This window comes from Nelumbo lutea, chromosome 6 (genome assembly GCF_056320005.1).
Source record: "Nelumbo lutea isolate HS-2025 chromosome 6, American lotus-T2T, whole genome shotgun sequence".
Taxonomy (NCBI): Eukaryota; Viridiplantae; Streptophyta; class Magnoliopsida; order Proteales; family Nelumbonaceae; genus Nelumbo; species Nelumbo lutea.
Window position 1 is genome coordinate 41,490,239 of NC_142689.1, and position 72,089 is coordinate 41,562,327.

Genomic DNA, 72,089 nt, shown 5'->3' on the forward strand with positions numbered 1-72,089 from the left:
TCTTATTTCCTATTATTAATATTTTTTATTATGTATGTCATAGTTATAATTATTTTGTTATAGCCACACAATACACAATTATAATCATAACCATGTAGCATATGGGTCTTAATAGACCTGTTTAAAATAGTAAACAAGGAACCCATGTATGTGAAATGGGTCCAATTGAAAATGGGCCATATTAGGCCTGTTTTAGTTGTCTTCTTCACTCGAACGTTAAAATGGGTTTTACATTGACCCGGATTGGTTTTTCACCGTCTTTTAATGCTTTTTACATATATATATTTTTTAATTTATGTTCTTCCAAGATCTATGTATATGTTAACAAAAAAAAGTGAAGTTTGATCTCCTACCTAATGTTCGGAAGAGTTTGTAGCCTTGGATGAAAAATCTAAACTATTGAAACTTTGAAACGTTTGCAACCTAGAAGTTATAATTCATATTTTGTAATATCCTGAAACTTTGAAGATTTAAATATGCTCAAACAAAAAAATCTGTTCAACCAAATCTATTCAACAAAATACCTACAACTTTTGAAAAGTTTGAAACCTGAAAGCAAACTTGTTCAACCAAGAAAAACATAAGATGGGTTTCAGATGTTTGAAAGAGAAGGCTAAAATGTTTGAAACTTACAATGAACTTGTGGTGGCTGAAAATAAGTTGCAGTGAACATGCAATGACTTAAATGGTTTTGAGAGGATGTGAGGGTTAAGTTTGAGAGGATGTAAGAGAAGAATGCAAGAATGGGAGAGACACATTCGGTTGAGATGTTTTGGCTCCCAAAGGTGTCTTTGGGAACCCAAGTTGGGTTTGACAGTAGCGAAATACATTCGGTTGAGATGTTTGGGCTCCCAATAGTGTCTTTGGAAACCTAAAGACCCAACCCTAAGTGACGACTTGAAGTAAGTTATTAACTTATTTTTTGAAAAAAATGAAAAAAAAATTCTCAAAAAACCATGAGGTAGCAAAGTACCATCTCCACACATTGTGGTTTAATATATACAATAAATATCTATACTACTTCTAAAAGTGTAAGTGAGTCTTATTTTCTGGAATTTTTGTTGGATAGAATCTACACCTTGATCTTGAGCTATCATGGGGACAAATTTGTATTTTAATAAAAAAATCTTTAGTTGAAACAATAAACCAAATGAACAACATTTATGAATAGAAAATTTAAGACCCAATCTATACTATTATTAAAAGTGTGAATGAGAGTGGATTTTTTTTTTAACTAAAATACCCTAATTTTTTTAATTTGGTTCCTCTCTCATTGTAAGAACAAAATTGTAATTTGAACAATCACTTTTCTACCCATTCAAATCATTTTCATCAAGTCTTATTTTTAAGGTATTAACTCCCAATAATATTCATTAAATCCCATTCTTGACTAGAATACCCCCACTTTTAAATTTTGTCTCTTCAATTTTTAGGGCATAAAATGTAATTTGAACTACTACATTTCTCCTCATTCAATTCTCTTTCATTAAGTCTCGTATTTAGAGTATTAACTCCAATTTTTTATTAATTCCTATATTAATTGACCATATTTAAAAAAATAAGTGTGCCAAAGCATAATTGTCTTGATTGATGATAGAAATAAAATACAAATTTAAAATCAAGCTAAAATGGAATTATTTTCCTATTTGGTATCAAACAAACAAAAATATAAAAAATACAAAAAAATTATAGAAGACATTTCAGTACATATCTAATATTGTATATTTATCATATTAAACAAAAATAAGTGTAATAAATAAGAATAAAATTATAAAAACTTTTGGAAACATATTATTTAATATCATCATCATCATCAGAAATCGGTACATGCATTCTTACTAGTTGTCTTAAAGTACCCCCAAGTTTTTTGACAATTGAGGTGGTCGTCAAATGGTAACGAAAAATGAAATGTCAAATTTGCCCTCCACTATTCCTCAAATTTTCAAAATAAAATCCAACTGATGAAAAATTCAAGAAAATGAGGAAGAGGCTCACATCGAAGCACGCTGAAAGAAAATTTTCAGTGTGAATAAAAATTTTTCAATCACTTGTTAAAGTTCTCCAAATTAATGGTATATGTGGAATGTCTAGAAGCTTTGCCATCTGGAGCCTTGACATTACCATTCCTATTATCCACCACTAGAGGTAACTAAATCTAAAAAAGTTTAAATGTGCAACAATTCCTCCAAAGGAATCAACAGATAAATTAGATAAATAATAGCTTGTAGTTCTCAACTTTCACCTTGTGCCAATTAACACCTCACAAATAACAACAACAATAAAAAAATCCAAACAAACTACAAAAAGAATTCACAATTTTCTTGATTTAAGTAGTGCCGGCCCATTTCCTATAAAAGAAAACATATAAAAGGTGCAACTAGGGTTACTTCAAATCCTTCCGGATCTCCATAAGAGAACATAGAATCATGACTGAGAAAAAAAAAAAAAAAGAATCGATTAAAGACTACTAGTGATGAGAAACTAATATGATGCTAGGGTTTAACTATGTATCAACAAACTCGGAAATACAAGACCACCAACAAAACTAAACCTCTCATCCTGTTTCATAGTAACAGAAGGGCTCCATCCTCTGTTCACTAAATTTCAAATCCGAAGATACAATTAGGAGTTTTTGAAGCTATAATCTGAAAACAATGACTAAACAAAAAGAAAAGAAGAAAAACCTTATCGTTGATGCTTCTTCCAAAGACTTGTTCTATGATCCACTGATTGTAAAGGCAAGCTAAACAACCCTAAACTTTTGTTCCGTGATCCATCATTATTGAGAGGTTTTACCATCTATCACCTACAACGGCGGCATATCGTACTCTAACCACTAGAGCATTGGAAACTACATAGAAGGTGGTGTTCCAACGTACCAAACATTCCCACAAAGTGGTCTAGGAGAACCATCAAATTATACAACGAACCATAACGATAAAAGGATATTTTAGGAAATTTCAAAAATATATCAATCACATGATGTCATGTATGAATGGAGTGTGACAGAAAGTTAACAACAAGGGTGGTTTTAGACAATTGTCAAAAAACTTAAGGGTATCTTAAGGCAATATATAAATAATAAAGGTAGATCTAGTCAATTTCCTAAACCATAGGGGTACTTTAAGAAATTTGCCCTTTCATTAATTATTAACTCTTAATTGTTTCTATAAGCATTGACTAATAATTATTTCTGTAATTATCATTAATGATAAATAAATAATTAATTGACCATGCATTTAATGTTTAGGAAGTTTATGCCTTTGTTATAGTAGTGAAATGGGAGGTAGGGTGACATGGCCAGAGGCTAAGAGTCCGATGATGTGGAAAAATGTGGGGCTTAGGTAGGGTGAATACAAACCTGTACTGAACTAGATTTGTTATGTTACTTTTTCATTATTTTAAAATTAAATCTAAATTCAGTTTAAATTAATAATTTTTTACTTTTATTATATTTTAATTTTTTAGTAAATTGTTATTGATGTGTAATTTAAGTTATGATATTATGCTATGTTTATTATTGTTTAAAATGTTTAATAATGTTAGAATTTTTTATTATAAATTAAACAATTATTATTGTTAAAATTAAAAAAATATTTACTTATTTTGAAATTTCTATTGTGTTAATCATTTTTAAATTGAAATTAAATTTTATTAATTTATAATTAGAAAATTATTATATTTAATTATTAAATTTTATACTAACAACATGAAAATATTAGGGTAAAAGAGTTAGGTTATATTTGGGAGACCATATATTAAAAATAAGTACTTAAAAACAAGTGCTTATTTGAATAATCACTTATTTGCATTTGGCATTCAACTTTTTCAGTGCTTATTTTAAAAAATAAGCACTTATTTTATTATAGCCGTTTGGTTGTCTTTTTCTCTAATAAGCACTTTTTTTTTCAAAAAGACAGCTGGATAATGCTATGATGACAATAAAAACAGAGGAACTTCTGAGTTTGACTTCTCTTCTTAACAAATAAACACCAAGATGGTTCTGATTTCTGAGAGGTCTGAGGCTCTGAGCTGAGAAACAACACCAACATGACACTTGGATTGCCCCCAAAAACATTCCATTGGAAACTTACTCTTACGATGATTCAACAACAACAGTAGCGGTTGTGCTTGGTATAGCTACTGTTTCAAGCTTAGATCGGATCCACAGGACCGAGAGTGTGAGTCCAAGACAGACCCTAAGAGCAGAACACTTCATTCCAGCTCCAGGTTCGGGCATTCGTGTAATTTAGGTTTGAATTTGTATCGGTTGCAGTTGAAGTTGAAAACAGAGCAGAATTGCAACCAAAAAGATTAAGGAGTGAAGCTCAGCGGACCGTCGTTGCCAACCTACCCATTAGGACAGATGGTTGGAGAAGACGATGGAGAAGGGCATAAGTGGTATTTCAAAATCCAATTAAGGATAATTTTGGAACAAAGAAATTGAAAAGTGCTTATTAGATAAGCACTTAAAAAAACTAGAAATTTGAACTTAAAAAATGAGTTTTTGTTTTTAAAATAGACACTTATTTCGAGCTTATTTCTCAAATGTTAATAAGTGCTTAATGATGTGATCCCGACCCAAAATAAATGCTTATTTGAATAAATACTTATTTTTAAGTACTCTCAAACATGACATACCCTAAATTTTCATAAATTGACTTAAATGTACACTGATTTTTCAAATACACTTAAACATACTTTATAGATTGACCCCACTAGACTTAAACACACCCTCCATCAATGAAACCTCGCATGTGGATTCATTTAAACTTTTAAAATTCTATTTTGCCCTTTCATGGAAGAAGAATAAGACAATTGCCATTATTACAAAGAAGACAATTGAGAGAAAAATAAGCACATAAGTACCTTTAGTAACAGAAATTAGAACTGAGCTCTTTGCAGAGTAGGATATATTATGAAATTCTGTCTTATATATTGAGAAAGCTAGGCATAAAACCAGAGCTTTAACAAAACTAGCCTCATAAAAAATTAGCCCGATCGGCCACAGAAATATAAATAGATCAAACTAAGTACAACGGAGAAGTACCTACAATCGAGCACACGTTGGGACACTGAAATATGCTCTTGGTGATGTAATGTTGCAAACATCATGGGGAAAGCAAGAGCGTTTATCATCTAAATATACAAGTAATTTGATATTCTTTCATTAATTTGACAAAAAGAAAAAAAAACTCATCTTTCTTTTAATCAGAATTACAGTGGGGTATTTAGGTAGACTTTTTATGGCTCCCATTGGTTGCTTAAAAAATAATATGGAATAAAAGACAAAAAGTAAAAAAAAAAATGATAAAAATGACTTCCTGGTTTTAGTATGCATGTATGTATGTATGTATATTGTAAATATTACTTAAATATTAGTAAATATATAAAATTGGATTATAGTCATAATTAGCCCGTGCTTCCAAGACCTGTTTTTCACAAAAAAAAAAAAAAAACACTTCTGCCACATAGGCAATGAACAACACTATGCTGTTTGGTAAGGTGATTTTCATCACCGTTTTTCATGTATGTGCTGACAGGTAAGCACCACATAGGATACACACAATCAACCATTGGGGGAAATGATTCACCTATGTGGATCTGACGTGGCACCGTTTCTTTGAAAAACAGCACGGTTTCAAACATCCCCTAAGTTCATCCGCAAATTAACTTTTTACTCATAATTAAATTAATTTAAGCAAAGTTTGAGGTTTAAGATTTCGGGTTGGGCTTGGGTTGACCCTCAACTTGACCCAACCCACCCAAGTTGCACCCCTAAGAACAACGGCGACATTCATAATTGGACCAGATCAAACCGAACACAAACCTATGCATGCATTATTGGGTAGCTATGGGGGATTGGCTATCCCCATTGTGTAGCTCAATGAGCAAAGAAAATAAAGGATCTCAGGCTAGACTTTGATAGCGTAATAACAGTTTTTAAGATTGCTTGGCTCAACCTGCCCCACACCTCAAGTAAAATAATAATTGTCTAGGCCTATGACAATGATAGACTTGCCCATGTTTATTATAAAATTATAATTTTTTTACAAATGAAATTTTGTATTTAATTTTAATCTATAAGAATTTGTTATCTAAATATTATATTAATATAAAAATTTGTTAAACACAACAAGATAGTTGTGGATTAAATCCAAAGTCCAACATGATAATAATAATAATAATCAAATGTGGATGTGGATCTAGAGATTTCATAATCAAATATAGATGCATGTGCAGCTAGATTCGATTTGCATTTGATTTGTTTATAGCCCTACTACCCACATTATGTGTAGGCTTGGTGTAGATTCAAGCTAGACCTACCTCAATAGAAATAGTTGCTTGAGCCCAAAAATTTATAGGTCTAGCCAGGTTGGTTAAGTTATAAATGATCATCCCTAAGTAAAAGGAGTCTTATAATATTTTTAATTAGGCCATTATGATTTTTATTATTTTAATTAATTTTTATAATTTTAAAATGATTTGTTACTTTTTATTATTAATTTTAATTATCCTATTAACATTAATTATTTTTAAATAGAATTCAAATGATAAAGTCTCCCTAAAATTTTATATTTTTATTAATTTTAGTTATAGGTTTCTAATTATAATTTTCTAACAATTAACCAATTAGGGTGTAGTCATATTTAAAATACTTAAATATTAGTAAATATATAAAATTAGGCTATTAATCATGATTAAATTTATCTATAAATTAACTTTTTAGTCATAATTAAATTAATCTAAGTCTGAACTTAAGGTTTAAGACTTCGGGTTAGGCTTTGTTTGATCACCAACCAAACCCAATTCACTCAAGTTGCACCCCTAAGAACAATGTGGCATTAATAATTGGACCAAACCAAACTAAGAACAACCATGCATGCATTATTTTTGGGTTTTCAACTATTCGTAGATAACATTGAACAAATGGCGTAGCTATGATCCATGTTTACTCACATGGAGATGACTGAACAAATCTGACATGTGCATGCAAGGCCATGACACGCGAGCATCCAAGTGGAACTATGGCAAATGCCACATGTAGAATTGGTATCATTGAGTACTACACACAACCAAGTTGATTAGACCACCAAACCCAACACATTTAGGGTGGGCCCACAACCAACCACATGTACATATAATGTCAACTGTGAGCATGACAAGTGGATCAAACCATTGACCATGTGCGGACAAATAGGTGAACCCCTTGTTTGTTCTAACTCTTTGGACACTCCTACCACACCCCACCCTGTACACCTCTTCTCACGTTATTTACTCTGTTATATTCTCAAAGATCCTCAACTCACATATCATTATTCTTGCCTCGCTGACTTGAATATTAGAGCCCACGTCCTTGGGATATCACCCTAGGGCTCTAATGTTCTTCTATGTATATGCAAGTAACAACCACCAGAGGTCTCCAACAAATTCCCTTGATAAGGCCATAATTACCCTTATGGCCTTATGTTCTAGATTGAGCAGCAATAGTAATATCTCCCCATATAAACAATTGAATTATGCATTTATCATATGTTTACACTTTATTCATAATTATTTGAACATTACATTTAGTGTTATTGATGTATTTATGGGTTTTATAAAAATTTTCCAAATGCGTTTTTCTAAAATATCCATGTATATCAAAAATGTGCCTATACACGTATTATCTTCCAAATTTTACAATGTGATATGTGATACCAATATTTTGAGACTTGGTCAATTGTTATTAAACCCAATGTTTTAAAAGGCTAAAGACAGAAGTGAGGCAGTTGGGTGTTATAGGGGCAAGGTATAAACCTCAGGCATTGTGGGGCATAAACCTTAAGCGAAAGAAATTGAAATGCCATGGAAATAATTCATAAATAAAAACATGTAAAAACATAAAATTAAGATATTATATAATTTTATCTATCTTTTTTGATATATTACAGATTTGAATCCAACCAAAGTTTTTTTTCTAAAATTTAAATACTATAAGAACAATATTATTGCACCTATGTGTTAGTGAAGAATCATCTCATTATATGCTTTAAAAGAAATAGATTATCAATTATAGGGAAATGGACAAATAGATAAGAACAAAGCATAAACAATACAAACCATGAACAACAGAACAAGCTATTTTATTATACATTGGTGGTATAAATTTATTTGTTATTTTTATATTTATTCATTTGTGCAATATGCTGATATAAAACAAAGTATAAAGTACAAAACAATCTACTAAAATTTAAGAACTAATACTGAAATTTGAAAAATAACAAGACACGGCATGGAACTAATTATAGAATATTTAAGATTGAACTACCAGACAGCATGAAGAAGAAAAAGAGAACTTCAAGTTGCTCGATGGTTTGAATGAATGAGTTTGAGGTTAAGAAAGTTTTAACTTTGGAAAAGAACAAGACACGGAATGGAACTAATTATAGAAGATTTAAGATTGAACTACAAGAGAGAGCATAAAACTATAAAGGTCCCAGTCGATAATTTGAACTTCAAACTTGTTGCTCGATGAATTGAATGAATGAGTTTAAAAAGTATCAGCGGATATTTGACGGTGAACCCAAATTCTATTCTTTTTTTGTCTTAAAACTCTGTTTTTTCCATATGTAAATCTTCATATTCAACATTAGCATGAGCCTCAAGCCTTGAACGTTACAAAGAGAAAGGCCCAAAGGCATAAATCTCAAACAATTCAAGGCCTAAGCATTGTTGGTGAGATTGAGACTATTGAGACCAAACCTTTTTTTTTTTCTAACCTCGCCTCAATAGCCTTTAAAAACATTGCTTCAACCGGCATGCCGCACCCCACCAACCAAGTTGCCACCAGGCCCACATCTTGGAGTATATGATGTTGCCTCATAAAAGTGGTAACCAATAAGCTGGTATTCATCAAAATTCACCCCCGGGAGAGGGGTGCTTGTTTTTGTCTGTTACAACCGCAAAAAATCCCATACAACTAGTACATGCATAATCTTTTTCTCTTTTTTTTTTTTTTTCATTTTTGCTCAGGTGCACACGTATTAATTTGGCATATAACAAAATAAACTGGACTTTATGCCAAAATCACCCCTCCTATCCTGTCTCTTGATTCTTCTATCTTCCTGCAACTGAATCAAAATGTTGTATAACAAAATAAACTCAACTTTACATGCCAAAACCATCTATGCTGTCCTGACTTTTATTTTACCTGCAACTGTCAGTGCTACCATGGCCTTCCATTCCCTTTTTATTTTTAACTTGTATGTTGAATGAATGCATAAATTAAAGGATTGAAATGGTAAACTTATTAGAGTTTTAGTGGGGAAAGAGAGAGATCTGTACAACTTGTAGATTTACCAGCGGACTTGGGTCAATACTGCAAATTGTATTGCTTGGGCTCTGAAGCTCACCTTGACCATTCCATGTCATTAATAAGATATACACATTCCTTCTAGTTGTCAACTGATTTGCATCTGCCTTTTACTCTATGCTTATTCACCTCTTGATAATGAATTTTGCCTCGTCAGAGCATATTCTCCATCAGGGAGTCCATTGTTCCTAGTATCTATAGCTGTCACTTTTGAGCATAAGAAGAAGAAAGAAGATGTGTATATCGTCACATGCCACAAACTGCAAAACCATAAGACGTAAAGATGTCAGGTGGGATGCCGTATGGTTCAAATGCAAACAGAAAGAACAGGATGTTATAGTCTCCATCACACCTATGCCAAATCCAATAGCTTTCACTGCTTTCCAGTTTCCAGCTGATTGCAGCCATGGACAATGCAATGCAACCCAAGAGCGAAAAAAACCAATGAAAACGTTTAAATAGTGTCTTGATAAGACCCCGGAACCTTCCTCCAATGTTTTGCCACCTGCATTAGTAGAACTTATAAACTACAGAGGATAGAACAATCCTTCTGAAGGAATGAAAACTAAACAAGCTGCAGTCATTCCCATGTTCCTATGCTTTTAAATGCCGTATACAACACACACATACACACAATACACAAGCAATTAAAAAATTGCATTCTTGAGGTAGTTAGAATGGCTTTTACAGTGAAAATCTACAAGCAGTGGCTCAACATCATAATGGTCCATGAAAGTAAGAAGAAGGAAATTTGTGCTGCATCCCACACAAATCGTTGACCATTCAAAGGAATCTGTTTGAGAATTATCTTATCTGATCTTTTTCAAGTCCTACCATTAATATGGGATAGATCTATGACTGTCTGTAAGGCAAGATAATACATTTTGGTAGCATAACCTAGATTTGATAGATTAAGACAGTAATAGATTCTTCAAACAGGTATTATAATAGAAGATTCACATAAGTGATAGCAGTTTGCAAGAAAAAATAAAGCATCACATGGCTTGGGAAAATGGGATATTAATTTGCAGAAACTAGTAGAGAAACTAAGCATGACAGGAAATTAGACAATGGAATTCCCTTCAAACAAACAATTGGGAATATTCTAAATATAAGTGAAATAGAAACCATCTCAAAAAAAAAAGCAAGTTCCTCAATATAATGATGGATTGAACCACTAAAAACACTTTTTAAACTCTAAATAAGTTCCTGAGCCTTCCAAACTAATAAATGTCAAATCAAGAAACTAATGGCATTACAGGAAATTAGACAATGGAATTCCCTACAAAGAAACAATTTGGAATATTCTAAATACAAATGAAATAGAAACCATCTCAAAAAGCAAGTTTCTCATACAATGATGGATCGAACCAGTAAATACACTTTTTAATCTCCAAATAAGTTCCTCAACTTCCAAACTAAGAAATGGAAGATCAGCCTTTGCCAACAAATTTAAAGTAGTTAATGCTCACATAAGAGAGGTGCATATCTGTGTTCATATCAGAATTTACCCAACATATCTATCTTTTTTACAGGTTAAAGGTTCGTACCCATGAAGGCAATTCGAACAGAACCCAGGTGACCAATGAATTGACCGATGTGTAGTAGAGAACTCTATCAACCATCCAATAAGAAGACCTAGAGCTCCTATAGCTAGGACAATAATTATATTGAAAGACCTGCAATTTTAATTGTCTTATTAAGAGCAAACTGTACCTACAAAACAAAACTTACAGATACTAAAACAAAGTCTGACACTTCTCATTACCTGGTTGCTCCTGTTGCAGCCATGAGAGCTGTAAGAATTGACACAGACGTATGAAGTGCCCTTTTTGAATCTTCACCAATAAAGGTTAAATAAACAAAGGTACTAACAACAGCCATGAAGGAAAGCCAGAAGTCCATAAACTGAAACCAGATCCCAGAATAAATTTTCAAACATCATTATCATTGTTATTTTGAGACTATGGTAGAATAAAAGACTTTATTAGAATGAAATATATTTTCTACCAAAAAACCAAAGAATGAAATATATTTATTTAAATGCCTGAGATACTAGAAAAAGAAGCACAAATGTGGTGTAAATGGTTAACATATTCCTTTTCTGCCAAGCTTATGCATATTCTAAATTTGCATCGTCTGGTACTTCATAGCACTAGTTACCCTAAATGTGTGAGCTTCCAAAGACCTATCAGTTTAAATGAAGATAAATCTCTAACACAATCCTGGAGGCCTTCTACAAGAACTACCATTTTTTTTTCTTTTCTTATGGAAAAGTTCAGAACTGCCATTTTTCTCTATCCCTTCATATGCAGGTCAAATCTAATGCTACATATGTATAAAGTAAAACAAACAAGTCAAAAGTCAAAACTTGAATTTTGTGAATTTTTACTAGTAGGGCCTAGGGGTATTTCAGTTATTTAAATATTCTCTGCAGGTTTCAGCCTAAGTGTTTTATTAGTTGTGTTTAAAGTTTTAGTCATTTCTTTCAATAAGCAACAGGGTGAATTTCATTAAATAAGAAAAGAAACCACACTTGCTCAGAACCAAAGCAGGTAGGGGAAATTACAATAGATCCTCAGCACAGGCCAAAGAAAGCACAAAAATAATAGAATATAATAACCTTTTGCACTACTGGGTACCCAGATGAATGAGATGTTCAAGCTGACACATTAGGAGTGATCCAATCTCACTAACTGTCTAAACTGACAAGGTATTTGTTCCTGAGAATTCATCCAAAAAATGACTGTTTGACAATCCCCCTCAACCAATATATTCAATAAACCCCTCCTGAACTATCATTCAAGGCCTTGAATTAAAGCCAACAGTTCTGCCCTAGAAGTTTCCAAACCCAGATGGCCCTGAAAACGGAGAATTACATTGTCACCAGAATCCCTAACTACTTCTCCCGCTCCAGAGTTCCCAGGACAGGATTTCAAATACAGCACCCATCAAACTTTAGTTTGTAGCTTCCATCCCCTGGTGAAGTCCATTCCCACCACCCTTCGAGGCACTCTGTTATTAAAACCCGCAATAATGTTCCACCCTCTTAGTAGGTCATTCAGGCTTACCCCATTGAACTCTTTTGAGCCCAATGTGCAACCCTTACAGTTGTAAGTTCAATCATCATCTCCACTTCTTTCTGATTTTCTTCAAAGATTCTACCATTTTTCACTCCATAACCCCACAACACTACCCCCTTCACACATTGCCATAAGATTTATGGGAAGTCTTCTTGGAACCCTCTGATGTGATATTCTTCAAAGAAAAAGACAAAATTGGGGAAAGGACCAATTTCTCCACTGCTTTGGGAAGTCTCCCCCAAAATGGATTTCCATTGGGAAGTCTTCTTGGAAAGAATTAATACTTGTGATATTCTTCAAAGAAAAAGACAAAATCCGTGCCTTTCCCCAAATTGATGCATCCTTCGTAAGGTTGATGGTGAGACTTGCTACCACTTAGGCACTTATTAATTTCCTAGCCTTTTGTTCTTTCTATTTGGTAATGATTTTTTTCTTTGTTTGGGTGCAGGTAGAACCCCCTGCCAAATGTTCAAGGCTTGTTCCATTCCTCTTTTTTCAACTGGAGGAAGAAAAGGGGGAGAACTCTTTGGAGGTGCACAAGCGCAGAAGTATGCTGCACAATATGGGAAGAAAGGAATCAAAAAATTTTTTCAGACAAGGAAAGGATCAGACAAACAATCATTGAAGCCATTACCGTCAGAGTGATCCCTTGGGTTAAGTCATTGAGAAGTTTCGATGATATTTCCACAAATTACCTGCTTAGGAAGTGGAAGGAGGTGACTGATTCTTCTCTTCCAAAAGGTGTTATCAGCCCGGTTTGGATCCCACCTCCTAGTGGGTTTATTAAGCTGAATTTTGATGCTAGTAGTGAGGGGAATCCAGGCCTTTAGGTATTGGAGGTGTTTCTCGGAATGAGGAGGGAGGAATTATTGCCCTTTACTCAGGGCCAATAGATGTGGGAGACTCCTTGAGGGCAGAAATCTTGGCTGTGATGGAAGGGATCTAAAAAGCCAAGGATCAGAATATAAGAACATTGATCATAGAAGGGGATTCAAAGTTGGTAGTTAACTGGTTGCAAAAAGATGAGACTGGCTAGTGGAAATTTGTCAATGAAAGGAGGAAGTTCAAGTATTTAACACAAGATATAGAGATCAAGTTGCAGTGGGCTAAAAGGAGTGATAATGCCTTTGCCAATGTTTTGGCAAAGCAAGGAGTGGGAAGGATTCAACTCTTCTGGGCTGTTCTCTAATTGTCATATTCTTTTTTCATCGTGGAGAGAGCTAAGAGGGTTTATCTCTCTTCGAGATGCTCACTTGTATCTTTTTCATTAATTAATGAAATTTTCTGGTTACTGATAAAAAAAATCTAAGAAGCATAAGAACATTGCAAAAATAGATGGTTGGTGCTTTCCCCATTCTTCCAGCAGAGAACACAAACATGGGGTGAAAGAGTTCAATTTTTATGCTTCTTTGGAATTTGTCACAGGGTTTTAAGATTTGCTTTGCAGCCTCCCAACAAAAAACCTTTATTTTGGGGTGTATTGGGCTGGACCACAATTATTTAACTGGAAAAGGAAGGTTTTCACCTTGGTTAACAAGGACTTTAAAAAAAAGATGAACAAGTGAAACTACCTGTTAGAGAGGGGATTCAAATCCTCTCATCAACACCGGCGGAGTAAGGGCAATGTATTTGTAGGTGTTCAAGACTGCTATCAGTCTTGAGCACTAATAAATTTCAGGTTTGAAAAAGGAAAAAGAATAGAGGAAGGAGGTGAAAGAGAAGAGAGAGAGAGCAGTAGAAGACAAGATTTGAAAGGAATGACAGAATCTTGATTTTCTGCCGCCGCCACTTTATTTAATATTTATAGGTTATGCTCATTACATGGAAAGGACAGATCTGCCCTTAGTCTTTACATAACAAATAGAGCAAAATAAGACTGAAATAAATAACAACCGAAACAACTAAATGACCAACAGCTGACCCTAGTAAGGCTAGAACACCTTCTACCCTACGAACACAGTGAGACCGTAGTTGTGGGGCCCACATCAGTGTTCTCTACACTCCCCCTCAAGTTGGGAATAAATGTTTATCATTCCCAACTTGGATAGATCCGCCTCTAGCTTCTTCCGTGGTACAACTTTGGTGAGGATATCTGCCAGCTGCATGTTGGATGTGATGTACGGGAGACACTTCTTGTGATGAGACCCTCTCTCGTACAAAATGTCGATCAACTTCAACATGTTTAGTTCTGTCATGCTGTACCGGGTTGTGTGCTATATTAATAGCCGCTTGATTATCACAATACAGCATCAGGGGCTTCTCATACTCAATACCCAACTCCTCAAGTAGTGATCTCAGCCAAAGAATTTCAGCCACTCCATTAGCCATTGACCTGTATTCAGCTTCAGCACTAGATCGAGAGACAACACTGTTTCTTTATCCTCCAAGAGACCAAGTTACCTCCCACAAGAGCACAATATCCAGAGGTAGACCTTCTGTCATCAACACTTCCAGCCCAATCGGCATCCGTATAGACCTCCACCTTCATGTGGCCATTGTTCTTGAACAGTATACCTCTACCCGGGCATCTCTTCAAGTATGCTAATATTCTTTCTGCTGCTAGAAGGTGCGTGGCTCTTGGAGGCCATTGTTCTTGAACAGTATACCTCTACCCGGGCATCTCTTCAAGTATGCTAATATTCTTTCTGCTGCTAGAAGGTGCGTGGCTCTAGGAGAATGCATGTACTGACTGACAACACTAACTGCATAACTGATATCTGGCCGAGTAAGGCATAGATAATAGGAGTTTTCCCACTAATCGTTGAAACATAATCTTGTCTTCAAGAGGCTCCCCACTCTCTGCACTAATCCTGTGGTTCTGATCAATGGGTGTATCCGCAGGTTTGACACCTAGCTTTCCAGTTTCCGCCAACAGATGTAGAACATATTTCCTCTGAGAGACAAAAATCCCCTGTTTAGATCTAGCAACCTCAATACCCAAAAAATACCGTAGTGCACCCAGATCTTTCACCTCAAACTCTTGATGAAGGAGCTGTTTGAGGGACTGAATCTCATGGTTGTCATTTCCTGTCACCACAATATCATCAACATATACCGCAAGTAATGTCAAAGAGGACTCAACCCTCTTGATGAACAGTGTATGATCTGATTGGGCCTGTACATAACCGAATTTCTCAAGGGCTAGTCTAAATCTGTCGAACCAAGCTCTAGGTGACTGCTTCAAACCATACAATGCCTTATTGAGCCGGCAGACCTTCTTACCTGCCTCTGTATCATAGAATCCAAGAGGCAACTGCATTTAAACCTCTTCCTACAAGTCCCCATTTAGAAAGGCATTTTTAAAATCCATTTGGTATAAAGGCCAAGTGTGGCTTGTTGCAAGAGATAATAGAACTCGAATGGTGGTCATCTTGGCTACCGGGGCAAATGTCTCCAGGTAATCTATACCATAAGTCTGAGTGAACCCTTTTGCAACTAGCCAAGCTTTGTACCTCTCAATGGAACCATCTGCATTGTGCTTCACAGTAAATACCCATCTACATCCAACTGGTTTCTTTCCTTCAGGCAAATCAACTAGCTCCCAGGTATTATTTTTCAACAGGGCATCCATTTCAACTTGCATTGCACCTCTCCACTCCGAAACTGATAGGGCTTCTTGCACTGTTCTTGGAATAGGGACATTAACAACGGAAGTGAGATAGGACCTGTAGGAGGGAGATAGGTGATCATAGGATAAAACTGGGAAATACAGTGGGTTGTAGATGTGGTACAATGTTGTATTCCCTTACGGACGGCAATGGGAAGGTCAAGGTCATCTGGAGGTAAAGTGGCAACTTGGAGCCGCAAAAGAGATTGGAGCTGGCTTGGACTGCTGATGACCGGGATCAACCTGCCTGCATCGCCTGTGATAGATCCTCAACTCCTGACCCCTCTGACCACCCTCACTATGGTAGCCCTCATCACCCAATGGAATAGGTAAGGGAACAGCCCCAAAAGTATGAACCCTACCCTCACTGCGCTCCCCTTGAAGAAAGTGACCCAAATCCCGACTCACACTACTCTCCCCCTGAGGAGAAACTCAAGAATAATAGGGTGTCTCCTCAAAGAAAGTGACATCCATGGAGACAAATCTTTTCCCTGAGACAGGATCATAGCAGCAATTACCCTTTTGAGTTTGTGCATAACCAAGAAAAATGCATTTGGATGCATTTGGTTCGAACTTGGAGTGATGGGGTCCGAGAAGCTGAACAAAACAGGTACAACCAAATGTTTTAAGGGGAACAGTAAACAACTCCTCATCTGGGTATAGAAGAGAAAAAGGACATGACATATCAATAACCCGAGAAGGAACCCGATTAATAAGATATACTATTGTGAGGATAGCATCACCCCAGAAGCGAATAGGGACATTGGAGGTAAACATAATACTTCTAGCCACCTCCAAGATGTGCCTATTCTTCCTTTCTGCAACCCCATTCTACTGAAGTGTATGAGGGTAAGTGCTCTGGTGGATAACCCCATGATTAAGAAGGTAAGATGCCAATGGTTTAGCAAAAAGTATTCCTTTGCATTATCAGATCTAAGAACTCTGATCTTGGCATCAAATTGGGTTAGGATCATTTGGTGAAAGGTTTGGGTCAGGGCGGGAACCTCATCTCGTGAATGCATAAGATAAACCCAAGAAAACCGAGTATGGTCATCGACAAATAACAAAAAATATCTGTACCCACCCATAGAAGGGATGTGATATGGCCCCCAAACATCCGTATGCACAAGATCAAAAGGACGATTACTCCTTTTATTACTCAATGAATAAGAGTTTCTACAATGTTTAGCAAACTCACAGCTTTCACATTGCAACTGGGACAACTCAACATACTTAAACAAATTAGGAAACAGACTCTTTAAGGACCGAAAGGACAAATGACCCAATTGGTTATGCCAAAGCATAATCGGACTCACACTCTAGGAAACAAGTGACTTCTTATCCATTGACTCTTCCCGACGATAACTTTCTCTGAGCAGATAGATCCCATTCGTCTCACGGCCAGTCCCAATCACCTTCTTCGTCTTCAGGTCCTGAAAAACACACCGGTCAGGGAAGAAAGTGACTGCTCATGTCATGTGTTTGGTAATACTACTGACTGAAAGAAGATTAATATCAAGCTTAGGGACATGTAAGACAGAAGACAAGGAGATGGTATCCGATAGCTTGATGTCACCCTTGCCAGAAATGGGGACAAGATAGCCATCAACAATAGATACTTTATCCCTACCAGAAGATAAATGCCAGAAATGGGGCAAGCTAGTCATATGGTCGGATGCACCTGAATCTATTACCCAATAGGGTTCAGTAGTACCTAGAGCTGAGGCATGGTATGCTGAGGCTCGAGTACCTGAGTGTGCGAAAACAGATGTGGCAGGGGCTAATGGTGACTGTAGTGGTTGAGCTGAGTTCCCAACTTCCTTTTCCATCTGTATAAGGGCAGCCCGAACTGCAGCTAAGGTCTCTAAGAATGTGCCTCTTGTGCCAGACGAGGATGTTGAATCAGTATTCACGACCACATGAGTATTACCCTTCTTGCTTCTCAACTTTGCCGGGACCAAATGAGGATGCAGCTTCCAACATGTTTCTTTCATGTGTTTGGGTTTCTTACAATGCTCACATATCACATAACTGTTGTTCCCAAACCTGCCTTCGGCCTGATTTTTAAACTCCATTCTGGTCAAGAACCAGTAGTCTCAAAATAGGGTTACTACAGTCAAAGAACAACACTTAGACTATCAATCACAACCAAACACAGTGTAGGGCCGATCTGTATTCACAGTGTATGTGCACAAAACCGGGATAACTCTGATCTAAAACCAACTAGCAAACACAATAGCAGTTGTCCATAGAGTTCTCACCCCTTAAGAGAGTTCGAAAACCCCAAAAGACTCTGAAAAACAACTTAGAAGTAGGTCTAATATGCTTGGCAGAATTAGGGTTTTAATCAGTCCTTAAAGTAAACAGTTCAGTTGCACAATCCAATCAGTACCGTATAGATAGACTTGTAGTAGGGTTAATATGAAACCCTAGAATCTGATCAATGCTAACAACAAACTTGAGGACAGCTCTAGGTAGATCGCAAGGTTCAGTCTAACACTAGGGCTAAGGCAGTTCAGCCCAACAGTAGGGTTTGCTGTAAAACCCTAGAGAATCGAAGGGAGAAAACCCTAGAATGGTTCGGCCGCCCCCTCCAGATAGTTCCAACCTATCTTCTCTGATAGAACTCTTAGAAAATAAATAACTTACAAGGAAATATTGTTCGCTGCCTTCCAAGGTTACCCGAACCCTAGTCTTCTCTAATCCTTCCTGACCACTAACATTCTGCAATCGTGACAAGCTTTCAACAGCTGCTAGCCCTTCTGGCGATCTCCAAGAATCAGTCTGCGAACTCCACCTTTTCAGCTTCCAGTCCTAGGAGATTCTCATGTGGTCGGCCGGTACTAGACTCACATAAGAAACCCTAACTTGGCTCTGATACCATGTAGGTGTTCAAGACTGTTATCAGTCTTGAGCACTAATAAATTTCAGGTTCGAAAAAGGAGAAAGAATAGGAGAAAGAGAAGAGAGAGAGAGTAGAGAGAGAGAGCAGTACAAGACAAGATTTGAAAGGAAGGACAGAATCTCGATTTTCTGCCGCCGCCACTTTATTTAATATTTATAGGTTATGCTCATTACATGGAAAGGACAGATCTGCCCTTAGTCTTTTACATAACAAATAGAGCAAAATAAGACTGAAACAAATAACAACTAAAACAACTAAATGACCAACAGCTGACCCTAGGAAGACTAGAACACCTTCTACCCTACAAACACAGTGGGACCGTAGCTGTGGGACCCACATCATTGTTCTCTACAGTATTGAAGTAAATTGAACAAAGGAATCAATTCATTTCAAGATATCTTAAAGGTCTCCTTAAACCAAGTCCCACACTAACCCAATTTTGCACAAATTTTTTAGGAGTTATTTTGTTAGTGTCAAAGTAAGATGGTGGCAACTCTGTAATTTAGATTTTTTTCTTAGTTCAAGTAGAACTGGCCACCGTTGAATAAGTTGAATTTATATTCGTTCCTATAGATTATTCTATATGTGGTGATTAATTCCCATTCCATACCCTAGAGTGATTCTAGGCCCCAAATTAAATGACTCTGATTTTTCTCTCTATCTTTTAGGTAACCATTGCAACCATCAATGGCTCATAAATTATTCATTATATGCATCTCAATTGAGGAGGACGTCACCCAAAGAATTAGAGCAGGACGGGCAAAATGTAGGGATGCATCTGGACTTTTAGGTGTTAGGCGGCATAGTTCTCAAGGCGACGCCTAGGCAGACGCCCTTTGAGGCTTGCCTCGCCTAATCGCCTGATAGTTTTCAACTTCCTACTATAAAATACTTTTTTATTCATTCTTTTTTGAGATTATAATTATAAAATAGACATTATTAAGCTAAAATAATGATTTTGTGTGTTTATATACTAATTTCTTTTTACTATTTTCTTATTTATTAGGGTTTAATCAACACAAACATTGCTAAATGCATTGAACCCTCAAAGACTAAAAACCCGAACCAATAAGTAAGGAAGAACTAAAAATTTTATCTAATCAGCAGCGCATTTTCCTCTTCCATATCTTCTTCTACTACTACTAATACTACCAATACTTTTTATTTTCTTCTTTTCCTATAACAAAAATAAGGGTTCAGCCCCTATATTTTTTGAATTTTATTTTCCTTCTTCCTTTTCTTCTCATGAATATGTTGATTTTCTATACTTTAATATGAAATTTATACTTCTCTTATGAAAATCAAGAATTATTATTAAAGAAATATGGTTATGGTACCTAGGGAACTACCGTAGGATCTATGCTTTTAACATAAAAAATCCATCGCCTCCACCTAGGCAACTAGGCGACAAGGCGCCCCCCAGTCACATAGCCTTGCCTTGGCACCTTGAAAACTATGCTAGGTGGATACTACTTAGATTAAAAGGAAAATTCTATAAAACAGTCATAAGGCCAGCTATGTTGTATAGAGTAGAGTCTTGGGCAGTCAAGAAACAACACACCCAGAAAATGAATGTGGTAGAAATATGAATGCTAGGATGGATGAGTGTAAAAACTATAAAGGAGAGGATTAGGAATGAAGTTATCCTCAGGGACCTAGGAGTAGTTCCAATAGGTGATAAAATGAGAGAGAGAGAGAGATTATACTAAGATGGTTTGGGCATGTGCATAGAAGACTACCAATTGCACCAGTTAGAACAAGTGATTTGTTACACATTGAAGGGACTAGAAGAGCTCGGGGTAGGCCGACCCACATCCATCTAAAAACATAGTAGCATAATAGGTGCTTCCTAATCTCAGTAAAGATCTTGTTAGTTGGGTGGAGGATTCAAGGAATGTCCAAGAGAGGGAAAGCTTGCTGGGAGGTGATTCCTCTAGTTGTGCTGTGGGCAATTTGGGCTGAAAGGAATAGTATAATTTTTTAACAAAAATTGAGTACAGAGGAGGTGATTATCAACTCGGCTGTTGGCATGTTGAGAGCGTGGAGATCAACTCTTACATGCTTCGGTCCTGATGACTTCTCCTCCACTTTCTTGAATGTAAATTTTTTGGGGGTCCTTAAATGAGTTTTTTGTATAAAATACTACTGTACAGAGGACCATACTTGTATATTTGTCTTAGTTAATACATTTTATACTTCTCTAAAAAAAAGAAGACACTGCTTTGGACAATAACTTTGTAAATGTAAAGGATGTTGTAGTCGAATAAGACTACAATCAGTCCTAGTTTTAGTGTTCAATTAACAAGAAAATTTGAGAAAGAGGAAGAGGATAAGAGGAGAGGAGAGGAGGAGAAGAGTTCGAATGGGAGATTTAGAAAAGGAGAAGATTGTAGATCCGCCGCCACTCTCTTACTATTTATATTAACTCTCAAATAAAGATAAAAGGGTTGAAATACCCTTACTGCTTACATGGAAAAATAAAAGACCAATAATTAAAGACTGACTGAAATAACTACCAACTACCAACTAACTGCTGACTATAGTCATACGAGTACAGTATAGTGGGGACCACATCAATGTCATTTACACTCCCCCTCAAGTTGGGAATAGATGTTTGTCATTCCCAACTTGCATAGATCCGCTTCTAACTTCTTCTTGGAAACGGCCTTGGTGAGAAGATCGGCAAGCTGCATGTTGGAGGTGACATATGGAAGACATACTTCTTGAGATGCAACCCTTTCCCTAATAAAACGTCGATCCACTTCAATATGCTTAGTTCTATCATGTTGTACCGGATTATGGGCTATATTAATGGCAGCCTGATTATCATAGTACAGCATTAGGGGTTTTTCATAGGCAATACCCAACTCTTCAAACAATGATTTCAACCATAGTATTTTAGTTACACCATTTGCCATGGACCGATATTCAGCTTCAGCACTGGAACGAGAAACAACATTTTGTTTCTTACTCCTCTAGGAAACAAGATTACCTCCTACAAAAGCACAATATTCAAAGGTAGACCTTCTATCATCAACACACCCGGCCCAATCAGCATCTGTATAAACTTCTATCTTCATGTGATTATTATCCTTAAATAGTACACCTCTGCCTAGACACCTCTTCAAATATGCCAATATCCTCTCAACATCAAGTAAATGAGTGATTCTAGGAGGGTGCATATATTGACTAACAACACTGACTGCATAGCTGATGTCTGGTCGTGTGAGACAAAGATAGAGAAGTTTTCCAACTAACCGTTGCAACGTAGCTTTATCTTCAAGAGGCTCTCCACCTTCTGCACTGATCCTGTGATTCTGTTCAATAGGTGTGTTAGTTGGCTTAACACCCAACTTTCTTGTTTCCTCAAACAAATCAAGGACATACTTCCTTTGAGAAACAAAGATCCCATGCTTGGACCGAGCTACCTCAATACCCAAGAAATATCATAGCTCTCCCAAGTCTTTTACCTCAAACTCTTGATGAAGAAGTTGCTTAAGAGACTCAATCTCACTGTTATCACTTCCCGTCACTACAAAATCATCCACATATACAGTAAGCAGAGTTAAGGAAGAATCCACCTTCTTAATAAACAAGGTGTGATCTAACTGAGCCTGCACATAGCCAAACTTTTCAAGGGCTTGTTTGAATCTATCAAACCAAGCTCTGGGGGACTATTTTAGTTCATACAAGGCTTTATTCAGCCGGAAAACCTTCATTCCTGTCTCTGTACTATAAAAACCAAGAGGCAACTGCATGTGCACTTCTTCTTGTAAGTCTCCATTGAGTAATGAATTTTTAACATCCATCTAGAACAAGGGCCAAGAGTAATTGGCTGCAAGAGATAATAAAACTCTGAGAATTGTCATCTTTGCTATTGGTGCAAAAGTCTCAAAGTAATCTATACCATAAGCTTGAGTAAATCCCTTTGCAACTAACCAGGCCTTATACCTTTCAATGGAACCATCAGCATTATGTTTCATAATAAACACCCATCTACATCCAACTGGTTTCTTCCCTTTAGGTTGATCAACTAACTCCCAGGTATTGTTTCTCAGAAGGGCATCCATTTCTATCTTCATTTCATCATTCCACTCAGAAACTAACAGGGCTTCCTATACTATTCTACGAATGAGAATATCAGCAATGGATGCAAGGAAAGACTTGTAAGAGGGAGACAAATGATCATAAGACAAGAACTGTAAGATACAGTGGGATGTGGATGAGGTGCAATGGCGTTTGCCTTTATGAACTGCAATGGGAAGGTCAATGTCATCCAATGGAGGTGAAGGCTCATTTGTAATAGGAGATGGAGTTGTGGTACCTAGATCTGGATCCGCAGAAGGAATTGGGGCTGGCTTGGATTGCTGATGACCAAAATCAACTTGCCTCCGCCATCTGTGATAAACTCTCAAATCCCGACATCTCTGACAACCTTTCCCATTACATCCCTCTTTACTCAATGGAACAAGTAAGGGAACTTCTAATGTGTTAACCCCAAAACTCTCCTCCTGAGAAGAAACCCTAGGATAATAAGGTAAATTCTCAAAAAAAATGACATCCATAGAGACAAATCTCTTCCCCGAAGATGATTCATAGCAACAATATCCCTTTTGAGTTTGTGCATAACCAAGGAAAACACATCTTGAAGCTTTTAAGATCAAATTTGGAACAGTGAGGGCCAAGATCCTGAACAAAGAAAGTACAACCAAAGGTTTTAAGAGGAATAGAGAACAACTTTTTATTAGGATACAAAAGGGTGAATAGAGGTTTCATGTCAAGAACTCGTGAAGGGATTTGGTTGATGAGATATACAGTCGTGAGAATAACATCTCCCAAAAAACGTATAGGCACATTGGAGTTAAATATGATACTTCTAGCCACCTCCACTATGTGCCTATTCTTTCTCTCAGCCACCCCATTCTGATGAGGGGTATGAGGGCAGGTACTTTGATGGATAATCCCATGGTCAAGGAAATATGAGGCTAGTGATGTTTTAAAGTACTCTTTCGCATTATTGAATCTAAAAATTTTGATTTTTACCCCAAACTGGGTTAAAATCATCTGATGGAAGATCCGAGTCAAGGTAGGAACCTCATCTCGAGAACGCATCAAGTAGACCCAAGAAAAACGAGTGTAGTCATCAACAAACACCAAGAAATATTTGTACCCCCCCCCCCAGCAAGAAATACTACTTCTCTTATTACTCAATGAATAGGTTGTTCTACAATGCTTTGCAAGCTCACAACTTTCACATTTTAAATTGGACATCTGGATAAACTCAAATAAACTAAGAAACAAGCTTTTCAGACCTAAAAGATAAATGACCCAAACAGTTATGCCAAAGCATAAATTGACTAACAGACTGAGAAACAAAAGACCCCCTAACTTCACTATCTTCCCAATGCGAAGTTCCTCCAAGCAAATAGATCCCATTTGTCTCACGACCAGTCCCAATCACCTTCCTTGTCTCAAAATCCTAAAAAACACATCGATCAAGAAAAAAGTTATTGAGCAATTCTGGTTTTAGTAATGCTACTAACTAAAAGAAAATTAGTATTAAGTTTAGGAACATGCAAAATAGAAGACAAGGAAATGGCACTAGACAAATTGATGTCTCCCTTGCCAGAGATGGGAACAAGTGAACCATCAGCAATAGACACCTTGTCTCTGCCAGAGGATAAGTGATAGGTAGTAAATAGTGAGGGCAAGCCGGTCATATGATCAGATGCACCTGAGTCTATCACCCAACAATGTTCAATGTTACCTAGAGCTTAAGCATGATAAGCTGAGGCCCGTATACCTGAATGAGCAAAAAGTTGAGGTGGGAGGAGCTGATGTTGTGACTAACGGTTGAGATGATGATGCTGAATTACCAACTTCATTTTCCAACTGGGTCAAAGCTGCTCGGACAACAACTAGAGTGTCTAGTGGTGCTGCTTTTGTGCCTGATGAGGTTGCACAATCAGTAGTAACAGCTATATTAGCATTCCCCTTTTTATTTTTGAGTTTTACTGGAACTAGATGAGTATGTAACTTCCAACAGGTTTCTTTGGTATGCTTAGGTTTCTTGCAATGTTGACATATTAGGTCCTTCTTGTCTTCCTTCTTCATATCTCTCTCCTTATCACCCCCAAAATTGGGTTTTGTTGCTGTCAAGCCTGATTCAAGGGGTTGATGCTGCAACATAACCTTCCTTCTACTCTCTTCACTGTGCACTAGAGAGTAGGCTTGTGATAAGGTCACACTATCTTTTGTTAGAAGTTCATGTCTCAAAATGCCATACTTAGAATTCAGACCAGGTAAGAACTCGAACACCCTATTAGTTTCAACCTGCTTTATGTAGGTCTGTGCATCCTTCTGACTTTCCCACTCAATTGTTTCTAAATGATCAATTTCATGCCACAAGGACTTCAAGGTTGAAAAATAAACCGAGGCTAGTTTCTCTCCTTGTTTAAGGTTATTTACTTCACATTTCAGCTCATAAGCTCTAGCAACATTAAGGGATTGGGAATAGGTCGCTTTCATGATATCCCAAATTTCCTTAGTTGTTTTTGCCCATAAATAGTTTCGGCCGATATGTGGCTGCATGGAGTTGTACAGCCATGTCATAACCAAATAGTTCTCCTGAACCCATTTGGCATATATTTGGTCCTCCTTGGCTGGTTCCTTCACATCCCCCAGCAAATAACTTAGATTTCCTCTATCCCCAATAGACATAATGGCTGATTAGGCCCACTCCAAGTAGTTTGATCCATCAAACTTGGTAGTAGTAATTTGAAAACTGTTCTCAAGTATGCTACCAGCACCACTAGCCCCAAAAAAACTTTCCCCTTGGCTCTTAAACTCCATTCTTTGTCAAGGTAAAGGTCAAAAAATACCTCTTTTATCACTGAGACTGGGTAATTACACCCAGAATTTGCTAACAGCCGAACCTACTCTACCCTTCTAGGTCGGCAATCCACCCAGAAAATTAGAACAACTCTGATGATCTTCCAAAGAACTAAACACCTTAGTCTACAAGGCTGAAACTGAACTAACTGCAGCCCTAGAATTGGCGACAGTCAAGAATTTAGGGTCTTAAACCTAGAACCAGTCGTAGGTCAAGAAACAAACAAAGAACTAGTCCAAGAAGTGAGATCTCTCAGCCGCACCTTTTAAAATAACCAGAAAAATGTTCTTTTAATAGATCAATCACAAAGAACAGTCCAAGAAGAGAGATCTCTCAGTCGCACCTCTTAAAATAATCAGAAAAAATGTTCTTTTAATAGATCAATCTCAAAAACTCAACTTACTTCCGTGAAACTTTGACCGCCACCTTCAAAATCAAGTCTGAACCCTAATCTTGAAAGTTCTTCCTTTTGTCTGACTCTTCCTGATTGTTGGACATCCTCCAATGCTAGCTGCACACTGCCAACAATCTCCAAGACTCAGCCTATGGTAAGCAGTGAAGAGAGTAGTCAGCAGGTTCAGTTACAGAGTCCACCTACAAAACACTTTGCACATGTTGGAATAAAGCCAAAGGGTCTAATTGAGAAGAAAGAGCTGGTTTGTGAATATTGCAAGAAACCGATGCATACTAAGGACACTTGCTGGAAGCTTCATCTTGATCTTCTACCTAACAGGTTTAAAAATAACAATAGTTTTAAGAAGACCAGTCAGACAAGAAAGCCTAAGATAGTTAATGTTGCAACAATACCCAAAGGAGGGAGTAAGAAGAAAAGTCAACCATGGAACAGTTGGCAGCAATGAAAGTAGATTTTGAAAAGTATGGAAGGTTGTTAAATCACTTGGAAGCCACTGTCTCTACTTCTCACTCTTCAGGCAACACATCATCATCATCCATATTTGCTCACTCAGGTATTCGTGCTTCTGCAAACCACGCTTCAATTTCAGGTAACCATAAAATCCCTTGGATCATTGATTCTGGTGCATCAGACCATATGACCAACTTGTATAATCCTTTTTGTTCATACCACCTTCTCTCTGGTAAGGATAAAATATCTCTTGCTGATGGGTCTATTGCTCCCGTTTCTGGCAAGGGAGATATCAAGACCTCTAACACCCTTATTTATCATTTGTTCTTCATGTCCCCAAACTTAACACAAATCTTTTATCTATTAGCAACTTAACTAAATCCATGAACTATAGTATAACATTCTTTCCCACTCATTGTGTTTTTTAGGACCTACACTCTCAGAGGATGATTGGAAGTGGCTATAGGGCGAATGGAATATACTTACTAGACACACCTAATAGGATTCTTGAACCACCTCATGGAGTTGCCTTGGAGTCAGTTTTGTCAAAGTCTGTTGACAAAGTCATGTTATGTCATTTTCGGTTTGGTCATTTGTCTTTTCTGCTTGGAGCCATTTGTTTCCAAATATGTTTAAGGGAGTATCTTTATCAAATCTTCATTGTGAATCGTGTGAACTGGCAAAGTATTGTAGACAATCTTATTCAGTAAACAATAAAAGATCAATTTCTCATTTTCATATTTTTCACTCTGATGTGTGGGGGCCATATCATTTGCCTGCTATAGGGGGTTACAAATACTTTATCCTTTTTATTGATAATTATTCTCGTTACACTTGGATTTATCTCATGAAATTGATAGACACACTTGAATTTCTGTTTAGGCACTATCCAATCAGCATCCAAAGGAAGCAAAAAAACTTTAGAGACTTTTTCACAAACACAAGGTGGGCAGTAGAAGAGATCACACTATCAAAAGATTAATACAGCCCAGAAAATAGTCTGTACAGGTACCCTAAACAGTCCAAAAGAAAAGGCCAACCAGCAGTACTGATTCCAAAGATATTTCAGCCACTTGAAAGCCCAAACAATATGAAAACAACCCAAAAATTTCTGGGCTAAAGCAGTCTAAAAGAACAGTCGAATAGCAATACTGATTTCAGAGAAATTTTGGATACTTTAACAGTTCAGAAAAATATAAAGAAAACAACCCAAAAATTATTGGGCACCACTCTCAATCTCTGGTTTAAGCTCTAAATCAGGAACCAACATGTTTTCTCCGATTCTTCCTGGTCACCAGACAGCTCTCCAAGAGATTTGAATCTTGGGCACCTTCTTCAATCTCTAATGACCTCCAAGAACTAGGCGACTCAAGCTGAAGCTTCCAGCCCTAGAACAACTCTCATGTAGTCGGCTGGACAACACCTACATGAGAGCCCAAGCCAAGTTTAGGCCTGCTCTGATACCAAGAACAAAAACAGTCCTTAAGAATAGAGGACTGTTTAGAACAGATGCAGAAATCAAAAGAAAACAGCAAAAGTCCTTCTTCTAAGGAAGAGAAGATGAAGGAGAAGATGGCGGCAATAAGGGTTCAGAGGAAGAGAGTTTCGAACCTTAATCTCTCCTCTTACCCCCCTAACACTATTTTATTAAGTTAAACGTTAATAATTTACAACAAGGCCCTTAGTTGGGCAAGAAATAAAAAAAAAAAACATAACATAAAAAAATAGGCCCAGAATAAGGCCCATTACAGTAAAGAACATAAAAAATAAGAAAGGATAAACAGTCTATGGGGCATTCGGCCCATCTTCTCTACACCTGCTATGGAGGGTTACAAATACTTTATCCTTTTTATTGATGATTATTCTCGTTACACTTGGATTTATCTCATAAAATCCCAAGATGAAGTACCAACTATTGTGCAAAAATTTCATGCCTAGTTTTAAGCATCTGAGTATTGTTTTGACTTCAAGTAAGTTTATAAAGACCATATTTCTTGTTTTTTAATTTTCGTTTGATTAATGGAGCAATACGGAAGTGAGTTCAAGCAGGTGTCAATTTCAGGGCTTGGCTCGGTAGGTTCCGTTTTAACTGGTGTGACCACAATTAAGTTAGATGAAACCAATTTTCTTGGGCACAATCTATAAGTATTTATGTCTGTAGTAGAGGAAAATTATGGTATCTCACAGGCAATAAGGTGAAACCCAAAGAGACAGACCTTGAATTTGAGAAATGGATGCAGGAGAACTATACAATCAAAGGATGGTTGGTCAACTCTATACAGCCCCATATAAGTTAGCATTACCTCTGGATGCCTTCGGCCAAGGAGACTTGGGATAGTGTTACTGAAACCTATTCACAGAAGTTGAATGTAGCAAGAGCCTACAAGCTAAAAAGTGATGTGAAGAACCTAAGACAGAGGGAGAAAAGTGTGGCAATCTATTATATTTTTTTTATGAATAATAGTAAGTTTATTGACTCAGAAGCAAATTAGAGTGAGTTCATACATCATCCCAGTGAGAGGTGCGAGCTACAACCCCTCCTTAAAACTTACAAGTAAACTAGGAAAGAAAAACAAGAATCACAACTGAGCCCAAAATAATTCTTCCCTATTTACCCCTTGCTTAGCTAACACATCTGACAAGGTATTTGCTGATCTCCCCACCCACTGTGTGGCAATCTATCATTCTATGCTGAAATCCCTATGGCACGAAATTGATGTCATGGAGACAATTGTATGGGAGAGTACGAATGATGCAAAAACTTTTAGGAAGTTGGTGGAATGAAATAGGGTCTTTGAGTTTCTTACAAGACTCAACCTTGAGTTTGACATCATTAGGCAGAATATTCTGGCCAATGATGAGTTAACTCTTGCCCAAGAATATGCTATGGTAAGCAATGAAGAGAATAGTCAGCAGGTTCAGTTACAAAGTTCACCTACAAAACACTTTGCACATGTTGGAATAAAGCCAAAAGGGTCCAACTGAGAAGAAAGAACAGTTTGTAAATATTGCAAGAAACCGATGCATACTAAGGACACTTGCTGGAAGCTTCACCCTGATCTTTTACCTGACAGGTTTAAGAATAACAATAGTTTTAAGAAGACTAGTTAGACAGGAAAGCCTAAGATAGTTAATGTTGCAATAGTACCCAAAGGAGGGAGTAAGAAGAAAAGTCAACCATGGAACAGTTGGCAGCAATGAAGGTAAATTTTGAGATGTATGGAAGGTTGTTAAATCACTTGGAAGCCACTATCTCTACATCTCACTCTTCAAGCAACACATCATCATCATGATATTTGCTCACTCAACTACTCGTGCTTTTGCAAACCATGCTTCAATTTCAGGTAATCATAAAATCCCTTGGATCATTGATTCTGGTGCATCAGACCATATGACCAACTTGTCTAATCTTTTTTGTTCATACCACCTTCTCTCTGGTAAGGAGAAAATATCTCTTGCTGATGGGTCTGTTGCTCCTGTTTCTGGCAAGAGAGATATCAAGACCTCTAATAACCTTATTTTATCCTTTGTTCTTTATGTCCCCAAACTTAGTACAAATTTTTTATCTGTTAGCAATTTAAATAAATTCATGAAATGTAGTATAATCTTCTTTCCCACTCATTGTGTTTTTCAGGACCTAAAATCTCAGAGGATGATTGGGAGTGGCCATGGGGTGAATGAAATATACTTGTTGGACACACCTGATAGGATTCTTGGACCACCTCATAGATTTGTGTTGGAGTCAGTTCTGTTAAAGTCTATTGACAAAGTCATGTTATGTCATTTTCGGTTTAGTCATTTGTCTTTTTCTACTTGGAGTCATTTGTTCTCAAATATGTTTGAGTGAGTGTCTTTATCAAATTTTCATTGTGAATCATGACAATCTTATTCAGTAAGCTATAAAAGATCAATTTCTCTTTTTCATATTTTTCACTCTGATGTATGGGGGTCATATCATTTGCCTGCTATGGGAGGTTACAAGTACTTTATCCTTTTTATTGATGATTATTCTCATTACACTTGGATTTATCTCATGAAATCCCAAGATGAAATACCAACTATTGTGCAAAAATTTCATGAACTTATTCTTACCCAATTTAACACCCAGATCAAAATATTCCATTCTGATAATGCTAAGGAGTATTTTGAGAAAACCCTCTCATCCTATCTTGAAGCTTTTAGAGTTATTCATCAAAGTTCTTGCTCCTACACTCCACAACAAAATGGAGTGGCAGAGAGAAAGAACTGACATGTGGTTTGAGGTTGCCAGACCCCTAATTTTTGCATCTCATGTTCCTATAAAATTTTGGGGAGATGCTATCCTTATTGCTACCTTTTTTATTAACCGTATAACTTCCCGGGTTCTTGGCTTCAAAACCCCCTTTAGCCTTCTTTTTCCAGATGAGGATCTCTTCTCTTCCTCTCCGTGTTTTTGGGTGCACCTACTATGTACATGTTCATAGCCATCAAAGGCACAAATTTGAACCTAAGGCTCGTAACTGTGTTTTTCTGAGATATGCCTTCATGCAGAAGGGATATTACTGTTTTGATCCGGTTAGTGGCACCTGCTTTGTATCTCGGGATGTCACATTTACTGAGTCTACTTTTTTTAGTATTCCTCCTGAGGGGGAACAATCAAAGGAACCCTTTGCTATGTCTCTAGCAGTTCCTCTTCTCATTCCTTTTGAGTCATCTGATGAGGTGTCCACTTCTCCCACTTGGCCTACCTCCAGTATTCCTGCTCTTCCTCCTCCACCTCATCCTCCTATAATTCCTACTCATCCTATTCTCCAAAGGTGGCACCAAAGACACAGATTCAGACATGGGCAAGTTGTTGTTTCCACTTATACAGAAGAGCCCCCTGCTTCTTCCATCATTACTGAGGTAATAGGTCAGCCTTCCTCTGACTCATCTACTTCTTTCCTAGACCTTGATCTTCCTATTGCTCTTCGCAAGAGCAAGCGGAAGTGTACAACCCATTGTATGTATCTAAACACCTGTCCTATAGCCTTCTATCCCCTACCTACTACTCTTTTCTTGCTTCTGTTTCTTCCCATGTTACACCCAGGTCTATACCAAAAGCCCTATCTAAACTTGAACGGAGGGATGTTATGATGGATGAACTGGATGCTTTGTATAAAAACCATACCTAGGATATTGTGCATTGCCAGAAGGGAAGGAACCAGTGGGTTGTAAATGGGTATTTGCCATTAAATATCATTTTGATGGCTCTATTTAGAGGTTTAAGGCCAGGCTGGTTGTTAAAGGCTACATTAAGATGTATGGTATTGACTATCTTGAGACCTTTGCTCCTGTGGCTAAGATGACCTCAGTCCGGGTTTTGTTGTCCCTAGTTACTACTTTTGAATGGCCTCTCCACCAGTTTGATGTTAAAAATGCCTTCTTGAATGGAGATCTACATGAAGAGGTCTATATGTCTTTGCCTCCGGGAGTGTATGGAAAGAAAATGCAAAGGAAGGTGTATAAACTGCAGAAATCCATTTATGGTCTCAAACAGTCTCCTTGGGCCTAGTTTGAGAGATTCAAGGCTGCTCTTGTCCCATTTGGTTACACATAAGCTCAATTGACCATACCTTGTTCTTGAAAAGAAGTGGCTCTCTGGTGACCTTTCTAATAGTTTATGTTGATGATATTGTGGTCACAAGTAATGACACCCAAGAGGTCAGTAAACTCAAAAAGTTTATTGACTCTAAATTTGAGATCAAGGATTTAGGAGATCTCAGGTATTTCTTGGGCATTGAAGTTGCTAGATCTATGGATGGTATGTTCATTTATCAATGCAAGTATGTCCTTGACCTCCTTGCAGAGACTAGTAAACTTGGTGCTAAACCAACCTCCACTCCTATTGATCCCAATCATAAGCTTTCTGCTACAGATGGTGAACTATCTAATAGGGAGTGTTTCAGAGACTGCTTGAGAAGTTGTTATATCTTTGCATGACTCGACTGATATTTCCTATGCAGTGAGTGTTATTAGTCAATTTATGCATTCTCCCAGAGATACACATTTAGTTGCTGCAAAAAGAGTTTTGTGTTACTTGAAAGGTACTCTAGGGAAAGGCATTCTATTTGCCAAACATAGACACATGAAGCTGGAAGCATACATTGATGCTGATTGGGCAGGATGTATTGATTATAGGAGATCCACTTCGGGTTATTGTGCTTTGGTGGTAGGGAACATTGTTTCATGGAGGAGTAAGAAACAACCTATAGTTGCTAGATTCTTTGCTGAAGTAGAATACAGGGCAATGGCACATGGTGTGTCAGAATTACAATGGTTGCGATCATTTTAGAAGAATTGGGGGTTAACTATGAAAAGCCAATGATGCTCTACTATGACAACCAGGCAGTTATCGATATTGCACATACTCTTGTTTAACATGACAAAACTAAGCACGTTGAGGTTGATAGACATTTTATATGGGAAAGAGTTTTCTCAAGAGGAGTTTGCTTGTCATTTATCGCCTCAGAAGAACAGTTGGCTGATGTTTTGACCAAGGGAGTTCCAAGAGGGAAACTGACACACTATATAAGCAAGCTGGGCATGATTGACATCTATGCTCAGCTTGAGGGGGAGTGTAGAGAGACTGGGCCAAATGGGCCCTAGTATCTTTTCTTGTAGTGTGTTATTTATTTATTTGTTTGTTAATGGGCCTATCTTTATGGGCCTATTATTTCTTTTTGTAAGTAATCTTTATGTCACAACCTAGCTGGCCGCCCACTTGAGGGCATACTTGTAATTAGCCTAAAGAATGAAGTTTAACAAAAGGATTGGAGAAGGGAGGGAAGAGATAATTCGAACTCTTCTTCTTCTTCCTCTTCTTTTCTCCATTTTCTTCCTTTGTGCTGTTGTTCTCTACTTTTCTTCTTCTTTTCTCTCTTATTTTAACCAAGTTTATATCAGTTTTGGTGGACTGATTCACATCTCGTACAAAGCATATTGAAGTGGATAGGCACTTTATTAGAGAAAAAATTGCTAGCGGAGAGATTTTCCTTCCTTTTGTAAGGTCGGAAGACCAACTAGCTGATTGCCTCACTAAGAACCTTGCCAAGCTGGGCATGATTGACATATATGCTCAGCTTGAGGAGTGTTGAGAATGTTTAGGCAATGGTGTTTTTAGTCTTTTCTTCATCTCTTTGTTATTTTTTTGTTTTTTTTGTATTTGGATGCCCAAGTAAGGGCTTCCTTGTAATTTCTTGTTTCAAAATATAAAGAGATTTTTGAGGATGTGAGTAGTAGAACGCACACACACACCTCTCAACACATTCTTCTTATTCTCCTATCCTCTCTTTCCTTTTCTTTTATTTTCTTTCTTCTACAAACCATAGATTTACAACACTAGTTTTGCAACCAAGGACATGGGTTGAAGTAGTGAGAAATGATTTAAGGGCCCATAATTTAACAATGGATATGACATTGAACAGAATGGAATGGAGGAATAGGACTTCATGTAGCCAACCTCACATAGTTGGGACAAGGCCTAGATGATGATGATGATGATGATGAATGTTTTAGAGAACTCTGGATACATTGCTACTTGCCACCCATGTCACATCTCTAGGGAACGCTGTCAGTAACCCTTAGTAAAGGAAAAGCCTAACCCTTTATAACTTCTCAAGCACCAGTACTTTGATATGACAAAAAGAACCTAAAAGAAAGAATTCATGTACCTGCAAAACATGAAAAGAGAGAGCACACCAGGTGCCTACATCACATGCATGATACAACCCACTTGAAATTCCACTTGATGTGAAGAGCACCCACTCCGCAAAAGCCTGCACAGAGCAATAAAAGAAGTTCATCACCACATAGATTAAGAATAGGAAGATCAGTGGTAAAAACAAGTGAAAAGAACAAATGAGACAAACTTAAAATCATTGGAATGAAACCAAGTATAAATGGGTACCAAGGTTTTAGGTTCTGGAAATATGATGAAACCATAAATCATAAATATCTGAGCAATCACTCTTCAAGGCACTGCAATAAAAGAAAAGGAGCTACTGGTCCTTTGACATAGGGCTATAAACAGAGGTTTGTCAATTCCATTACTTATAAGATTTGTGTTTTAACTAATGGTGAGAGTACAAAAGTTTCACTTAGGGTTTTAGCTCTTTTAGGGTTTGCTTTTCCCTTTTGCTATTCTGACCCTCTTATGTGATATACATTATATTATGCTATCTAGTTTTTAGGCAATAATTTGTTACAATAAGGGTAAAGTATATTGTATAATGAAAATAAAATCTCAAACTTGGATTTTTATCAGATTGAATCAGCATAAATCTTAATGTACTCTATTCTCAATCTGAATTCTATGCTATTATTTGAACAGAATTTGACCTGATCACAATAGACATTCTCAACAACTTATGGTCCTCCAAAGCAGAAAACACTCCAAGGGAATTAGGGGGATAGACAGTCTCCTACAAGTGAATAGCCTATAATTTTTTTTTTGAAAATGAATAGCCTATAAATAATCATATCATAATTTACCAAAGAAGTTGGGCTCTAACATAATTCCATTGACAAAATAAATTTGAACTTGAAACACTGGGTGAAACAGAAAAACAGACCACAAAATTCATGATATGCATTTTGGATAATGAAAGCTTCAATATTCAAGTTTAATTGAAATTAGATCTGCACCATTTACATCAAGAGCTTGCAGATAAATCCAAGTAACTTTGCAGTCGAAGCTTACCTTTTTCCGAAGGGACCAAAATGCAGGCAATAAGGCTGCTGCATTTGATGCAACAAGTGCAATTGACTGCCATTTATGTCCTACATTATTTCATCATATAAAGAGCTTCAGGGAATTTACTAGATGGAAGAAATATGCAAACATGTTATATTACATGACATATATAAGGAAAATTTTCTGGAAGGATCAGATCCAAATTAAGCTGCCCATTAACCATGAGAGAATCAATTGATAGGTCTTTCATTATGAAATCAACTGCTTTCATAGACATTTAGGTGGGCCTAAATTTACAACTGCAACTTGTTTCTTTAACAGTTTAGGAATCCTTTCATAAAAGCAAGTAAGTCCTCTAATTAAACAATTTAACTCATCATGTTTGATGAAAGGAATACATTGGGTATCTGCCTCATTTTTTCTGCCAAGTATGGTGTTAAGATAAATCTCCATTATGTTAGATATAAGAGAGCTAAGACAATTGGTGCATGCAGTTCTAGCAAAGGAAAAAAAGAATGTTAAGGTTCAATGCAAGAAAAGCCTCTTACCAATAGCCCCCTTGCCATGGCAATAACACACATTCTATGTGATGTTACATGCTGTTTGAAAAATCTTTTCCATGTTCATTACACAATTGTCATTTGCACATGTAAGGGATCTCAGTGATACTATTGTATTAACAAAATAAGCAACCAGAAAAACACTAAAAAACAAAACAAAACAAAGGATAGGGAAGTTAACAAGGAAAACTAGGTTGCAATAACAAATGGGGCAAGCAGCAGAAAGATTTATTAGGACCCACCAGAATGCCATCCTTCTCCATATGGTTTAAGATGTGACATACCTTGGCGTGACACAATTTCAACACTGCAATCAAAGCCTCCATGGTTCCGATCACAGGAGCAATAGCTGAGATGAAATACAAGAAAGTTAGAAAACAAAGGATTCTCTGACTTCCAAATTTAGATTTAGACATTATAAAAAGAAGAGGTAGGAAGGATAAAAAACTGATTTCCTTGGGAAGCTTCAAAAATAAAACTACAACCAGATATTTTACCTGTATAGTGTCAAACCACTTGCATCCACAACAGATTGACATGACCCATGACCAGAACATCGTTTTGGACATCTCTCAATAGAAATAGACATTGTAGTCAGAAGTTTGGAAGGTCTACCATGCCTCAGTCCAAGACCCCAAGTTCCTTCTCTAGCATATAAGATATAAAAGTCCACTCCTTTGTCACTAGAATCATACAATTTGAAAAACATGGATCCATTACTATTAGTTGTCCTGTTCACATAATAGTAATCCCAGGTATGAGTGGAAGGTAACCCTCCAAACCTGGCATATATTTCATATTCTACTTTTGCATCCGACTTTATTTGGATGCGCATATTGCCTCCAGCTGCACCATTAGGAATGTCCAGAAGAAAGTAAGTCCAAGCAACATCTAATTTGTTTCTAAATGAGAAGTTGCTTAGAAGGGGCTCCAGAGGGAAATTAGCTGATTCCAAGGACAGCTTTTCATCAATTGGTAAATAATACGACTCAAATGGAGCAGAGGGATTTTTCCTAAGGACAGTCTGCAGAAAATCATCTCAACCAGTCAAAACATATCAGAAAAAATAAGTTATGCTTAGATTTGATTTATAACAAGTAACAAAGAAACAAATCAAATAATGCATATTACAATATAAACAACAGAAAAATGTATTTTTATGAACTTGAAGGACAGAACAGGTTCATGATAAAGAGCAGTATGCATAAGTCAACCAAATAAGAGGATTTGAAAATCCCATGCAGATTAATAGAAGGAATTCTGAGACTGAAAAATAATTAATTATCCCCTATGTTCTTTTTTCTCTTTAAGAGAATATGAATCAAGAGATCAAATATAGTAAATAAAAAAAGAAAGTTGCACGACTCAAACTTGGCATCTTCATAAAAATCTAGAAAGCTCAATGATTTCAACAGGGAAAAGATTCGGGTAGACTTATAGAAGATTGAAGTAATTTTATAAACAAGTCAAGAGTCCAAACCAGCTTCCTCGTCTTATTTCATTTGGTTCAAAATAAATTTGTAATAAAAGTCAGTTGGAGTTTCTGCAGCAAACAAGTTGAAACTGGTTTGAGAGATCGTCTCGATCAAACATGCAATACTAGTAAATTCTTAACAAGGCACCCCCTTCCACAGAAAAATAGAAAAAAAAAAAAAAAAAGATAAGAATAAGTAAAATGGTAATCAAGTTCCCAAATCTCATATAGCAATGGATGTAACTAAGAGGGGACCAGCCCGTCTCTGTTACCTGCCTGCATGCATGCATTATTTCCACTCCGACTTCACTCTCCCACCCCAATTTTCAATTCGCACATTTTGTGTTATCTTCTCAGTTGAAACTCAACCTAGGTGAGGGGTGTTCTTTCACTCAGGCTGGTATGGGGGTAGGCAGGAAGGTTGCATCAGATAACAACACTCTTTTTGCATTCAACTCTGTTCTTATCAGTTTAATACCATTTATGCACATTGACAATGAATGAAAACCATAAAATTATCCCTTGTAATGGTAAGAACCCATATAGAATCTTTGCATTATCTTTTCTTCCTAAACCTCAGATCTATGTGCTCTGGCTACATTAAAATTTATGCACCCATTTTTATTATTATTATGATTTCCATAAATATTTTGGGTTGTTAGGTAATACATTAACTCAGCTGAGTTGGAGTACAGGTTTCCAAGTGATTTTTTAAGTAGAAGGTAAGCTTTTCTCTGAGATACATCAGTTACACTACATCTACATATCCTCATATAACAGTTACTGAGATTAACCAAAATAGAGAACTTTTAATAGGAGCTTGAATTGGCAAAAAGAAAGAATATAAATACACCAAGAATCCAACCTGAAGCATGTATTTTTGCCATGTACAGTTAGGCCCAGCCTTTCCAAATGGACATTCAATTGTTTTCCACTCCATGGAGTAACAAAGATCAGCTGTAATATCCATATCTTGCATATTTCCATGTACTTTTGACTGATTAATGGGTAGAATGTTGAAATACCAGCGACCTACCTTTGGTGAATTAATAACCAAAGGCATTTTAGCCAAGTCACTTGAACAATCGTAGGAAGTTGTCAGAGGAACTGCACCATGTCGAGCAAAACACATCAAAACAATTCCACTGGCATTCTCTGTCTTATTTGCAGCACTTGTTTGACCAGATCGGATATTTGTGGCCTTAATTATCAATTGTGTCGCTGCCCCTGCCACCTCCAAAGAGTAAATTTTGAGCTCACCATCTCCATGGCATACAGCTCCAAAAGAATTTTGGCAGCCAACAACACTTCCCACTGTCTGGTTGTGCATTTCATCTAAAAGATATCTTGGCTGCTTGTGGACACCAAATGTAGCACATGTAAGTGTATCAACTGTCTGGTTGCAGTATGGACCACACACTGTCGAGGTTGTGCACCCTTCTACACTTATATTGGCACCGAATGAGTATGCTGAGCCTCGAATAATCTGCATTGTTTCCAGAGTAAGAATAATAACTTTTAGGTCCCTAGAACCAGTAATGGATGATTATGAAGTGGCAAAAGTGTCTAAAGAACCAATTGAAACATTTATTACAGACAGAACAGGACAACCAAGAATCTGATACTATGAAGTCCGGCAAACACAACACAGACAACACTAACACACACAAACAGGGTATTTCTCAAAGGCTTAGGGCCTTCTAGAAATAACATTTTAGCTTAGTTTGATGACCAAGTGAGGCTCTTGCACTTTTCTTCTAAACTTTTTGTTATTTTTCTTTCTTATTTGATTGGAGGTTGCAAAGGGATATCCTTCTTTTAGAATAAACTTTAGTATCTATAGGAGGACATCTCTTGTATTTAAATTCTATCATCTGCATGACTTTAGTATCTGCCACCCCTCCACCCAAAGTAAATTTTGGGTTTTAAAAATTGAGTACTATTAGTGCCCTTGAATCATAGGGAAGGGGGTACAACACAACAAGCTCAAACAAGGAAGAATGATGCAAGGTAACTACTACAGAAAGTATTATGTCCTAAATGGTAACAAATGCATACCATTTTTGATTGTGTTCTCACAGGTCCAATGCCATTGAAGAAACCAAGGTACCAAACTCCTGGAGAGATCTGCATAAAATCCTTATAAGTTGGACTTGTTCATTATTCTAACCAACTAATAAAGATGAAAATAGAAACAAAAATTTAAACAAAAAGAAGAAATAGGAAAACACTTTTAAAAAAAACTACAAGCCATTTTATTCCAAACTTTTTTTTGATAATTGAGAAATGATTTATCAATGATTATCATAAAAGTTATAAGCACCCCAAGGGGAGGCACAAGGTGCAACCTCCGTTGAGAGTAAAGTGTAAAAAGCCAAACAACGCACTAGAAATAAGATATTACAATGTTGGCCAGTACAGATGTTCCCATAATACCCCTTGTTTAGCAAGATAATCAGACAAAGCATTTGCTGACCTGCTCACCCAATGTGATCTAACAGACATGTTATTATTTGTTAACCAACTTGCCTTCTTTAAGAAATCCTTGTAGCACCAAATGATTGATCCCAGGTCTGTTAACTAGCCCACAACAATCTTAGAATTTCCTTTGATTAGAAGATGCTCAACACCTAATTGATTTGCTATCCAATACCCTGTAGAGCTGCCAATATATCAGCCCCGACTGAGCCTCCTACTCGCACTAGACCAGAGTATAAGGCTAAGATGTTGCTGTCCTTATCTCTCAAGACTCTTCCTATGCTTGAGGGGCCAAGGCTTCCTTGACTGTTTCCATCAAAATTCAATTTTACCCAATTGTCATGTGATGAGGTTCAAAAACATTCATTTTCCTCCCTAGAATAACTATTTTCCATTGCTAACCAATTCCTCCAAAGGTCATCAAAGGAGAATAATTGGAAAGAATCCAAAGTTTTAAACCAATGAATTGCCCTTGTTAAGATACACTCCTTGGTAAGTAGAAGACTTTGTTCCTTGGAAAATTCTTGCATTCCTTTAGAAGAAAAACAGTCCCAAAAGAATAAGAAGCTGATTAAAAGAAGAGGGGAAACAAGGGAGATAGCAGTAGCAAGAAGAAGAAGAAGAAGAAGAAGAAGAGTTTGGTTGTGAGAAGGGTGAAGAGAAAGGTCATTTGTACCAATCTTCTTCCCCTAATCCTTTCATTAAAATGATTAACCACTATCAGGAAATTAAAAGTAAGCCCTTAGTGGGGTGGCTAAATAATTAAAACAAGAGAAAACTAATGCTAACAGACCCATAAGAAAAGGCCCATTAACAGAACAGAACATAAAAAATATAAAGCACAATTGTGAGCTATGGGACATTTGGCCCATCTTCCCTACACTCCCCCTCAAGCTGAGCATAGATGTCAATCATACTCAGCTTGCTTGAATCATGTTGTAGCGTCACCTTGGATACTCCTTTGGTAAGAATATCAACTAACTGTTCTTCAGATGGAATGAAAGGTAGACAAACTTCTCTAGAAGCCACTCTTTCTCTAATGAAATGCTTGTCAAGCTTAATATGCTTCGTTCTATCATGTTGTGCAGGATTGTGGGCGACGTTAATGGCGCCCTGATTGTCACAATTCAGCACCAGTGGTCTGTCATACTCAACACTTAATTCCTCCATCAGGGATCGAAGCCAAAGTAACTCAGAAATTCCATGAGCCATAGCTTTGTACCCTGCCTCAGCTGAAGATCTAGTAACCACAGATTGTTTCTTGCTTTTCCAAGAAACAATATTGCCTATCACCATACTACAGTATCCCGAAGTTGACCTCCTATCATCAATGTTGCTTGCCCAGTCAGCATCTATATAGGACTTCAGTTTCATATGACCATGTTTAGCAAAGATAACACATTTCCCTAGAGTACTCTTCAAGTAACATAAAATCCTCTCTGTTGTTGCTGCCATATGTGTATCTTTGGGAGCATGCACGAATTGGCTAATGCAGCTAACAGCATATGCAATGTCAAAATGAGTAATACAAAGATATAGCAGTTTTCCTAATAACCTTTGAAACACTCACTTATCCTGCAATAGTTCTCCATCAGAGGCAGAAATTTGCGACTCATATCAATAGGTGTAGCCATTGGTCTTGCACCCATTTTACCTATTTCAGTGAGAAAGTCTAGCACATACTTTTAGAAGGGTCATCCTGCCCCTTGAAGAAAGGTATTTAGCCTTCCAAGAAGCCAACTAGACCTCAGATCTTAGGGAATATTTAGGGATTTAAAAAATCATAGATGATATTTTCCTTCTTTCTTAACCTAGAAGTCAATATTCTATTGTAATTAGCATATTCTACTTTATGAGTCTATAAATACGATAGGAACTTTTATAAGGGAATCAATGAAGGAAATACATTCTATGAACAGGTTTGTTTCTTTGGTTTGCTGCAGACTCCAAACACTTTTTAAAGGTGTTGACTCCTTCAAGCTATTAGGTGCCAACTCCTAAGTCCTAATAAACTTTCTAGGTGTTGACTTCTAGGGTATTCTATCCCTTTTTCTCTTTCTTTTATTACTCAACAGATTTGTTTCAGATCTGAATTGATATTGTCCGAACACATTAGGCCTACATTTCAGTATTGTGAATTTTGTCCTACATCAAATGCATTATAAATTAACAACATAAAAATCTTAGTTTGCTTATGTATTTAATAATTTATTCATTATAACCTAATCCGATAAGATGGATTAAACATTCAATTAGCTTCCATTGCTCTCTAGTATGTTTCGCAAATCTTGATTGATAAAATTTTTACCTAGTGAAAATATAGGAGAGAGATTACTAGTCCATTAGGTGATAAAATGAGGGATAACAAACCGAAATGGGTTGGATATATACATAAAAGACTGCCTGCTGCACCAATAAGAAGCAATCTGATGCAAGGGGCTGGAACCAAGATGAGACAGGATCAGGCGTAAAAGGACATTGGTTGAGGTAGTGAGAAATTATTTTGGGGCTTACAATTTAATAATGGTCAATGGATATGGCCCTTGATAGAACGGAATGACAAAACAGGATTGATGTAGCACAAACTTGTTCAAGCTACATAAGCCAAGTTGAATTCCAGTACTTCCAACTTAATCTATTTGCAGATGTAAGCTAAAGGACCTTCAGCTAGACACTCTTAAGGAGATTAGAACACAGGAGTCATCAACAAAAGGAAGAAGCCCAAGTCTCTTCCTTTAGCAATCCAAGGACAGAAGCCCCCACCTTGAGATGCTCTGGCCTTTAAATCAACAACAGTAGGGTTGTAGGAACTCTATTTGTAGAAAGGCTCAAAACCCATTCAAGTCTATCAAAGGTGAAGAAAAGAAACACTTCAAAAGCATTGCCCATGTCAATTCACAGCTAGATAAGGTCTGCCATGTCTGGAGGGGACCATACAGAGAATTAAATAACTGCCAAAAGCCTACAGATTTGAGCACCCAAGACTTGATTTATATCTTTAATTCTTTATTCTCTCTTCTTTTTCCGTTTTTTTTATGTTTAAAAACCAGTGGATATTATTTTCCCCTGGGCAGACTTCAGTAATCTTGAGTTCCTTAAAGTTGAAGCATGGTCTTACTCCATGTTCATTTCTATATTGTACAATAATATACAACTCGGAGAAGGTGCTCATTTTACTACATATTCTTTATCGTCTAAGTGTAATTTGATTTTCCTAGGGATCTAGAAATGAAATTTATGCACCTTTTCACTGATACAGTTGAGGCCTGAGGGGAGAGAGACAGAAAGACAGAGACAACCTAAACATGGTAAAATCTTAGGAATATATTGATAATTTCCCATGAATATCTAGGAAGGTTTGACTATCTTCAACAAAACATCTCTCAGCCTACAACATGAAATTGTTGTTTTTGTTGTTGTTGATGATGATGGTACCATATGGCCTTTCATAGACCAAAATAGAGTAATTTTACTGATGCTTCCGATCCCACTTAAGTGGGATAAGACTGATGATAATGACAATGAAGGTAACAGCAAAGATGATATTAGTATTAGTAATACCAAACACTAATTTTCAGTAAGATAGGTTTCACAAACTCTATTCTCCTGGATAAATTTATATTAGGAAATCTGTTGTTGAGATGCATACAAATGAGTTTTCAATGTATAAACTAAAGCTAAAAATGCTATGACTGTTAATACACAACTACTACCACCACTATAACATAAAACACAGCCTTAAAGCAGAATAAGGGAATAGGTAGGTGCTGCCAACCCACCTAAACAGGTTAGAAACCTATGATACCCAAATACATGTACGAGGGTGCCATATTATGTTGGATACTTCAAATTTTAGTGTAAATTTCATATCTATACTGTATCCAGGCATGTCCTTTCTGTATCTGGATAACATAGGTTGGGACAGGCTAGGATGTGATCTTTTTTTTGATAAATTACAGAAGATTTTCATTAATCAAGTCAAACTGATTACAAAGCAACTATCGTTAAAGCAAGTACACTGGGATCCAGTTGAATGAGGCATTTAGGGAGGACCCTAGTGAGATAGCCATCCTTACCAAAGCCTTAAATTCCCAAGGTATTTGTTTTTGACCTTTCATCCAGCAAATAACACATGACAGTCTCCCTCCACTATTACATCTCTTAACCCCTGTTGTTGCAGCAATTTTAAACCCTGTATTAGAGCCATCAATGGTGCTCTCAAAGACTTCTCTTGTCCCACTGGGCCTGGAAAACTAAGCATAACATTTCTGACAACACCCCCTACACCCAATAGCCCCGGGTTTCTAATACAGCACCCATCAAAATTAAACTTGATTTTCCCACAATCTGGTGGACTCCATTGCATCCCTCTTTTACCTGTTTACTTCTTTGGAAACCCGCCACTATTTACCAATCTCTAATCAATTATTAAAAGGCATATCTTTAAATTCTGTTGTCACTAAATCCAAATGCATCACTCTTATCTTTGTGAGTTATATCACCTCCTCCACCTGTTTGTACTTCCCAAACAATGTTGCATTTCTCTTATGAGTCTGCTCTCAAAGACTAGTGAGGATGTGGATTTTTAGGATTAGTATTAGCAATCACTAATTTACACAAATATTGGATTCATACATAAGCTGCTTTCCATAAACATAAGAAATATTTATTGGTGAGAAAGAAAAAAGAGATTTGGCACCCACATGCTACAGCTAGAATTGGAATGCAATTTGTTACAAGAGAAAAAAGTTTTAGCAAACCTGTTCATTTGTCAATTTAACCATCATGTTTTTCTGCAAAAGATGGCACTGTTCCACATCTGAAAAATTCTGTAAACCTCCAACAGTTCCATTAGGGAAAGGCTTTAATGCTGCAAAAATGGATGCACTTATGAAGCTACTTGTAATCATCACGTGATTAAACATGAAAAACAAGAACAATTGGTGAGAAAATTCTCAGTAGATGAGTAGATGTAGCCCTCAAAATTCTTAGATCATGAGGAGAAGATTATGCAGAAACTGATAATCCTGCTCACACAGCAGCAGAAGTTGCTAAAATAGATAACTGGAATATTTAATTGTAACATTACAGGAAACTTCAGTTTAAAACAAGAGCCCACCTCCTGAGGGTCATTTTACATTGCAGGAACACCCAATGCTTAAATTGACACATAACTCTCTTATAGTGTTTGTTTACAAGATATTCATACAATGTGTTAAGAGTGTGATTCATGAATATAGGTGTACAGAACCAGCTTTATAGGTTCAAATCTAGCTATCAAACTTTATGATATTTATCCTGATCCTACACTTAAGTAACTAAACAAGATAAAGGAAAATAAAGTAGTAAGAAACTATAGGCATTACCTAAACCTTTTAAATAAGTGTTTGAGGCATCTGGAACAGGAAGACTGCCATCCCGGAAGCATATAATGGGGAGCATACTTTTAGATGTGCTCCCATTATCCTGCATATGATATGAATCATGAGCACATACAATAGAACCGTGGCAAGGGAAACATGGAAATATGATAATTGATGGTTGTACATTTGAATATTTTATATTAGAATCATATATTTATAAGAGGAATTCTGAGAATACAACTGAAATTGGAGAAAATTTAAATTTAGGGAAAAGGGAAACAATCTGGCATTCAGAACTACTGCCAGATAAAGCATGGTACCAGTGAAAACCTTATAGATTCTATTAGGATAGGTGAGCATACTTACAACGTCCACATCTGACCTGAGTGCAATTGACAATGAAGAGAACCAAGGTGGAAGATCAACTGAGCCAATAAATACAAAAAGGGAAAACATTCATATATTTCATAACTTGAATATGAAAAAGGAGTAACTGAATTAAGAAAATAGCCCTTGATTATTGGCAAGTGAGAGTCAAAATCTTGGATAAATCAAACACTTCAGACTATTTTTTTCTATTAGAAAAGATTAAATGCAAGCTAAGCACATTATGTTTTTCTCTTTTATGTTTTTTTTTCAATAAGATGTTTTCTCTTTTACGTTAAGCAATAAAAAAAATCAAAAATCACTTTTCAAGCTTGAGCAGAAGCTGAAGCAAATAGGTTGAACTGGGAATAGATCCATCACAATCATTAAAAAGCTTAGGTGGAACAATAATAGAGAACCGAAGACGACATATTTGTTTAAAAGAGAAAAGATAGGGAAAGAGGGGAAATAAACAACGGAAGACATGGAATGCATGTAACATATATCCTTGTCCCTCTGTACTTTATAAAGGAAGTAAGAATGTTAGGCCACAAAAGGGGGAAATACAAGCTGAAGTAAATATGGTATATAACAGGAGCACATACCATTTTAGATGAACAATCTTAAATACTTTATAGTTCTAAATCTAAAGCACCACTTTTTTATAATCCTACATCAATAATAGACTAGATAAAAAAAGGTTCTTATCTAAATGTAATCTTTCAGTCTAAGAAAATTTGTTACTATAAAAGAAACAAAGAAGGAAGTTATCCAAACAAATCCCTGAAAATAAGAGAATCCATTGCTCTCAGCAATACATAGTTGAGTGTGGCCACCAAAAATGAAGACTTCTTAAATAGAAGATGAAGCAGCTGAACAGAACAAAGCACCAAACCAAAGTATCAACATCCGTACTGATACCTCAAACAAATTTCAGCATATGACCTCAAAATTATTATTCTCAACAGACACTGCATGGTTCACCTTTGTCTATAAGTATGCAGATTTTGAGTCCGACATTCACAGGATTGTGTCTGTAGTGGAATATTTCTGACTTTCCTTGATCTTTCCCAGGATTCTGTAAAACATAAGTCACGATTGTGCCCTTTTCAAAAAAAAAATGTTTATATGCAGAAACACAGGATTACATTTGCTAGAACGTATCGTTTTGCACTGTACAACAAATGACAAATCAACAAAGGATGGGAAGGCAACCCTTAGTACTTTTCTCCTTCTTCTTTTTCTTTTTCACTTTTATTGGAACTTCAGTATAACACTTCTAGCTAACCTACAAGACGAAGAAGCCGTATAATTTTTATACGTAACAATAAGAACAGAAGACTAAGCATGACTAACAAATCATTCAAACATTTCCTTATATTTATTTCCCTTAAAGGATTACAAATTTGACCACGACGTATTAATTAAAACACCCAAATACTAGAAAACAAAGCTAGAAACCCAAGATTCTTAAAAGAAAAATGAAGGGGAAAATGATTACATGCCCAGCCTTTATTCTGAAAAATAAAGATGGAATTTCAATAAACATTATGATTAGTCTATACCTATTCCGTACAATGCTGAAAATAAAGTTAGCAAATCTAGACAACATGAGATGTGGGAAAAAAAAAATACCAACAAAACAATAGCAAAACTAGGCAACCCATAAACCCTGCATCACGAGTGTCACTTTTACTTAACTTTCTCGGAGAACTTAAACAATTTTGCCAGAACCCATTAACCATTAACGAAAGCTTGGTTCAAGAGAGCCTATGAGAGAGGGACGAATGGGGGATGAACTAACACACATTCAAGAAGATGGGAACCGAAAAAGAAATAGCGGTACGCACCTCTGATATAACGCCAGTCATAGGGCTTGAGCTTAATATTGGAGTAGGCGAAACTCGAAATTGTGAAGGAATTATACGCAGCCTGCTGATCGTAGGATGAACAATAAACCTGAAAACACGATGTCAACAGACTAAACACCAAAGCAGATAGAATAAGAGCAGAACCCATCCTAGGATTCATCTAAAACCTTGAATCTCTTTGCAGGATACGGAGAGAATTTCAGTACGATTTATGAATAATTCTCCAGCAATAGAAACGAAAAGACTAGTACTACTACTACAGACTACTCCGATACTGACAGAGGAAGAAAGCCCGGAAGCTCAAACTAATGGAGCCCAAAAATAAATGCTAGTAGACTAGAGAGTAAAGAACACTCCGATACGACAGTGACTATTATGTATAATCCTAGTACGGATTGGTCGTGCGCATGACGATAAAAGCGGTAATTTTCGTCATTATTTTATGTTCACTGCATATTTTAAAATTATCCAGCCGAAATAACTAAGCTTTTTTTTGTTGTGTTAGGACTTTGGGAGGGTATCAACGGGTCCGGTTTGATATGGATCCGGCCTAATACGATCCGATGCAAAGTCACTCCGAACCGATTGAATGGGAAATTGTCTAACTTTTCAGCATTTTTCTTAAATGTTAAATAGACTAATCAATCTTGGTAGATTACTATTTTACTTTTGTTTTATTGTAAATGGAAAATAAAGCAAAAGTTTGATAACAGACAATAAAAACTTTATGCCCATTTTACATATTTAAGTAAAAAGGGAATTTCAAATAAAAAAATGCTTTGGATTCAAATCAAATTCATTGACGACCCATATCAGCTGTCAGATGTCAGTTAGAACAAAAGTATATTGAATAAAAATTAAGTTGATATAAAAATATGTTTAACAAAACTGGCATGCCAATCCGGGGTAGTTTGGTCATAAAATTATATTTATGTTGATGCGGACTTAATGGTGCTCTAGTGGATGGTGAATTTTGGAAAATAAAAAGTCATTGACATAGGGTTCTTTGGATGCTTTGGAAAGTTATGGTTAGTTAAAGAAAAATGTTGAAAAGTCATGATGAGTTTTAGACAATTTTCCTTTGAATTTTGACCAGTAAGAGTAGTAGGTTAGCCTCAACTCAACTCTGCACTATGTTAACCAAACCATGAGTTATATTTTTAAAATCAATGAATCTAAATTGATCAAAAAGCAATCGGTTAATCAGTTGATTGGTTCAGTTTTTTAGTTACCCGATTTTTTGTATTTTCAAGATATATATAATAAAAGATATATAAATATATAATATATTATATTAATACTTTATAATATATATGTATATTATATTATAAATACTACAAAGATATAATTTATTTAATATAATATAAATAAACAATTAAAAATATAATATATATATATAATGCATATATATATATATATAGATAGATAGAGAGAGAGAGAGAGATAATATAATATATACTAGCAGGAACCTGTGCACGAGATTTATTAAGGAAAAGTGAAACAATGGAAACTGATAATTATATTAATAATTTTAGCAATCTTTATTTTGGTAATTTGTTACAAAAAAGTAATTTAGTAATTTAGATTAATTATATTAATAATTTTTAACAAAAATAAAATATTACTATTGATTACTTAATAAATAATTATTTTTTCATATTATCCGTTAGTGTTCTATTTAATTCATTTTACTTTATTAATGGTTAAATGCTATAATTAAATTAATTTATAGATTAACTTTTTTAGTCATAATTAAATTAATCTAAGCCCAATCTCATGGTTTAAGACTTTAAGTTGGGCTTTGATTGATCCTTAACCTGACCCAACCACCTAAGTTGCACCTCCTAAGAATAAGGCCAAATTCATAATTAGATTGAACCAAAACTAAGCACAACCCATGCATGCATTATTTTTGCATTTTTAACTATTTTTAAATAAAAATTATTAATATCAAACCCCAAGGAGCTAGGGGAATGAGCTATGGGGTAGCATAAGCATAATGAACCAAAAACATAAAAGATCTCAGCCAGATTTTGACAGTGTATTAACAATTTTATAGGTTGTGAAGCCCAACCCTTCCCACACCCTAAGCATAATAATATTTGTTTGAGATAGGGACATCCTCACCGTGTTAATTATAAAACTATGGTAACAGGGTAGGTTCGAGGTGATGACCATACTCCACATCTCCAATCCCGACTTTGAAACAAATCTTTGTCCCTGACCCAATCTCCATTAAGGATCAATAAGACCCTTCATCCCCAATTCCTAATGAAGGCCGGTTCTTTGTTAGGAACTTGAATCCCTAAAATTTTTAAATTAAAATATTTTTATAAAAAATATATATATATATATATATATATATACTTAAAATAAGGAAAATTTTTAAATATAAAAACATTTTAAATATATTTTGATATAAAAAATATCATAAATATTATTATACATTAGATATATAATCAGGTGTGAACTCCAAGAAGCTCATGGTCGGCGCAAAGAGATGGAGTTGCCACCCATTTTTAGAGGAAATGGGCCCTCATTTTCAGATTTGAGAAATTCGATTTAAGTCTTTGATAGTGACTCTGTTCTTCATGGAAAAAGCACACAATCAAGAAGTTTCGGGTCCCAAAGATTGGGAGAGGGAAGGTATTAGGCACCCCTCTCTCCAAGCTATTGTAACAGTCTAATACGGGAGTTGTTCAAGCTCAATTTCTTTCATAAAATCAATAAACACAATTGCCAAAATTTATGAAATATGGAGAAACGTGCTCTAAGATTCTCCTGAGACCGATTTTGAGGTGATGTTATCAAGTCTTATGTACTAATTTCCCTAAGACCCTCACATCTCTGCCTCTATACTCAGTCTAGAAGAAGTTGAGAACAATGCTTCTCCAAGGTTTTAGAAGTTTGACCTAGAAAAACTACAAAAGACTTTCCTTTCGTATGTACCTTATCAACAGTTTTTAGCAGCTAGGGAAGAGATAGAATGAAGTTTAAATGGGTTCTTGAGTTAGGGAATGCTTCTGGTTGCAACAACTTCCACTTGAAAATGGAGGATGTGAGTTTAGAATTTGAAGTTTAGAGTACCTCCAAATTTCAGGTGAACAAGAGGTAGTATATAGGCTAGGAAAAGGCTCTCTTCTCTCTTTATCTTTCTCTCTCGGAAGGCCTCCCTCAGATTTCCTTCCTCTTCTTCCCTTTTGAGCTTGAATTAGATTAGTATTTATAGAGAATGGGAGGGGGGCTTAGGTCTAAATTCGTTCACACTATAGTAAAATTGATTTTTAGCAGCAGTTTTGAAGGTAACTAAATGTTGATTGCCGCTAAAAATAATAGTTTATACCGGCAGTTTAAAATTGTTGCTATAAACCACATCGACTGCCACTAGTAAGCATGGCGCAAATTCGGGTTTTTCCCTCCTCTTTTTCTCATTCTATTCCTGCATTCTTTCTCCCCCCACCCCCACCATGCTATTAACCTGCAATTCCGATTAATCTTTTTTTCTTTATCTACAAAATGACGTCGAAGCAGAATTACAGGTTTTTCTTTTGTTTTCGCTGAAGGTTTAAGCAGCCAATAGCTGAAGCACCAAAGGAGATTGTTCAACGCAAACTCAGAAAATGGTAGCATGTTCGCAAAGAACCTTCGTAATTTCCTAATTGAGATTCCGGGAGAGAAAAATGCAATGATGGAGGATGTGCAAAACATCATTGATAGTCTGAGAGAGCTCAAGCATCTTAATTTCTTCCACTAGATGGCCATCCACCTCCGATCTGAGTTTGTTTTGAGTTGTCATTTATGTGATTTTATATTTGGACGGATTTTAAATATATACCTATATATTCGAGTGTGTGCACCTGGAGGAACACAATCAGAGGGGTCCAAATGCCCTCTAGGTGTAAAACCTAGATGAGAGAACCAGGAAATGTTAAACATTCATTGATGATTGCATAAAAAATACTATAATTTTTGGCATAATGCATCAGATTTGAAATTAAAATTGTTCATAGAAATCTACATGAATTAACTTAGTTATCGGATAGAATTAATTTTGCTGCAAGCATGATGTGTATGAAACTTAAGAAAGAGTTGAGTATGAACCTTACGAAATAGAATAACTTGCTATTATACCAACTGATGTAGAACAACTTGATTTGACACAAAATTTATGTAGGGTTCACTGCTCCTATACAAATGATGTGCAATCACTTGCTCTAATGCCGAATGATATATGGGACTGACTATTCTGATACCAAACTAATGTAGGATGACTATGACCTAGAAGTGAATAGGAAGGTATTGATTAGCTAGAATAGTGTTTATATATGATTTTAGAAATAAAGGTATAGATTGGTTAGGTTATGAAGATCCCCGGGGCTTAATTGAAAGAATTTCAAGTTTGTCCCACAACTATAAAACTTTAAATTGAAGGACATAGGCTCTGATTTCAAATGGTGTATAGGATTGACCGTTCTATAGAAGATAGGCTTTCAATCATATTTTTATTTGTTTTTGACATGTGGCAAGATGAAACCAACCTTTGTTGGGTTCATATAAGAAACTGTCAAGTGGTGGCAAATCCACATATTCCTTTTATTCAATTAAGCTAGTGAGAGAATATGGACTTGTAAGCTTGGGCCTACATGTATAGACATTGTAGGGATGGAGGTTGGGTTCCTTGATTAAAAAAAAAATCACCTACATAGGGTTCAGGTTAGGATTCGGGCCCATTGGAAATTTAACAAATTCCTAACCCCAACTCAACCCAAGTTGCAGCCCTAACTTTAAGGACCATAGACAACACTGCATCAAATTCTCTTCTCTTCTAATTCTAACACATGTATATGCTCTTATGGATAACTCATCATATGGTAAGAACTTATCAATGAAGAAACAGTGACCACTAGAAACAATTTAGGAATAAATAGATGTCCAGTCAAGATTTCATATTTGGAAAAAACTTTTTCTTTGATTTGGGGGTGGTTTTCATGGGTTTTGTGCATCCAATGAGAGCTTGGGGTGTACCTGTTATGGAAGTCTCGTATTTGGGGCTATTAGTAGCAAAAAATGTAAATTTGATGAACTTTTAAGTGCTAATATAATTTTTTTTTGTTTTAAGTAGGGATATCTTGGGGTTTTGGGGTTTATTAGGCTCTATTTTATTGGTCCAAGTGCTCTAATGAGTCAAGAATGGATCTAGCATCAGTCATCACCCTTTTAAGGCTTCAGGTTGGGATGGATGACATGGCAATTTAATTTGGTATGTCAAAATGATATCTTTCTAATTTAGTGGTCTCTAAACACAGTGGTGAGGTCTGATCGAACAAATAGGGTCGAGATGATTGAGATATATGGCTAACAAGTTCGGATAAACAAGATTTACTGAAATAAAATCTTTTTTTGATGAAAGGTCAAACAAGGGAATTTTGGGATGAAATTTGGTGGGTAGGCATTTTTTATCATCCCAAATCTGGTGGAAGTGAAGGATCTTAGATCAGCAATGTAAATTGATTGACTTAGTTCAGATCATGGTATTAGCTTATGGTTTTCCAATCAACGAGATGGCTCGATATAGAATCTTACTTTTTCAACCATCAAATGGAGGTTTGGTCATGAAATTTAATGTGATGGGGTTTTAAGAAACCATTTTGAAAATTTAACAAAGGTCCTGTGATTGCTATAGCGCATGTTATCATTCTGATAGGTAATAAGAGCCCTTCAGATAGGAGTTACTTGCGCATTAGAACTTTGATAATTCGGGCGACGAAAACTGTGTGGTGCAAAGTGTACGATGTTAAAGTAAGTTTAACGCCCCCAATAATGGTTTGGATTTCATAAGTGGTTTGAGGATAATGTGGACTGGTCACAACTTATCAAGCTTTGTGCTTTTGGACATACTTCCATGCATTAGGGGCAGAAGATTTTTGAACTCTATAATTGATGGTCGTACTAAAAGTTTTTATTTCCTTGAGTGATTTTCCTAAAGGCACCTAACATGGGATTTTTTCTTTTCTTTTTTCTTTTTTCTTTTTTCTTTTTATTATTCCAAGTGAATGCTTTTGATTTATCCTAAGATTTTGCACAAAGGCAAGCCACACAGTGAAATATTCCAAGATCAAATTAAAATCTCTCGATGGGCATTTGATTTTTCCTAAAGGCGGATCTAATGAAGCAAGAGATTTTGATGGATATTCGATTATGCCTGAAGGCGGATCGCACGAAGTGAGAGATTTTGATGAGTATTCAATTATGCCCATAGGCAAATCGCACAAAGCGAAAGATTTTGATGAATTTCAATGGGTATTCGATCTGGAGGCGGATCACATGAAGTGAGAGATTTCGATGGGTATTTGATTATGAGAAATTCTGATGGGTATTTGATTATGCCCAAAGACGAATCGCACGAAGTGAGAGATTTCGATGAATTTCGTTCGTTATTTGATTATGCCCATAGGCACATTGCACAAAGCGAGAGATTTTGATAGGTATTTGATTATGGGAGATTTTGATAAATTTCGATGGGTATTCGATTATGAGAGGTTTTGATGAATTTCTATGGGTATACGATTATGAGAGATTTTGATGAATTTCAGTGGGTATTCGATTATGAAAGGTTTCGATGAATTTCTATGGGTATTCGATTATGAGAGATTTTGATGGGTATTCTATTATGCTTGAAGGTGGATTGCACGAAGTGAGAGATTTCGATGAATTTAGATACATTCGATTATGCTCGTAAGTTGGATGAATTTCGATGGGTATTCGATTATGCCCGAAAGCAGATCACACGAAATGAGAAATTTTGATGAAATTTAGATGGATTTTATAAAATTTGAATGGTTTAGATTAAAGAAAGTTGGATGATTAATGACTTTTGGATTTGGACAACTTAGATGAAAGCAACTTGCACAAGAGGATTATGAAAAAGATTTTTAGGTGACTTTGGATTTGGATATATGATGCAAAGAACTCCGAATTAGGTGCATGCCAAAATTTTGGATTTGATAAAATATTTTTTGGATAATGAAGGAGATTTGTATGAAAATTCTTGGATGGTTGGGATGGAAGACTTTTGAATGATTTTAGATTTTTTTGAAAAACCTTTGGATGATTTGAAAACAAATTTTTGGATGCTTTAAAAGATGCGATGACGTGAGGCAATATTAATTTTTTCACCACAAGGGACTTTGCAAGGGACTTTAATGCTAAAGCGGACTTTAATGCTTTAAAAGATGCGTTAAGATACGAAACATTGATACTCTGCCATGAAGGGCTTTGATGTCGTAACGGACTTTAATGCTAGGGGTGATCATTTCAACCCGACCCAGCCAAGCCCGACTCGAAAAATATAGGCTTGGGCCTAGGTTTTTTTGTTAAAGCCCAGCCCAGGCCTGCATCAGGCCCGCAAAATTTAGGGCCGGGCTTGGTATATATATACATATATATTATTAAATAGAGATTTTAAGGAAATTAAAGACACTATCATGTTATCCTAGGGTCATAGTCTCCTAGGTCTTACCAAATTCCTAGGGTCCCAGACTCCTAGTCTCCTAAAAGTTGCTATATTTCTAATTTAGTATTTATTTACTAAAATTACTAAACCCTAATCTAGTAACCTTCCCATTCTTGGATCTCAACTAAAAACCCACTTACATTGCTTGAAAAGTGGACGCGTACTACAAGCCATTAGACCATCACTCCATCGTCATCACTCTTCAGTCTTTCACTGAATTGAAAAGTGTCGCTTACTGCAAGAGACCAAGGGCAAATCGTCTTCAGTTTTTCATCTATCATAAAAAGACTAAAAGAGTGCAATACTTTTTGCACAATCTTCTTGCAAGACACCATTCAGTAAGGTATGTTTTCAGAATTCTTCTTTTAATCTATTATGTTGGAACTGCATGCCTATTAATGCTGAGACAACAAGGGATGTTTGAAAACTTCAGATTTCTCTTTTTTTTTTTTTTAATCTATTATGTTGGAAAATTGCATGCCTATTAATGTTGAGACAACAAGGAACGTTTGAAAACTTCAGATTTCTTTTTTTTTTAATCCATTGTGTTAGAAAAGTATTACATGCCTATTAATGCTGAGTTTCTTTTTTTTTTTTAATTTATTATTGTGGTTTTGGCTTTCGATAACTAAGACAAAAACAAAAAAAATAATAAAAAGCTTAAAAAATATATGTCAATGTAAATCTCACCAATTCGCCAATGTTAATTAAAACAATAAGTGAATAAACTATGCTTTTTTCTTCTGTACTTAATAAAAGATTTAAAAAGATACGACAATGGGAATCAAACTAATTTTGATTTTGAATGGTTTGGCAATATTAAAAAAAAGTTGTGGGCATCCTTTTTTTACTCAAATTTCTTAACAATAATTTGGAAATTTCCAGATAATTTTACAAAACACTAAAAGTCTAAAATTATATAATGTTAACTAGTGGCCTACGAAAACTCTAGAGTCTAGACTTCCTTATCACCAAACGTCTTTGTCACATGAATGAGTCTTCATTTAGGGTGTCAATGGTATTCGAAAAATCTGATTTTGAATTGAGATTTGATATAATCGAATCGAATTCAGATAATTCAAATGTTTAATCAGTTGAATTCAGATATCCTCTTCATACCAAATAGCTAATCAGATTCAAATTCGGATATGACCTGATTCGATTCGATGAATATCCAAATTCGACTAATTATTTAATTCTTATATATAATATATAAAAAATTTAAATGTTTTATATAATTTATATATATAATAATTAAATTATATAAATAATTTATATATTTATATACTTTATATAAATAAATTATTTATTTTATATATTTATTAATTAGTCAAATTCGAATCGAATTGAATATTTGAATATTTAATCGGATTCTAATTCAAATATTAATTTTCAATATCCATCGGATATTGGATTTTTTAATCGAATTCGAATTTGAAGGTTTTCATGCTTTATGTTTTTTTTTTTAATTTTAACTATAGTGATTATGATGCATTTTTTATTCTCATATTAATTATGATTTATTTGCATATAGTTATACCAATGGCCAATCAAAACAATGGTGACAATATTAATATTGCTATTGAGGATGTGGATATGGATGTTGATGCAATTACTGATAGAACGCAGAAAAGGAGTAAATCAATTGTTTGGAAAGAAATTGAAAAACTCTAGCAATGACAAGTTCTAAGGAAATGGCTTGTAATATAGTCATTAGTTGATTATTATAAAAGTGGGACTAGTCATATGCATAGGCATTTGAAGTTATGCAATAAACGCAAAAATCAAGATGTAAAACAAATGATGCTTGCATCTCAAGGCTCAAAGAAGTTATCAAATTTTATAGTTGATCCAGATTTGCAGCGAAAAGTAATTGGTAATATGTTGGTGATGATGGAGCTACCATTTAGTTTTGTTGATTCACCATATTTTAAATTAACTATGCTAACTGCTCGCCTAGAGTTTAAAGTGCCATCTAGACATACCATCAAGTGAGATGCCATGGATCAATACAACATAGAAAAGAAGAATTTGCATGATTTGTTACAATCAATCCCTAGAAGAGTATGTTTGATAGTAGATATGTAGAAATCTAGGGTAGGTGATGAGTATGTAACTGTGTTAGCACATTTTGTTGATAGTTCTTGAAAGTTGCAAAAAAGGATTTTGCATTTTCGTTGTATCCCTCCTCCACATACGGGTTTAGCAATTTTTGATGCTATTATATCTTGTTTGTCTGAACGGGAGATTGAGAATAAAATCTTTTCCATTACTTTGGATAATTGCAGTGTGAATAATGTTGTGAAAAATACTTTGAAGTGTCACTTATTGAATAAATATGATCTTGTGTGTGATTGTAAATTCTTTCATGTTCGTTGTTGTGCACATATATTAAATCTGATTGTTCAAACTAGAGTGAATGAGTTGATGGATCTTGTTTCCAAGATAAGAGATAGCATTAAATATGTAAAGATTTTAGGTCCAAGAAAGAAGAAATTTGATGACATTATTGCACAGTTGTGTTTAGATTCAAAGAGACATATCCACTTGGATTTTTACAAGATGGAACTTAACTTACAACATAGTTCAGTCTGCTGTGTATTTTAAACAAGCATTTTCTTACATGGCATCTCGTGACTCAAATTTTCAGTTTGCTCCATCTGAAGATGAATGGTTTAAAGCAGAGCTTTTATGTGATTTTTTGAAGGTATTTAATGACTCTACCAATCTCTTTTCTGTATCTAAATACCCAACTGCCAATTTATATTTTCGGTCTTTATATAACATACACGTGTTTGAGGAAGACTTCTAGATCATATTCATTCCTAACTGACATGGTCAAACCAATGTTACAAAAAATTGAGAAGTATTGGGATAATTATAGTTTAATCTTGTCAATTGTTGTTATTGTGGATCATCGTTCCAAAGTAAAATTGGTAGAGTATTGCTTTTACAAAATTTATGGTTGAAGTGATGATACACATTTGGATAAGGTTATGGATGCTTTGTATACTTTGTTTGGAGAATATACAACTCTCACAAGTTCAACTCTTAATGTTACTGAAAGTAGTAATGTTGGAACTAGTGATGGTTGTGAAAGAAGGATGGGGATTGTAATTTGTAGATGAAGAAGAGTACTTGAATTTTGAGAGTCGTAGGTTTAGAGTGCAATCAAAGAAATCCATCTTGGATATTTACTTGGAGGATCTAGTGCATAATATGATAGAAGAAATGGATGTTTTGGAATAGTGGAAAGCGGGTGCATTAAGATATCAAGAACTTGCAATATTGGCACGTGATGTTTTGTTTATTCCAATTACAACCGTAGCTTCAGAGTCCACATTTAGTACTAGAGGAAGAGTGGTGGAACAATATCGGGCTTCACTTAAAACAAAAACCGTTCAAGCATTGATTTGTCTCCAAGATTGGCTACACAAACAACAATCTCAATATAATTAAATTTTAAATTTTCTAATAAGTATTTATTTTCTTTTAATGCATTAATTAATATTTAGTTTTAATTATTATCTTTTGTAGATGTTCATGAAGAAAAAGATGAATCTTCTAATGATGAAGACTCCATTGATGAAGATAAATCTGAAGTTTAGATTGGTTGCAAGTTTTGGGTAAAATTGAAACCATTTTCAAAATTTTATTACTTATTTATTTACATTAATTTGAACTATTTTTTCTTAATTTTCTAATATCTTTTTTATTTCACTTTTTATTTCTAGGAGTTGAATGGAAGATGGAGCCCCTTATAGAGATGTTTAAGGTTATTTTGTGGATATTTCATGATAATGGATGGATATTTTTTGATAGATATTATAGGTTATAGGTTGATTTTTTGTTGATAGAAAAATTAGTTTGTTAAAATTATCATTTTTAACATAACAATGACCAATTGAAACTTATATAAATTACAAGGTATAATTATTTAATTTCTTTTATTTTAGAAACTTTTATTTTGATATTAAGTTTAAAGTTTCTTACAAGCATGGAATGTTTTATGTTAGAAACTTTTATCTTTTATGTTAGGCCTGGAATGTTGGCCCGACCTGGCTTGGGCCCATGTAGGGCTGGGTCAGTGCTTATATTTTTAGGCTCATAATGCAGGCCAGGCCAGGCAGGGGCCTAGCCTAAGCCCATTGTTATGAAGGAAAAGCCTGGCCCAGGCCCGACCCATGATCACCCCTATTTAATGCCACAAGGGACTTTGATACTGATTTGATTCAAATGAAGGATTTTTGACTAAAACTTGATGATGCAATGATCTTTAGCTGAAACAGTAATAAGTTTTGTATCTAGGATATGCTATGTTGTGATGCAAAGCAACAAAACATTGATATTCTATTGCAAGGGGCTTTGGTGCCATGAAGGGCTTTACTGGCATAATAGACTTTAATGCCACAAGGGACTTTGACACCGCGAGGGACATTGAAACAAATTTGGTGATCAAACATTGATTTCTATGTCATAGTGCAAGACATGATATGACTATTTGGAAACTGGATGATTTTAAAAAGCATGGTTGGTCATTTTGAGACATTTAGGCTGGAGCAGAGGATAATGCTTATGATAGGCTGGGAAGAGGTTGATAAGGATTAGGTGGATGGTCATAACTTATTTCCGACAAAACAATGACACTCAAAAGAGCCTACTTACCGTTAATTTGGTGTGAGATTTGATGATAGCAACACTATTGATTTCAAAGATATGCGTCTTAGAAATCTTAGATGCCAATTGGAAATTCGCTTTAGAAAATGTTCGAGCAAGAGGTAGTTGCCCCCTCACCTTATCCCTTTTCTGTTAGAACCCCCACCTTCGGAATTAGCTGGCTGGTTTGAAGGGTTGAAGGAGTACCTCAATCCCTTCCAAATTTCCAAAAATCACAATAGTCTACAAACTCACAAAAATACGACTGGAAAGAAAAGATGGAATAGACATAAGAAAAAACGAAAAAAAAACAAACTAATAACAGAAATTGACCTAGAAGACAAGCATCCAATAAATGAGCAAAACTTGAATCTAAAGAACCGAATATGATGTAAGTGTATTACCTAAATGTGACCTTAGAGTGACCAAACAATGCTGCTATCAGCATTGGTTGGGCTAGCAAACCCCAAAGAGATGAATATCTCCAGTAGAGTTTACTACAGCTGGTTTAGGTGGGGAATCTGAATATGTGCCAAATCAAAGGGACGAAACGCACTCCACCGCCACTCTTCCACCCTCTTTAGAGGGGATGATGGATCAGGAACCAATGGCGGGAAAGGAGGGCCGCCATTCTGCTCTTCATCTCAGGGAAGGAGACAATGAATAGTAAACTCTTGATGACTTCTCAAAAAAATAAAAAAAACTTCTCCTCCCTCTCTCAAATTCCTCTGTTCTCACCTGACCCCTTTCTACCCTGCGCGCTCTCTCTCTTTCTGAGAGAAATGGGAGAGCTCTTTCTCCCTTGAATTTCTCTCTTGAAGCTCTTGTCTCTTGCCCAACTCTCAAATTCGGCAGTTTCTCAGAGAGAGCTCCCTTTTCCAAACTCCTCTCCGCCCCTCCTCTCGTCTTTCTCTCTGTTGTTTTTCTCTCCGTTTTCTTCTCTCACCCGAACTCCCTTTCACGATCTCACTTTCTCAACTCGAGGGTTTTCACATACCCTCGAGGTGCTCTTCCCCTCCACTATCCTCCTCTTCCTTAGAATGAGTGCCCCTTATTTATAGGGAGAGGAAATGGTGGTTTTTGCAAAACCCTAAAAAAAGGGATTTGAAAAGTTGGGGTTTAGAAAAGGTAAACTTGTCCTTATTAGACATGTTCTTGAGAGTTTTCCTATCCACATTCTCACAGCTATTGCTACCACACTAAGGCCCCGTTCGTATTTCGGTAAGTTACTTACCTGAGTAAGTGTATTTACCCATGTTCTTTTAATTTCCAAATAAAAAAAGAAAATGACCATTTTAGCCATAAAAATCCATTATTAAATGGGGTCATTTGTCCCATTTAAATGTTGAAATCTTCCCCCCCAGGTGGGGAAGTTATTTACCCACCTAGGAGATGGATCTTACCCAGGTAAGTGATACCTAGGAAAATAAATTTTCCTTGGTCCCCACATTAATCTGAAAAAAGAACATTGACCAAAATACCATTGACCAACTTTTCCCCCTCTCAAAATCCAAAAAAAAAAACTGCCGCCTAAAGGGTATTCTAAGAAGGTTAGAGTGGATTTTTTCCAACTTTTTTGGGTTGATTGTAAACAAGAAAGTCCTCATGCTTGGGTGGCCTGGAGCAAGATCACGCTTCCTTATGATGAAGGGGGACTGCAAATCCGAAGTATTTATGAGGTTTATCAAGATCTTCGTTTGAAATCTCTTTGGAGAGCTTTATTTACTCCATCTCTTTGGTCTGCTTTTGTTAAAGCAAAGTATTTAGAAAATCAGCATTTCTACATATCTTTGTGCCCTATGATAGCAACCCAAACTTGGAAAGCTAATTTTCAGTTGGTTAAGACTTGTTGAAGGAAACGTTAAGTTTTGGCTTGACAAATGTATGGAGTGTGGTCCGCTAATACATATGTATTTAGTGGATATACTAATGTCAAGATCAAGGATTTGCTTGATGAAAATGGAGATTGGCAGCTTGATGAAATCTGTTTACATGAAAATCTTCTGGAAAAAATCAAATCAACAAAGATCCAGCTGAGGACTGAAAAAGACATAACTATTTGGATGGATGGTAGTGACAGTGGCTTTTCAACCAAAACTGCTTGGAATCGGTTGAGAACTTCAGCACCTCAGGTGGACTGATTTAAAGCTGTTTGGAACAAAAATATTCCAACCAAAATTCTTTCTTTGTTTGGAAGCTGATGAAATCCAAAGTGGGAGTTGATAGTGATTTGAAACAGTTGGGTATTCAGATGGCCTAAAAATGTTTTTGTTGTAAGGACCCTTCGATAGAAACCAAGGATCATTTATTTATCCAAAGTTGTATGGCAAGGAAAATCTAGTATTATTTTAGCTCTGTTGGGAATCACTTTTTTTCCATCATGAACCTATTTGGTGGCTAACTATGCATGGTAATGGGAAAAAGAGCTCGCATCGTCTGTGCCCTAGGGACAAAAATTTTTCTGTCCCATCCAATAGAAAATTGCCACGTCACTTTTTACATTTGAAACTTAAATTTAGCGGAAGTTGAGACTTAACGGCTGGACTCCTAAATTCGTTTTAACTAGCAGGGACCCATGCGATGCATGGGATTTATCAAGAAGAGTGAAATAACCAATACTTATGACTAAGGAAAGAATGCAATGTTGTTTAAAATAATTAAATCTTTATTTTAATAATTTATTACACAAATGCTCTAGTAATTTATTAATTTGGATTAATTATATTAATATTTTTTAGCAAAAAATAATAATTATTGCTAATTACTTATTTGTTAGCATTCTGTTTTATTTATTTTACTTTATTAATGATTAAATGTTTCAATTTTTGTAAATATCACTTAAATCTTAAATAATTAAATATCAGTAAATATATAAAATTAGGCTATAATCATAATTAATTAAATTAATATATAGTTAACTTTTTTAGTCATTAACTAACTTAATCTAAGCCCAAAATTAGGGTTTTAGACTTTCAATTAGGCTTGGATTGATACTCATCCTGACCCAACCGACGCAAGTTGCATGCATCGTAACATTCGTAATTGGACTGGACCAAGGTCACCAAACCAAGTGCAACCCATGCATACATTATTTTTAGTTTTTTTAAACTATTTTTAGATAATATTGAAGCCAAATGAACTATGAGGGATGGGCCACCCATATTGTGTAGCCTGATTAACCAAAAAATTAAAAATTTTTAGCAAAATTTGATAATGTATCATCAATTTTTAAATTGTTTGGCCTAGCCTAGCCTCACCTCAAGTGTAATAATATTTGTATAGGCTTGTAGGACAACACATGTTAATTATAAAACTATGATTGCTTTACAAATTAAAATTTTTATTTAATTCTAATTTAGTATAAAAATATATAACATTTCTATATATATATTAATATAAAATTTATTATCTAAATATTATATAATAATATTTATCATATATGCAAATAGCTTCCAAGTTGAGCTTATTAGGGGTTGTTTAGCTTGGGCCCTATGTGCTAAAGCTATCATTGGACTCTAAAAGTTTAATGCCCAGTTAGACTTTGAATTTGATTATCCTTATAATGTGTGGGCTTGGTGCATATCTCAGCTAGACCTAACTCAAAAGAAAATAACTGCTTGAGCCTGAAAATTTATATATCTAATCGGGTTAAGTTATAAATGACTTGTTACATTTTATTATTAATTTTAATTATCCTATCAATACTAATTTTTAATACTTGCTAGATGAAACCTGGGGTGAGCATTTGGTTTATTTGGTTAAAAATTGAACCAAATGAATCAAAATTTTAAAAACAAAACTAAAAAATAAAAACCAAAACCAAAACTGAAATAATCGGAACTAAAATTTTTGTTTCCATTTTTGGTTATTTCAGTTAAAACCAAATTTTAATAACATATACTCTATTATCATCCCTAAGTAGAAGGAGTCTTATGATGTTAAGCAAATGGTTTAATTTTATTTTTCATAATCTTTTACTTTTTATATTTATTGTAATTATCCTATTAAATTATATTTCTGTTTTTTAATTTATGAACTACTAATTAACGTTTATTAATTTCATAAGTTTTAATAATTGCTAGATAAAAACTTGCTAAACTTTAATATTTTTATTAACTTTCGTAATTTTATTACTTATAATTATTGAGCTTCAAATTATATATAGATTGCATGTTATAGGTTTCTAGATGTATCCATACAGTTTTAATATTGTATTTATTAATAAATAAAACATTTTAATAAAGACAATTAATTATTTGAAAAATACTATAATTATTATTAATACTGTAATAAAAAAATATTTTGAATAAATAATCTATTTATTAAAATACTATAAGTATTAAAATATTGTAATTATTAAAAATACTGTAATTATGAAAATACTGTTTATTGAATATATGGATAATTAACTAATAAATAATGTAATTCATTAAGTACTATTAATTAATAAATACTGTAAATAACTATACTATTAATTATTAAATATTGTATTTGTAGGAATATTGTTAAATATTAAAAGTAATATAATTATTAATTACAGTTAATTAATAAATACTATTGATTAATTAATAAATACATTATTTATTAATGCAATTATTAATATTTTCTTAAGAAAAAATGAATTTATTAAAATACTATTAATTATTAAAATATTGTAATTATTAAATTACTGTATTTATTTAAAATACAATATTTTTTGGAAATCATATTTTCAGGAATATTGCTAATTTCTTGGTTAAAACTAATTAAATGTAATTTTTTTTTGTAATTAAATATAACATTTTTGGAAATTAAATGTAATTTTATGCTATTTATAGCTTAAATTATAAATACTATTAATTATAGTTTAAAAATAATTATTGTTAACTATATTACTATGAATTATTAAAATACAGTATTTTTTCATTATTAGTAAGTGTTTTTTCAATAAAATACAATTAATTAATTTTCTTAATTATTTTTATTATTTTAATTAAGTTTTAGATTTTTTAGTATTTTGCATATGAGTATTTTTCAATAATTTTCAGTATTTTCATCATTTAATTTTGCATATTATTCACTACAAAAGTAATTTGCATTTGCTTTCAATAAAAATAAAATAAATACCATAGTTAATAGTTAATTTTCAATATTTTTCAATAATTTCTGGCTTGAGTATTTTTTAATAATTTTTGGTATTTTTAATAATAAAATACTATTTGATGAGGGCAAATTTGGCCCTCCACTGACATCATGACATGTGGCATCTCAAAAATAGCTGGATGACATTCAACAACACATAGGTGATGATCTGCCTTAGCCAAAATGATGGAGACCTAAAGACCTAGTTCTAGAGACGTGCTAGAGACTTGGAGACCTCCCTCCAGAACTTGGCAACCTACCTTCGGAGATACATGGCATCCAAATTACACCTCAACACCCAGTCAGCGAGCTAGCTCAATAAAATTATATCAGAGCATCTCACCTAAGCCAACCTCTACTTTGGTGAGACCGAACTAGATGACCCTGTAGGATTACGGTGAGCTATCCTAGGAGTCGGTCAAGGTGTAGAGACTTAAGGTGACCTACTAAGGAGAGCTCGCTAACCGCCCCCTGTAGTTCCTAGTACAGCTCGACTTTGCCGAGCTAGCAAACCCGTAAGATCACGACGAGTTGTCCTAGGGGTCAACCGAGCTAAGAGGACCTACGACGACCTGCGAGGAAGAGCTCGCTAACCGTCGTCAGCAGCTCACTACCAAAGGTGCCGCTAGCACGACCGTTTGAGCGGCTCATCGTGTTGCATGCTAGATTCTATGCGAACAAACCGTAACTCCCACGAAAATCTCTCAACTGACACTTTATTGCTCCTAAAAATAAGGAAACAACTCCACAAAGAGCTCAAGACTGTTACAGGGGCCTATATAAGACATCTAGATCCACCTAGAAAGGTATGCACACTGATACCCTCAAAGCTCCCTTATGTTCTTAGAGATTACTCCTACACACTCACTGATTTAAGCATTGGAGTGACCTCCTCGAGTAAAAACTACACGGGCATCCTCACCTCCTTTCTTTTTACACCTCGCACTCAACTCGGTCACATAGATACCAGCTCGGCCATATAGCTCGTCACTGCCAGGTTGAACCCCTATTCGAGCTAGATCACAAGACACGAGGGAGCGTCCAGATTGTGCATCATCAATTGGCGCCATCTATGGGAATATCGCTACAAAAAAAATAAGTTCTCACCTTCTAGAAAGCTGGGTTTTCAACTTCTAATTTTCGTTTCTATTAATTCAATGACATTTTTGAGCAGCACTAGCATCAAGAATGAAAAACCAATCACTAGGGGGCAAGAACGTCCTTGATGAACCTTGAGAACCCTTCCCTGTGACAATTAGATGTAGGCATGGGAGAATAGCTAGTAGCAAAATGACCAGGATTAGAAGAACAATCAGTAGCAGAACGACTTGAACAACCAGCCTCTCATCGACAATGCGACCCTCGATAACAACCAACTACCGATAGAGAGCTGAGCTACGACTCCTCTCGGGGCTGAGTTCGCCAGCTCATCCGTAGGGACCAATAAAAAGTGTGGAAGGCGTACTCACTGTGCTAAAAAAAAAAGAAAAAAGAAGCCAACCTGCTCTGACTAGGGAAGCGTTAGGAGGTAAAGCAAACAACAAGGAAGGGATAAGCCGCAACGAGAAAAAGAAGAGAAGTAAATCTCTTTGAAGAAACATGTCATCTCGGAGTAGGCATAACATCTCACCATGAAGAAAAAGTAGGTCACCTCGGAGCAGGCGCAACAACTCACCACAAAGAAAAAGTAGGTCACCTCGAAGCAAGCACAACAGCTCACCACGAAGAAAAAGTAGGTCACCTCTGAGCAGATGCAACAACTTGCCACGAAGAAAAAGTAGATTTCCTCAAAGCAGACGCAACAACTCGTCCAAAGAAAAAGCAGGTCGCCACCTCGGGGCCCGACACAACAACAAGCCACTCCACCTTTGTACATCAGCTTGCCTTTGACGAGCTGAAAAGAGAACTTAGTTCGCCTCCACTGTTAACCAAACTTGAGACCGAGGACAAGCTTAAACTCTACCTCTCCGCAAGTGACAAGGTGGTTAGCTTGGTCCTAGTAAGAGAAGTAGATAAGACACAACGACCTGTCTACTATGTCAGCAAGGTCCTACACACAGTGGAAACGATATATCCCGACATAGAGAAGCTTTCCTTTGCATTGGTGCTAGCCGCCCGGAAGCTAAGACCATATTTCCAACTGCACACCATTATAGTTTTGACCGATCAACCTCTGAAGAAAGTCCTTCAAAAACTTGAGGGCTCGGGCAGGCTGACAAAATGGTCAATAGAGCTCAGTAAGTATGATATCCAGTGCAAGTCGCAACCAGCAATAAAAGCACGGGTCCTGGCAGATTTCATTGCCATGTGTACCTTCAGCTCGCCACCCCCTGAAGCGACTGAGCTGGAAGTAGAAGCTTCATCCAATGTGGCACCACCCCCAGGTCGTGAGATAGCAAGCTGGGACGAGGATCCTTGGATACTTCATGTGGATGGCTCATCCAACCAGAACGGGGGCGGAGTTGGGTTGATGCTCTACGGACCCAATGACATGAAGCTGGAATACCCTTTCCTGTTTCAATTGCGAGCTTCAAATAACAAGGCTGAATATGATGCATTGTTGGTTGGCTTGGCACTGGCAAAGAAAGTGGGAGCTAAACACCTTGTAGTGTGCAATGACTCATAGCTCATCATAACTCAAGTGAATGGGGAGTGCGAAGCATGAGAACCATCCATAGCAGCCTACTTGGCCAAGGTGAGAGAACACCTCTCCAATTTCGACTCTTGGTGTCTCCAACAAATTCCAAGATCGAAAAATACAAAGGCTGATGCCCTTTCCAAACTTGCAAGCATGATTAACTCGACAAAAAGAACGAAATGTAGCTCGACTCATAGAACGACAAACAACTCGCTACGTAATACTAGGTGAGCAGCTCTACAGAAGATCTTTCATGTACCATAGAGTTGAGCTAGATAGATCCAACCTTCAACAAGGCGTATTTCCAAAAGAACGAAATGCAACTCGGCTCATAGAACGACAAGCAGCTTGCTATGCGATAGTAGGTGAGCAGCTCTACAAAATATATTTCATGTACTACAGAAGGTCCTTCACCCTGCTCTACAGAAGGTCCTTCTACTGACCTGGTGACCTGATTCTGCCGATCTGCGACCTACAACCACTGACCAAATGACCTGGGCTGATACTTATGAGCTCAACAAACTAGTCACTATGGGCCAAAGGACCTACAACAAGTTACTCCCATTGTTGAGCTGACCTCAGTATGGGAGTGGGGGGCAATTGATGAGGGTAAATTTGGCCCTCCACTGACATCATGACATGTGGCATCTCAAAAACAGCTGGATGACACCCGACACCACATAGGCGATGACCTGCCTTAGCCAAAATGATGGATACCTGATGACCTACCTCTAGAGACCTGAAGACCTACCTCCAGAGACCTGCTGGAGACCTGAAGACCTACCTCTAGAGACCTACTAGAGACTTGGCGACCTACCTTTGGTGACATATGGCATCCAAATTACACCTTGGTGCCCATTCAGCGAGCTAGCTCAGTAAAATTAGCTCAGAGCATCTCACCTAGGCTGACCTCTACTTCTGTAAGACCGAACTAGTTGACCCCGTAGGACTACGACGAGCTGTCCTAGGAGTTGGTCAATCTATAGGGACTTAAGGTAACCTGCTAAGGAAAGCTCACTAACCACCCCTGCAGTTCCTAGTACAGCTCGGCAAGGCCGAACTGGAAAACTCATAAGATTACGACGAGCTGTCCTAGGAGCCGGCTAAGCTGAGAGGACCTAAGGCGACCTGCGAGGAAGACCTCGCTAACCATCCCCAACAACTCGCTATCAAAGGCGCTGATAGCGTGGCCATTAGAATGGCTCATTGTGCCACGCGCTAGATTCTATGCGAACGAATCATAACTCCTGCAAAAATCTCTCCACTAACACCTTAATGCGCTTGAAAATAAGGAAACAACTCCACAAAGAGCTCAAGATTGTTACCCTGAGCCCCCAGAGTCTAGGGGCCTATATAAGACATCCAGATCCACCCAGAAAGGTATGCACACTAATACATTCAAAGCTCCCTTATGTTCTCAGTGATTACTCCTACACACTCAATGACTTAAGCATTAGAGTAACATCCCTGGGAAAAAACTACCTGGGCACCTTCACCTCCTTTCTTTTTACAGCTCGCACTCAGCTCCGTCACACAGATACCAGCTTAGTCATACAGCTCGTCACTGCCAGGTTGGACCCTTGCACAAGCCAGATCACAAGACACGAGGGAGTGCCTAGATTGTGCATCATCAATATTAATTGTACTTTTTAAATATTTTTCAATAAATACCCTTATGAATATAAAATACTATTAATTAATTGTTGGTATTTTTTCATTATTATTTAGTAATTTTTTCAATAAAATATTTTAATAAAACTGGTTCTATATTTTAAAATTTCATTAATTTTTATCATTCTTAATGAGTACATGTCAGTATGTCTTTCCTTTGAGATAAGTTATCTATCTATTTTCTCATTTTTTTTTCATTTTTTTTTCTTATTTTCTTTTGTTTTAAAAAATATAAAATAGTAATCATTGCTTATCTTGATTAGATAAATAAAGCTGCACACTATTAGAGAGAGACCTTTGGGTTTCTCTAGGCCTCTTAATTTAATGCGTGTTAGAGAGAGAGAAGAGAGACTTTTGGGTTTTCCAAGGCCTCTTATTTTAATACATGTTATTATTACATTTAAGAGAGAGAGAGAGAGAGCGAGAGAGAGAGAGAGAATAGTAGTAATATAAATAAGTTGAGATTAAACAAAAAAAATAATTAATTTAAAAATTCAATAAAAATTTACTTAAAATAAATATTAATAAAACTTGGTAAATATTAAAAATGTGTTTCAATTCCATTTAAAAATCAAACTTAATAAATGCTAATAAAAATAAGAAATTTAAATATAAAAATATTAATTTATGGTTTTAATAATATTATTAGATAACTTATGAGTTGAGACCTTTATTATACATAATGAACTCATTAAAAATGATAAAAAATATTGAAAATTTAAATTATAGAACCCATTTTATTTATAGTATTTTATTGCAAAAATTACAGAATAATAATGAAAAATACCAAAAATTAATTAAAAATAAAAAAGTTTAAATAATAAATTATTAATTGATAGTTTTAATAATATTATTAAATAATTTTGTATTAATGAATTTTTAATTAATTAATATTTTTTATGAGCTTAGACCTTTATTGTGCATGTATTTATCCGCCCAACCCATCCCCTCTCTCCCTGTTACCCTTCTTTTTCTTTCTCTCTTCCGCCGGCACAACGCCCCTTCTCTCTTTCGATGGAGATCCAAACAGTAATGGAGGCCATTGGAGAAGAGAGCTTGCTGAAAAAATCATCTTACTTCCGAAGATCGGATCAGATCAACTACCCAAAACACACAACCGCTTGCTCTGTTTATATTAGTATTCGCATAAGCTGGAGAAGAACAGTTACTCCGGCTCTGGGTTGTGCACTCTTCAAAATTCATGCTTTCATCTACAAATGCCCTTAGGCAGCTTCGTCCCCTTCAGTGTTAAGAACCCATGCATCATTCTTCTGACAAATAAAGCCGGTTTTACGAACGCACCCATCCATCCGACCCATCTCTCAAATGTGCCCGGTTTTATACAATGGCAAATATGGAAGGAGAGATGTCAGAGGAAAATGGAGGGCTCCTTTCAATGAACTCAACGAATCATAGTCAAAATTAAAAAATGGTTGCAGGAAACTTGCCCTTTCATTAAAGTTACTTGTTACACTGACCGATGGCAACTTAACGTGCTTACTCATTTGGATATTCAGGTTTGGCATCTAGTAAGAAAGCTTCCTCAGGTTGTGCATGTGCGGCCAGTTCCTCCTAGTTACTTTAAATTAAGGGTCAGTTTGATTTACAGTCGGAATCCGAATTGGAATAGTCATGAGGGAGGGGCAAGGAATGACCATTCCTTCAAATGGGGAATGCCATTCTAGTACGAATGAAAATAAAAATTCTAATTCCATTCAACCAAACAGTTGGAATCGAAATAGCCCATTCCAATTCCGATTTCAAATCCCTATTCCCATGAACCCAAATGGGGCTAAATGTTGATTGATTGGCTTTCAGAAAAAGCAAGTGACTCACTGACTCTTGTTCGCTTGGCTTTTTCAACGCTATAAAGGATCTCCCCCCGGAAGTTTTGCGTCTTCTCAGAATTGATGGTTCGAGTATTCTTTGTGTGTTTGATGTGTTTTTGGAGATCTACCATGTATTATCTCTTTGTATTTATATAGTGGTGGTAGATGTTTGTGTACCTAACTTTTCTCAAGGGGTAAGGCTTTTACGTCACCCACTCTCCTAGGTTTATCATTTACACGTTTCAGTAAAATATTATGGTAGCTGCCCCTACTTATATAGCAGTCCTCATTCATTCAACCTCACTGCCGTTGCACAACCCATAAGAGAGCTGAACTCCTGAACTGGACGACAATCGACTGGAACACATTTCCAGCGAGGCAGCAAAAGGGGTCGTCGAAGCTAAGTCAAAGAGGCTGCCTGAGAACGAGCAGTAGGTCAGCAACAACAGGTCATCAACAGCCATTGTCGTCATCCATCAATGTCGGAACTCATCATAAAAATTCAATCTTGGTTCCCTCCACCTCGAAGAATGCATGGGATAATTTCAAGCCGCTATCAGGAATAGAGGTCACTACCTTCCAATATTTCTCTTTCACGTCATATTCCATGACCCCTCTGCGCTTCTCCATTACCGCCACCCACGAAGCACCACCGTTCTCTGGGAGTAGCAACTATGGCTCTTGGGCTGGCACTAGGGAAGGGCCACACCTCCTCTAGCCTGGAGCAGGACCCAAGAGTCAGGTAGTAGCACTTGATGTCTGATTTGAATCGCCCTTGGCTCTCGGTGCAGTACCCGCTAATCACCTAGAACCTGTTGTTGCCATCAGAAGACAATCCTTGACACTCGTCCCTCTCCTCCGTTGATCGCAGAGCGTTCTTCTGGATGTCACGTCCTCCTGCCATGTAATACATGTTTTTATTATTATTTTTTTTTCCGTTAATTTTAGGCTTAATGAGGATGGATTTGTAGACCTAATATTAAGAAATAGTTTCTATTTATATAGAACAAAAATTCATTTTCAAAGAACAATTTGTCAAATGCCTCTTATTCTCGAAGAACAAGAAATAAAATTCTTGTTCTAGTACAACAATTTCTAAAAGAATAAGAATAGGTGGAAATGTTGCCAG

At 36.1% G+C, this 72,089-nt stretch overlaps 1 protein-coding gene across 3 annotated transcripts; it reads right to left on the reverse strand.

Moving 5' to 3' along the window:
- Positions 1 to 8,728: 8,728 nt before the first annotated feature.
- On the reverse strand, positions 8,729 to 47,826 carry LOC148848735 (uncharacterized). 3 transcript variants are annotated; one of them, XM_088952451.1, is made up of 14 exons: positions 47,512 to 47,826; positions 45,662 to 45,720; positions 45,299 to 45,398; positions 44,693 to 44,802; positions 39,513 to 39,581; positions 38,320 to 38,940; positions 36,478 to 37,004; positions 36,265 to 36,329; positions 35,427 to 35,506; positions 34,399 to 34,503; positions 11,124 to 11,263; positions 10,906 to 11,034; positions 9,708 to 9,860; positions 8,729 to 9,615 (listed from the first exon to the last, which is right to left on the reverse strand). In XM_088952451.1, the coding sequence occupies exons 1-14, from the start codon at positions 47,690 to 47,692 to the stop codon at positions 9,477 to 9,479; spliced, it is 2,478 nt and encodes an 825-aa protein (XP_088808577.1). In that variant the 5' UTR covers positions 47,693 to 47,826; the 3' UTR covers positions 8,729 to 9,476. The 3 variants fall into 3 exon arrangements, 2 of the variants coding, with proteins under 2 accessions (XP_088808577.1, XP_088808578.1); XR_016101406.1 differs by having other exon boundaries at positions 8,870 to 9,615; positions 11,124 to 11,193; XM_088952452.1 differs by lacking the exons at positions 8,729 to 9,615; positions 9,708 to 9,860; positions 10,906 to 11,034; positions 11,124 to 11,263 and adding an exon at positions 27,981 to 28,130.
- Between the last annotated feature and the right edge of the window lie 24,263 nt (positions 47,827 to 72,089).

What these genes read in the sequence shown, in the direction of transcription:
- LOC148848735 (XM_088952451.1), bottom strand. Translation starts at nt 47,692, where the DNA reads ATGAATCCTAGGATGGGTTCTGCTCTTATTCTATCTGCTTTGGTGTTT. An exon ending in TTAAATTGACAAATGAACAG is followed by an intron (nt 39,582 to 44,692) that starts GTTTGCTAAAAC and finishes GATTTTATGCAG; the next exon opens with ATCTCTCCAGGAGTTTGGTA. An exon ending in AGTGGTTTGACACTATACAG is followed by an intron (nt 36,330 to 36,477) that starts GTAAAATATCTG and finishes ATTTCATCTCAG; the next exon opens with CTATTGCTCCTGTGATCGGA.